General features: G+C 30.8%; 5 protein-coding genes across 16 annotated transcripts; 3 read left to right on the forward strand and 2 right to left on the reverse strand.

Moving 5' to 3' along the window:
• Window positions 1-2,074: 2,074 nt before the first annotated feature.
• On the reverse strand, window positions 2,075-16,692 carry LOC108335928 (glycerol-3-phosphate acyltransferase 9). Of its 10 annotated transcripts, XM_052869422.1 has the most exons (16): window positions 16,534-16,692; window positions 14,785-14,886; window positions 11,618-11,851; window positions 9,071-9,205; window positions 8,460-8,651; window positions 8,245-8,302; window positions 7,898-8,016; window positions 7,312-7,411; window positions 6,363-6,458; window positions 6,169-6,265; window positions 5,668-5,755; window positions 5,494-5,590; window positions 5,240-5,325; window positions 5,039-5,158; window positions 4,849-4,947; window positions 2,075-2,331 (listed from the first exon to the last, which is right to left on the reverse strand). In XM_052869422.1, exons 5-16 carry the CDS (start codon window positions 8,579-8,581, stop codon window positions 2,283-2,285), a joined length of 1,131 nt encoding a protein of 376 aa, XP_052725382.1. In that variant the 5' UTR covers window positions 8,582-8,651; window positions 9,071-9,205; window positions 11,618-11,851; window positions 14,785-14,886; window positions 16,534-16,692; the 3' UTR covers window positions 2,075-2,282. The 10 variants fall into 10 exon arrangements, with proteins under 10 accessions (XP_052725382.1, XP_017427638.1, XP_017427639.1 ...); XM_017572149.2 differs by lacking the exon at window positions 11,618-11,851; XM_017572150.2 differs by lacking the exon at window positions 11,618-11,851 and having other exon boundaries at window positions 9,071-9,244.
• A 4,426-nt stretch (window positions 16,693-21,118) lies between these two features.
• Window positions 21,119-27,965, forward strand: LOC108334955 (cellulose synthase-like protein D1). The gene is made up of 7 exons (XM_017570874.2): window positions 21,119-21,194; window positions 21,435-21,957; window positions 22,874-23,303; window positions 24,753-25,136; window positions 25,719-26,094; window positions 26,373-26,769; window positions 26,912-27,965. The coding sequence occupies exons 1-7, from the start codon at window positions 21,119-21,121 to the stop codon at window positions 27,846-27,848; spliced, it is 3,123 nt and encodes a 1,040-aa protein (XP_017426363.2). The 3' UTR covers window positions 27,849-27,965.
• A 1,626-nt stretch (window positions 27,966-29,591) lies between these two features.
• On the forward strand, window positions 29,592-39,338 carry LOC108334740 (cationic amino acid transporter 1). 2 transcript variants are annotated; one of them, XM_017570673.2, is made up of 5 exons: window positions 29,592-29,680; window positions 36,994-37,386; window positions 37,458-37,855; window positions 37,993-38,352; window positions 38,441-39,338. In XM_017570673.2, exons 2-5 carry the CDS (start codon window positions 37,005-37,007, stop codon window positions 39,092-39,094), a joined length of 1,794 nt encoding a protein of 597 aa, XP_017426162.1. In that variant the 5' UTR covers window positions 29,592-29,680; window positions 36,994-37,004; the 3' UTR covers window positions 39,095-39,338. The 2 variants fall into 2 exon arrangements, with proteins under 2 accessions (XP_017426162.1, XP_052725903.1); XM_052869943.1 differs by lacking the exon at window positions 29,592-29,680 and having other exon boundaries at window positions 36,933-37,386.
• Window positions 39,339-47,583: 8,245 nt separating this feature from the next.
• On the forward strand, window positions 47,584-51,381 carry LOC108335524 (uncharacterized protein At1g66480). The gene is made up of 2 exons (XM_017571555.2): window positions 47,584-48,219; window positions 51,126-51,381. The coding sequence occupies exons 1-2, from the start codon at window positions 47,710-47,712 to the stop codon at window positions 51,186-51,188; spliced, it is 573 nt and encodes a 190-aa protein (XP_017427044.1). The 5' UTR covers window positions 47,584-47,709; the 3' UTR covers window positions 51,189-51,381.
• Window positions 51,382-55,243: 3,862 nt separating this feature from the next.
• Window positions 55,244-63,015, reverse strand: LOC108334557 (quinolinate phosphoribosyltransferase [decarboxylating] 1a). Of its 2 annotated transcripts, XM_017570399.2 has the most exons (11): window positions 62,686-63,015; window positions 62,509-62,550; window positions 61,608-61,744; window positions 59,797-59,930; window positions 59,654-59,717; window positions 59,459-59,541; window positions 57,898-57,981; window positions 57,653-57,805; window positions 56,622-56,798; window positions 56,073-56,140; window positions 55,244-55,556 (listed from the first exon to the last, which is right to left on the reverse strand). In XM_017570399.2, exons 1-11 carry the CDS (start codon window positions 62,760-62,762, stop codon window positions 55,460-55,462), a joined length of 1,116 nt encoding a protein of 371 aa, XP_017425888.1. In that variant the 5' UTR covers window positions 62,763-63,015; the 3' UTR covers window positions 55,244-55,459. The 2 variants fall into 2 exon arrangements, with proteins under 2 accessions (XP_017425888.1, XP_017425889.1); XM_017570400.2 differs by lacking the exon at window positions 62,509-62,550 and having other exon boundaries at window positions 55,245-55,556; window positions 62,686-63,013.
• Window positions 63,016-72,089: the final 9,074 nt, after the last annotated feature.

Raw genomic sequence — 72,089 nt, forward strand, 5'->3', positions numbered from 1 at the left:
GTCCCGAATCTTGCAAATGAGGTACCACACCTTGTGATGGCAAGCTTTTAGTCAAGGGATCAACTAGAAAAATTATGACTAAGCGGGTTGAAGAAGAGTTGGAATCATTTATAAAAGGTGAAGCCAAACTCTTATTCTCCTAGGCCATTTGGAAGACATCTATAATGACTCACTAAGCTTCTTCAAACTCCAACTTCTCGATATTACAAAATTTTCCTATAATTAGGAGGTACAACAAAGATGACACATCATCCAATGTCACCAACATCTTATCCATCGAGAAATAAAAAATGTTGGTCTCAGAGTGTCATCGCTCAATGAATGCCAACAATAAACCTTTATCAGTATAGTCATATGAAATATCCACTAGAGGCATCAAACCGGAATTCAACACAAATTATTGAATTCTCTCGTCACATGGTCCAAATTTATTTAACTTTTTTCATGAGACATCAACTTGATCTTCCCTCAATCCTATACAATAACATTTAATATAAAATTTATTGAAAGTAAATAATAACCATTAAAATTCAAGTTTTGCACTAATTTGGCTATAAGGCATAAGCGACATGCTCAATATAATGAATCAGTAAGGAAATATCATGTGAACTTCTTGGAAATCCACCAACTTCCTCTTCTACTTGAGGAACATCCTCCTACTCCTCCTCATCAACATCATATTGCTTAACTGGATGCTTCTCAACATGAACTTCAGTATCAATTTCTTTACGTCTTTTACGAATTGAAGGTGTAGGTCATGTCCTCCTTTCACTTTGTGAAGAACTCTCTCCTCGATAAGTAGTGTACTTCAAGTTTTTGTCATATCAATCAAAAATTTATTCATGAAATAGAACACAATTAAAATATTAAACAACGTCATAAATTAAGTAAATTATACAAATAAAAATTAATTAAAAATAAAATTTCATAAATTAAATATATTATAAAAACTAAATTTAATTAAAAAAAATTCGTTAAAGACCTTAAGAGATTTCCATCGAGAACAAATTTCAAAATTTATTTTAAGATTTTTAATGGATTTCGAAATCTATGCCTAAACATTTTCGAACCTATGCCTCTTCATACATTCAAACCAATTTCAAAGCATTTTCAACCAATGTTCAATGATTTTACTCCAGATTTCAAATATTTCAAACAAGATTCTCATATCACATCATACAAAAATCGAATGTTTAAAGAGAAGAAGAACTTAACTTAAGGTCACCACGGATGGGGATATTGGAAAAGGAGTCTGGACTACGCGAGAAAGCAAAAGAGAAGAAGTGAGAAAAAAAAAAGAGGTGCACGAAGGGTGGTGCGGTGCAAGAAGAAGATAGTTTTTCATATTCATACACATTTTTTGTGCGTATAAACTGGTTTTGTTGTTGCATCCAAGTAAAGCTAATTATTTGAACACTATTTTTCAGTATATTTTTCCTCAAAAATTACTTATAATCACAATCAATTGTAGCTATTTAATTATATAATTGTTATTAAAATAAGGTTTGGATTATTTTGGGAATCATAAATTTGTAAATTTTGCATTATATTTAATAAACTTTTGTCACGTCTTGATCCTTGATAAATTTTATATCTTGGTTTTGTTCTCTATCATCTTTTGTATTAGCTAAGTGGTATGTCCGTGACATAGTAGAACTGACATGTGTATTTTATTTTTAGTTTTAGTCTTCAATAAATTTTACCATATTGCCTTTTGTTCTCAATGATTTTTTTTTCCTATTTTGGTCTTCCATACAAAATTTATCTATGTTGGTATAATGTAAATAGTGTCATTTTTCTTCATTTAGAAATTACGTTCTCTAATACTTTTGCAAGATGAAAACAAAAGATAATAAAATTTCATTGGTATAATATAATAAAAGTTGATATTTTTCAAGGTAGACTGATTTATTTCTCGCACTATTATCTCAAACACAATTTACTTTGCAAACAACTTATTGTAATTCGATTTTCTATAAAATTTAATACGTAACATATAATTACACTTCAACCGTTAAATAGATTAAATTTTGTATAAAGTTATTATGATGTATTGACATAGACTACATGGAACGACAGTAAAAAATTTCATCCTTAAAAGATCTGGCTCTCACCAGTTTGTACAGACAGCAACAATCCATGGGAAAATTTATTGTTAATGGGAAATATATGCATATCTGAATAAATGTAAACATAACAGTAGCATGGGAAAAGGAACATGAAAAGGGTTGAAGAATAATATCACCAAGAACAAGTACGAATAATCTACACAAAGATACACATCACTTTTCCTCCAATCGCCGCAGCACTAACTCAGCAAAGCTCTGTTGCCTACAGATGCATAATAACCAACAAGCTTAAGTAACATCAAAATCAAATGAACAAAAATATACATTATATAACACAAAAATCCTTGTATATGTGAATTTCTAACAAACGGAATTTGTTCCAACTTGCAAAATATCATGTTTCTAGTATTTAACCAATCCTATAAACATTATAGGAGAAAAAATTTAAGAGGCTCAAGTAATAAATTTGACACATCAAACTTGTTCCAGAAAATATTGGTGATCAGCAATATGCACCACAGCTAAGAAACAAAAACAACAATTTCTTCCAATTAGAATTCAATATGTATTAAGTCTCTGCTAATATTATTGTTCTAATTAGTCTTAAATGTGTTCTAAAATTTTGTTAATGTTATTTTGTCTGGTCCTGTTGAAAAGTTATGCAAATTGTCTATAATCAATGTTGTTAGAAACAAAAATGACACTGCAGTTCAGCCAATTATCTGGTTTTGTTGAGAATTTATGATTGATGTATGATATGTGAGAAACAAAATACATACAAAATAATAACAGAATTAATAACAGTTCAGCCAATTGTCAAGTTTTGCTGAGAAATAATGCAGATTTCCTATAAATAAAGATATAATATAATCCAACTTGTGAGAAACAAAATAAATATGAAATAACAAAAATGGATAATAGAATTCAATTATGCCTCCCTGTCCGAACTGCTGCAGACATATGAAATAGCCACTAACATATCAACATATCAACATATCAGCATAACTATGAACAACATATTAACCCTCTGTGTGTGTCCTCCTAAGATGGAGGAAACATATCAACATATCAAAATATATATTTATAATTTATTTTTAACAGATAATATGTAACGAACAGTATTTTTTATATTAATTTTGTTAATTAACCATTAACGACTTTTAACTAAATATTATTTAAAAAGATAATTACATATATATCGTATTTATAATTTTAAAAAATTAGTAATACAATATATTATGACAACTACTTTTGAATTCTGCAAGTATAGAAAAAAGAGTAATTGCAATTATTATATTATATGCATTCTTCAAGATATTATCCTTCCTTTGTCCCCTCATAATAGTCTTTTAAAGCTTTTGACTCAAACCAAGAAAATATTTGTTTTTCTATTTCTAATACAATTTTAAGTCATCAATTATTACCCCTTTCAGTTTTCTTTATCATAACTAATATTTCAATGTACACTTACGTGTAAGTAAGTCACCTATTAAACACTACAGTTATATGTCATTATATTTTCTCTCTGTTATCATAACTAATTTTACCCTTTCAATTTTTCTTATGCCAATTTTATTTGTTAAAAACTCGATGAGAGTACTAAGTAATTTTCAAAATATAAAACATATTTTAACTTTATTAGTTTTGTCTTTGAAGATAAAGTCATTGTAAGTGATATATTAAGAAAAAAAAATTATATTCATTCAAAATTAAAATTATAATATCAAAAGTAACATATTGAAAGTAAATTGTAAGTGTCTAAGTAAATTATATTATATTATATATACATATATAAGTACAATATTAAAAGTAAATTATTATAGTAAAAGTTACTGAATGAAAAGTAAGAATAATATTAAAGACTTAATTAGTACTTTAGTCCTATAATTTGTTGATTTGATTTATTTTAGTCTCTTTATTATTTTTGGCTTTAATTTAATTCTCTAATTTTTTAAAAAAATTCTTTGGTCATTTCCGTGAAATTGATGTTAACTCGTAATCTTATCACAAGTCAATTAATTAAATTTTCAATTTTTTAAAATTTTCTTAACAAAATTTTAATTTAAAAAAGAAAACATAAAATACCAAGTGTCAAGTCATGATGCAGTAACACTGACACCTAACCTTATCACCATTCCTTGACACGCAATAATTTCTGTTTTTTTTTTAAATTAAAAATATAAAAATTAAATAAATTTTTTAAAAAATTAACATAGTGACAAGTACGGATACGGTATTAACGTCAATAAAAATAATCAAAATGAACTTTTTTAAAAAAATTCGAAAACTAAATTGAATCCAAAAATAATCAGGGACCAAAGTGAACCGAACTAAAAAAATTATAGAACTAAATCACTAATTAAACCTATAAAAACAATAAAATAGACTGTTGATAATATATTAAAAACTAAAATTAAGTTATAAAAGTAAACTATATGTAATTACCTTATTCATGCAAAATAGTAAATACGTCATTTAATTGAAGCTAAAATAATCTAATTATTTTAATTAAAAATATTGTCACCTTAATTATCTTAATTGGTAAATTTTCTGCTTTTATTCTAAAGTAGTTATAGTTAGAGGTAAAGATTAAAAAAACAAGGGCTACAAAGTGTCAAGATCTAAAAATAACATTTTTTGCAAAGATTAAACCAAAAAAATATATTATTTTTAGGAACCTTAAAACAGATTTAAACCTTCAAACTACAACACCCTAGTGACAGACCATATGACAGCAAATAGCACACTAGGGAAAAAGAATTCAAGAAATTTAACTTACTTCCTTTCTCTGTGCTTTGGGCTAGGACGAGAATATTTTAGATATCCATCCCAAGGAACCTTTTTAAGGCCAGCACGCAATGAGATTATGTCCCTCACCCTACATAGTTAATTAAACAGTGACTATCTCAAGACCAAGATAAAGCCAAACATATATCTCCCAGCATACAATCAGGATCAACATTATTTACCTTTCTGCAAACTCAATTGGTGTCTCTCCCGGCTTGAGATTTTGTGGCTCCAAGTACCAAACATCACAAACAACTGCCCAAGATGTCATTAGCTGCAACAGATGCATGGTGAATGATTGCCTGAAAATGCAGGAAATGCAAAGTCAAAGGCAGAAGTAAACAGCATTGCAGAAACATTTGATGTGAGAAGCATCTTCTTACTTTCTACTATTCCAAAAAGCATCAACAAAAATTTTATTGTACTTGATTGCAACTGGGCAAACTGTGCAGCCGAGTTCAAATGCACCCTAGACACCATTAAAAATTAGAGAAAGCTTCAATACAAATTTATTGAGTACAGAAACGGGAATAGAAGTCAGCAGGTACAAAATAGAAGAATAAAAAATCTATTCCTAAAATAAGATAGGAGAACATAGGCATTTTAAATGGACAGCAAATGCAAATAATTAACACACCTTCTTGAACATGACTGTATAGTGATTATTTACACAAGTTCCTTCAGGAAATATTAGAAGGGGGTTGTTATCAGCTCCCTGGACATGATCCCTCAATCTGAGACATGAAATATTGTGTAAGTAAAAAGGAACTAGATTTGAAATACATTTTATAACAACTTTATTTATACTCACTTCTTTGCAACAATTTCTCTATCCTTTGCCTCTGCACGGTTGAACCAGATGCACCCTAGACTCTCCAGAATGGTACTCTGCAACAATCCTGTACAATAACTAATTTTTTAAGAAAATTCACAAATAGTTTGTTTAAGATAAATTATGATACTGATTCAATTTTTTTTCTCTCAAAAGATGGAAGTTTATTAAATCATCCCTAATTGTTCTGCACTTTCACATACCCTATTCTTCCAGACAACCATTTAGACTGCCCAACAGCAAGTTTTTTTTTTTCATTTAGACTGCCCAACAATTTAGAAGGGATATAGTGCTTAATTTTTCTTTTTTACGCATATTTTGGTGAACTATTTACCTTCTGTTTGTGGCTAGACTGTGTAATCACATATAAACATCAACGTACCAATGATTAGGAGTTAGTATATACAACTTGTTATGGATGAGGAAGGCAAAAGTTTGTGTATCATACTTCTATAATAGATGTCAGCTCTAAATGCTTACCAACCCATCCAGGATGCTTCTGCATAATAACAGCAAAAGCGGTCATCTGTTCTAAGACAATGAAATCAATCATGGATGTATGGTTGGCTACAAAAACCTGCTCAATAAATGAAGGGGAAGCTCAAATTAGTATAGATAACATTTACTCTTTCTTGAGTACATAAATAATGATAATACAACAACATTAATCAAACCTGTTTTGGTCGCCTACTAGGCCTTGGTCCATGATACTTAACAACCCCAGTCCAAGATGCAACAAAGAAACTGCACATCATCTCTACCAAAGACCTCTGAAGGAAATGAACAATTTACAACGTGCCAGTGTTAATACTCAGCACAGGGAGAAAAGAGAGTGTATGTCAGAGAGACCATTCCCAATTCATGCCATGACAACAAAAATAGAAAAATAACATGAACAATGTACTCCACTGCATACAGCATCTGTCAATCAAGTAAACCAATACATAGAGGAAAAATTCAAATAATGCTTACAAATAGAATGGCTAAAAACTATGGAACTTCAACGATAAAAGAAGACACCTTTACAGTAGTAGTTTTCAATTTCAACATTTAGCATCTATTTGTTGTCCCATTTAGTCTAATTAATCTAAATCATTTGAATTTTAAATTGTGGTCATTCAATATATTTTTCTTTTCCAACAAACCTGACTATTAATTGGAATGCTGATATTCTTCTTCCAAGAGGAAGAAAATCTTTCATTATTTACAGTGAAAAGGCAAGACCAAGTTTTCCCAAAAGATGAGGCAACATGTTGAAGCTAGATAATAGATACTTGAAACCAAATGCATAAGGCATCTGTCAATCAAGTAAGCAAATACATAGAGGAAACATTTAAATAATGCCTACAAATAGAATGGCTAAAAACTATGGAATTTCAACGATAAAATAACACACCTTTACAATAGTAGTTTTAGTTTTCATCATTTAGCATCTATTAGTTGTCCCATTTAGTCTAATTAATCTAAATCATTTGAATTAGTTGTCCCAACGTCACAAGCTTATTTTCAGTTCATGCAACTAAGCTGCCTGAATGGTCATCAATTGTAATCTTAGTAATAAGATGGAGACCATTATTAAGCAAAATGTCAAATGGAAAAAGATAGAATAAGTTGAATGTGCACCTCAATACTTCTCCTTAACTTGTCATGTCCTTTCAATAGGAAGTGCACTGGAATGAAAGATGAAAGAAATATTATCCATCCTAGTGTTAACCCTATAACCCTGCAGTGTCAATGAGGTTGGCATCACTTAGACAAAAGAAAATGACTGCAAAGTAACTCATTAACTGTATCTCCTATTTAGAGAAAATATCTTCCACTCTGGTCTGTATATTTTCCCAGTTTCTTAATATTAGATACTGTAAACCATCTACTTATAGTTAGTCATGCTAAGGACTTCCTCAACCAGTTCAGAACAGAAAATCTTTTCATTATATCAACATGGAAAGTAGTATAGATCGTCAGACAGATATATAGACCAAATAGAAAGGGTATAACTCGATGTGGTCAAAGACAAAGTTCAAATTCCTAATAATAATATTTCTGAGACAGCTAATCTCAATACCTAATTCTACAAATGAAAAAAGAAAATAATGTATATATATATATATATATATATATATAAAAGCATTAAAAATTTGCTAGGAAGATTCCGGATTTCATAGTTATTATATGAGTATGATACATGGCACTTAGGAATAAGGCAAACCTGATAGGGAACAGAATCAAGTATCGAATCACAACTCCAAAACACCACAAAGGAAACAGATATAAATTCCAATTCCATGGTTCCGGAGGATTAGACTTGAAGCACCTTGTAAATGAGTCCTGCCCAACATTAAAAGTTCCAACCAATAAGCAAATCACCCAAGCCAAGACAAGGAGCAACACACGGTAGCAGGACAATGTTCAGCATTTAAAAGACGTAGAATTGATTATATAAGTTCTTGCTATAATAATACTATCAACATTAGTTCCTGATTTGGGTCTCTGAAAGAAAATACTGACACCTCAAAACAAGGAAAGAACAAATAAAAGATCACAGCAAATACTTACATCTACAATAGCACCTGCTGCCTCAGATAAAGTAGGGGATATATTGAGTAAATCATGCCTGAAAAAGTATCAGAAAGAAAACTGGGAATATTAAATGATGCCTGAAAATTTCTTCTCTAACAGATCTATTGAAGAAAATACTGTTCTTTCATTTCAAGCTTATATTCAGTATCAAGTAACAGTACAAGCAACACAAGGAAATAGTGATAGCATACAGAGAAAGCTTTCCATGAGGTTCTTGTTGAATGGTCGATCCAGAAGGGAGGTAATCCTCAATGTTTGGTCGATCAAGGTCTAGTTCAGAACTAGAAGACTTGAGTCTCCCTGTGTTATTCATCCGAGCTGTGATATTACTTCTTCCAGCGACTTCTTGAAGGGACAAACGAGGTCAATATACACTTTTGATCCTGAACAATGATCCACTTTCCACTTTAGTTACTAAAAAATTAATTAATTCAACTTGCAAAAAATTCAGAAATTTCAGGTCCAATTCCAAAACAAAATAGTCAATTGGTAATTTATTTCTTACATTCAGAAACCAATTACGCATAAAGTTGTGATTACATAGCAAAATAATTTCTGACAAACTTATTTTTCAATGATGATGACTGATTGGTCATGTGTTTAAATCCAGAAACATCCTCTTTGCATATGCAAGGCTAAGCTGCATAATACAACCCTCTTTCATACCCTTACATAGCAAGGACCCTTCTGGCACTTGCATACACTATAGAATATATTATATTACAGTAGAAGGAGAAAATTTTTAAACCCCGAAACAGCTGCCACCACAGTCGTTTGCTGTGAGAAACTGAAGAAAACTCACCTGATGTAGGATTTCACTTTTGCATCAACTTTTGTGTTCGTTCTTGGCTTAATCACGTGTTCCCTTGCTGTACTGATGTTCACTGGCCGCTCGTCACACCACCCGCTTCTCACCACTCTATCACGTCTCACCGTGCTGCAACATTTAGGAGAGGAAGGAAAGTGTCACGTCACACTGTTTAAGAGAAAGAGAATTTTATTGTGGTGTTAAGCTGCAATTTTTAGGAGAGAAATATAATATAATATATATTATATTATCTATAAATGATTTTTTTAATTGAATTTTATAGTTAGGAATTAGGGGTTTCAGTTTAAGATTTTAATTAGGAATCATTTTAATTAATTAATAATTATATAATATGTTTCTAGTTGAAAATTGAAACTAGGGATCAATTTAAAGTATCCTTGGAAATGGATACAATTCAATTGAAAGCAATTGTACATTCTTATATATTAAAAGTAGAAGTAAAATTGTTATAGAAAATAGGTTACATATTAGATGGAAACACTCGAAAGAAGAAAAGTGGAATGTGATTATTGGTCAAAGATTCTGAGTAGAAGAATATTTAAATTCAAAATTCATCTTGCTAGAACTAGGAAGAATGTTTTGGTATTCAGATTATGCTTAATCATTCTATTGTAATATTTGAATTTATAATTTCTTTTTCTTACGAGTTTACAAGACTTCCACAAATTTACATAAACTCTCAAATTTGACAATCTTGGCGGGGATAAGATATCCTATAAAAACAGGAAAGTTGAGGAAAGTTCATGTCTTATTCTGGAGAAGGAAAACTACTAATTGAAGAAGGAAGAAGATAGGGACCAAGAGTCTTACCAGTCATCACTCAACATGATGATAACTCACTCATTTTCTTACTAAACTTTTACGGTTATTTGTTGTTTTCTTTTTGAGTTTCATAGAAAGAAACTTATTCTACTGTCCATGCCACCTGTTCCCTAATGAGCTGTGAGCCTCTTGAACATGGCATGTGGGTATTAGTTGACTCTCTCTTACTTATGGAACAGTAACGTACACTTCATTTTATACAACCAAAGGTTAAAATGTAATCGGTAAGGCATTATTAGTAACAGAAGGGAGTCTCAGTTATTGCAGCAAAAAGCTAGAGAAATTAACCTCCTATATCCAGCATAACAAGCTCCTACTTCCCAAAATGACAGAAAAATACTCAATGGTCTCTCTCTACCCTCAGCATCTGTATCTATAACAAAATGCTGTGCAAGCAATACCTACCAGACAGCCAGCACAATCCTAATGAAGATGATTATTGCATTAGAATATTATACATAAAATAACTTTTGAAAGGCTTTTTGGCCCCACAAAAAGTCAACAAAACCTAGTCCCCACTAATAAAGTAAGGGCTGACCAGGGTATCAATCCACAGACTCAACAAAATTAAGTTTAGAAAATGTAAAGCTAATATTGCTTTTATTTACTACCTAACTAACTACTAATGCAAGGTGGGGACAGTAAAAAAATGAAATTAAAAAGAAAAGAATTAAAATTAAAATCTGTTTAAAGAAAGACAAAAAATAAAGTGAAGTAAAAGAATAGGAAATAGAAATCTAAACTACTACAAAATGAACCTGTAATGTACAATGAAATGTGATATGAAACAAAATTGAAACAACACTTACAATTAGACAATAACATAACCTAGTCAATACCTCTACAAAATAAGATTCATTACTCAAAAAATCAAATTCAATTGAAAAGAAAATATGAAATCATTACCTAAGCTAAACTAATCTACAGTGTATTCATCAAGTATAAAAGCTAAGAAACTAACTAAAGATAGAATCAGAACCTGAAATCAGAGGCAAATGCACATTAGTTTGGATGAAAGAGTCACAAATGCACTTACAGGGAAGACACCTGTTAAAATTAAAATCCACTTTGGGTATTTTTGATTCATATTCCAGAACCTAAGTTGGCACTTTTCAACCATTCATCCAACCAATATACATCACACCTAATTCCAAATTTTGATTGAAGAAATAGTAAAATCAGCAAAATACTAGTAACAGTATGATCTAAAATACAACTATCCAGAAAAGACAAATTCCTAATTCCAATTCAAATTACACCTAAACTAAATCAACCAAAGCATCATAAACCAAAATCAGATTCAATTATTACTATCAAATGCAATTAAACAAAATAAAAGTGGAACTAAACTAGAAACATAAAAGACATTGCATAAAATTCCTAAACGGAATCAGAATTGAAAGTAAAATAGAACAAATGCACGAAACTGAAAAGCACGATCGAGAGGTCCACGGGCTGTCACCACCGTTAGCCTCGATCAACAACCAAAGAATCCAGCAGCTACACTAAGAAAAGCGCATAAACCCTAAGTACTTGCAATCACGATCTCAAAGTCTCTCGAGTGGAGTCTGTCACCCTCCACAGTTACAACACTCTCGCGGAGCCTCTCACCCTCTGCGTTACAACTGTCTACTATTGTAGATGTCCTTTTATAGGGTCCAAAAATAGAGGGAAAAGGGAAAGGGGGAAAAACCTAACCCTTCGACCCTTCGAGCTTCAATCCAACGCTCCTTTTTTTTCTTGCTCGCAATCCACGCATCTCGGCCCTCCGATCATCTTCGACCTCCTCTCCACTGATTCAATCTCCTCCGCACGTGCCTTTGGTCTCCTCTGGTCCACAATCACGAGCACAAGCCAAGCCTCTTCCTTTCTCGTTCTCTTCTTTCTTTCTCACTTTTCTCTCTGAAAAACCCTAGCATTGGGTTCTGTTTTCTGCCAAATGGGAAATGAAATGAGTCTTCGAACACTAGTCTCTCCAATGGCAGCAATTGCTATCGAAACTAGGCGTTTCATAAATCCCAAACGGCGTCGTTTTCTGTAATCTGCAGGCCCAATCCCAGCGGCCCAGAATCTGCACTCAATGAGAGAAGCTCCGTCCGCCACCCTATATTCTCTATACACCTCTCTAATTTTTTTTAAATTCCAAATTTATTCTTTTTGCTTTTACCGATTTTACTTTTTATATTTTAAAATCATAATCTCAATCTCCTCTCACTCTCACTTTCCCTTTCATTCTTAGTCTTAAGCCCCCACCCATTGGTGGTGCGTCGTTGGTGGTGGTTCATAGTGATTCGTGACATTTTGTGGCAGTGGTGGTTCGTGGTAGTTCGTTCCTGGGTCTCCAACATAATAGTGTTTGTTTCGTTATGCATGATAGATCATATATTCTTTGGTGTGTTATGTGTTGCCTTTGCTGTGATGTTATTGGTGCTGTTATTGTGTACATTGTATATGCCAAAGTTTGAGTTTCTGGCATGAACAGAGGCCGCAAAAGCCATAACGGAAATCGGATTTCGTTTGGCCTTCAACGGATAACGACATCCGTCGACGGATGTGGACTTTCGTTTTAAGGCCAAACCGATATCCAATATCCGTTGTGTCTTTGGGTTGTTTACTTAATTTTTTATTTTTCTTTACTAGGTTATGTGTTTAATTTTTAATTTTTAGTTTTAGATTGAAGAAGAAGCCAACTTCTTTTAGGGAATAAACAATTTGGATAATAAATTATATATATTTTTACGTCCAGATCTGCCTGCTGCAGTATCCATAACTTGTAGCTTTGTTATTCTGCTGGATACTTTACAAAAGCATTGCAGAGTATTAAAAGCATGTTGCTTTTGTTTCTCTTTATAAAAACATGCAGCAATAATATGGGTTTTGTTTATTTTCCATCAACCTGAGAGATTTTGGTCACATTGAATATGAAAATAATAATATTGAAGTTGGCATGCATATTCTTTTCTGTCATTTTCTCACACTACACCATCACACTTTCATCAAACAAAAATTAGAGGGAGAAGAAGATCGAGAGAAATTTCATTCAAGCGAAAGCAGTGGCCTGTTGTGGAGGTACATTGATATATTGGTGGGAACCATTAATGAAAGTGGTTAATTGTTGGATAAAAATATAAAAGCAAAAATTAAATATTACTAAAAGGCAAAAAAAAGGAATGAGAAGGTGCAGTGGGCAGTGTGTGGTGGTAGAGGGAGTAACACTCCCACTCAATTGCCAAAAACACAAGCAAACAAAAATTAGAGGAAGAAGAAGATTTAGAAGAATTCCATTCAAGCGGCAGTAAACTGTTGTGGAGGTGCATTGATATAGTGGTGGGAACCATTAATGAAAGTGGTTCGTTGTTAGATAAAAAAATAAAAACAAAAATTAAATATTCCTAAAGAGAAAAAAAAGGAACGAAGAGATACAGGGAGCAGTGATGGAGTGAGTAACAATTGCACTCAATTGCCAAAAATACAACCCACTCATATATGGTTCAAAATAGAACAGCCCAATGCCTCTTCTGCTGACCAATGGTCCAGTTGACCAGGTTTCAAGCACATTTGACCAAAGAATATGTCATCCTACATCTTCAAAGATTTCATCCGACACCTCTAAATTTTTTAAAATACGTATTATGCTTCCAATTAAAATGTTATTCATTTTTAAATAACTGAAAAGAATTTTGACCAGATTCTTAACGGTTTTCTCTTCCTTTCACCCTCTTTTCTCGCATTTCTTTTTCTCTTTAGATTTCAACAATTACCAATATTTTTAAGATGGTCCAAATACTTATATTTGAGAAAAAAAAGTTAAGGTTTGATATTTTTATTTATTTAAATATAACAAAATGTACAACTATATTTATAATTTAGTTACTGTTGAAATAATTAGAATGATTAAAGTTAAATAATCGAGGTACATTCTTATTTGAAGTGATATTTTTATTGTTCAAAATTTAAGAAAATGAAAATTAAAAACTGAAACAAATTTCACATAAAAAAATAAAATAAAAATAAATTAATAAATATATACTTTAAAGTCATTTTGTTTGAAGTAGTTAATAATTTGAAAGACTTAATAAAACATTAAAATTTAATAAATATTCAATTAAAAATTTCGAAAACCATATTTAAGTCTTTATAATTAAACATGTAAACTTTATTTTCTCTTTTGATGCATTTAAAAAATCTACTTTTTCATTAAAATTGATTTCATTAATATTATCAATGTATGTATGCTTTTCAGTATATAAAACTAAATCATTGAAATTATTGTAAATTATAAAAATAACATTGAAGTATCGGATGAAAAAATCCGAATTTGACAAAACAAGCATTGGATGTAGAAAGTCGAATGCCACTCCATCAAATCTTGATATCTGATATGTAATTTTTCACTCTCGGAAGTTGAAATTCGTTTTTCTCTCTATCGGATGTCAAAATTCGATTTTCCTTTCATTGGCACGTGATGAAGGATAAATCGAATTTTGATATTCGATCCAAATTTGATATCTGATTGAGTTTTCATCGAATTTCGACGTCCGATTAAATCCTATAAGTTTTGCAATTAATTTATGTACTTGTTTGACACGAGAAGCTTAGAAAAAATCATTTATCAACTCTAATGGCAACTACCAAGACAGCAACACTTCCACCACGTGCCTAAAACACTTCTAAAAGAACAATTTCTCTCAAATCCCTTTTAAGGACCATGAGAATGGAGAAAATAAAAAAGGGTGCAAGGAGATACATAAATGAGAAATGAAAGGGTGCAAGACAACAAAAGTTTATAAACTTTGATGTGGAGGGTTATTAAATGAATTTGTTCAACCACTTAATTCGTTAAAAATCATTTACTTTTGACCAACCTCATTAATCACAGGGCAATTATGAAAATTGGAGGTGCAGAGTGAAACTTTTGGAAGTGCAGGACGAAACACCCTTGACCAAATTCAATCAGCCCAATCTTTCTGCAATTAAATAAAAATGAATTAGGACCCATCAACAATTATAAAAGGACATTTCAACAATTAAAAATATTAAAAACAAAATAAAGAAAAAAACTTTTATAAAAAAAATTCAGAGAAAGATTAAATTTTCTACTTATTTACAAAAAAATACTAAAAATACATCTAAAAACCTATTTTTGACTAAAATTCTTCAAATCTAAAGATTTAATAGAAAAACCTAAAAATAACTTAATTCTAGAAACTAAATTGGACTAACATGGACTTTTAAGCACAGAAAAAAAAATGATAAATTGGGGAGTTATCAATAATCCTCACGAAATCACCGTAATTAATATCAGAGCATGAAAAAAATTAAAGTGTTTTGGGAAGCTTTTCTACCAGAAATAAAGAACATTTTTCAGTAGAGAAACCCTCAAAAGCACTTCTAACTTTGAAATTAAACATAGATACCCTAGCTCATATTCTGATACCCTAGTCAATGTTGTATTTACCATTTAACATCACTTAGGCTATATGTTGACTTCAATAAACCAGGCAAAAAGCAAATGTCAACCAAACTGAAGATAAAAATCCTATTTAAACACAACAAAATATTCAATTGATAACATAACAGTTGTGTTCTAGAACACCTAACAAAACAAACCGGTTTTAGTTGTCCAAATTGAAGAGTGGAATGACAATCACTATCCAACAATGCAAAGACACTATTTTTCTCTATTGACTCTGCAAAAGCAACTCAACAACCTTCAGTAATGTAAATTCCCATGTCTCAAAGGTTGTACGAGATCATCTACTACAGGGAGATAAAAGTGAATGAAAGATTGCCCCAAAAAAAGCAGGAAAGAAACACTTTGTCAAACCATTACTACAAGAAACTGTTGTTATAAACTCAGCTTGACAAGGTACCAGTCTAAAGCCATTTTCTTCCAGCAACTCACAAATATAACATAACAACGATATTTTCAGTTACATCTTCCAAATGAATTAACAAAAAGCAATGTAGCACACACCAAATGCTAAGCACGGAAACAAGTTTTATAAGGAGTCTCCATGATATAATCCAGCAAAATTCTATTTAGATAAATTTCTCCAAGCAGAAAAATAGAAAACAAAATCAAACTTTTTTTTAACTACCATAAGTTTGGGTAAAGTTAAATCAGAGACCTCTACAAAAATTGAAATAAAAAAGATAATTTTAACATATACCACAGTTTAATTCATTCAAGCTTTTCGTTTTCTTCTCCACAAAGCATCTATCAGACGAATAATGTCCAACAAATTCAAAGTCGGAGACACTTACTTACATGTAATAATACAACAGATTCTGTTTCAACTCAACAGATTATCCATTTTACATATTATTATTCTCATATACAGTTAACCCTTGTGCTAACTGGGTGTAACCTAAATCTCAAACCCTCTTGATTTTTACTTAGATTTGTCATATTATTTTGCCTGCGAGAGTTCTTTTCATTTGCTTTCATGGTTTAGTGCAACCTCGAGCTAGATTCGTGTACGATTCAACCAATATTAATTTAGTGGCAGATATGAAAACGAAATTTGAAGAGAAAGATCAAATTCATATCAATGAAGGCTTATAAAACACTCAAAATCATAGCCAGTAAAGAAGATTAGAAGAAAATTTACCTTTCACGGGTTGCGATTTGGGAGCTTCTTACAGAGGTTGGAGATTCGAGATTGAGTTGGAGTATCAATGAACCAAATCCCTCTCTTTCACCTTTTTTTTATTTGATTAGTCAAGTTAATCTTCTTCCAGTACATTTGTTTTCTACTGTTTGATTAAGAAAGTGACAAATAAAAAAAATATTTTTTATATAAATTTTACAGACAGAATAGATTTAATAAAAAAAATCTTATAAAAAACACGACAATTGTACTCTAAAAATAATAAATATTAGAGAAGTAGACTTCTTAAATTGATTCAGAATATAGGAAAAATGTTAAACTCACTAATGATAGTAAATAGAATAAAAAAAATTATTAATCTTTAAAATTATACCTATCAATGATTGCATTAGTTATAAAACATTATTTGTAAATTAATTCCTTGTATTTTTTTAGGCAAAAACTACCCTTAGCTAATATTTGATAAAGACTAATTTTATAAAACACATAATGTTTTAATCCAATCTAAATATATTATTTTAGTGTTTACTTTTTAAAGACTAAGTTTAACAAATTCATAAAAAAGTTTAATAGAATTGATCGTTGAACAAAGTTGTATATACTTATATATTTTATATATAAATAAAGTCTTCAACATATATTTATGTATATTTTATATAAGTTTATTTTTTAATTAACTTGTCGTTTAAAAAAGAATTTCTCCCCATGTAATATTTAAAATTATCAATATATCCTTATCACAAAATCTCAATTAATTCAAAATTATATTCTACCAAGTTTAAAATACTCATGAATTATACACTTTAAAGATATTTAGAATATATTATGAATTATATAATGCAGAATAATTATACTAGTAGAAAATATATTTCAAATTATATAATTTATAATTACAAAAATTATATATATATATATATATATATATATATATATATATATATATATATATTTGAGTTATGTAATTTAAAATATATTTTGGATATACTATCACAAGAACATATTTATTATAGGTTTAATCACATTACAAGTTCTTATTTTGTGATAACTTTTTCCAAACGACTTCTTCAGTTATTTTTTTTTTGTCTTAATTAGATCTTTAATTGTGAAAAATTGATGCAACTGAGTCTCCATCATTAAATTACGTTAAACTGACAGTGGATTTAGTTATGCATCTAGAACAATGCTTCTAAACATTTATTCTCATGTGACCAGTAAATTTTGTTTTGGGTGTTGCTCCCTCCACCACCCCAAGTGTTTCTGCACCTCTCCATTGTTTTCTTTTATTCCAAAAATACTCTATACATCCCCACTATTTTCTTTATTCCAAAAATACCCTACATCTCCCCACTGTCCTCAACAATATTTCTGTTTTTCTCTCCACATTAATGGAGCATTCATATGGCTTAGATTTAAACTTGTGATATATTGCAAAATTTTATTTATAGTTTCCCTTAAATAAGTTTGATTCAATCTTAATTTCACCATTCAATATATTTTTTTTTTCAAATTACTTAATAAATGGTAAAATTTTGTTCTAAATTTCTAGAAAAATGTTTATATATGTGTGTATTTTTTCTTACATTTAATATCTATAATTTTTAACATTATATTATGTTTTAACTTACCGACATGTTTGACTCAAATAACTTAAATAAAGTATTTAATTTATTAGATAAATAATATAAAAATATTATTAAATACTTAAAATATAAAACAAAAGTTATTTATTAAAGATTTGGAATTTATTTAGTTCTTTCGTCATTATAAAGTTAGTATATAATAATAATAATATATTATTTACTATTAATATTATTATGTTTATTATTTTGTATTTGCATCTAACTTTTAAGTTTATAAAATGGAAGTGGTAGAAGCACTGATATTGAAGTTTCCTCTAAATTTTATATTTTGCAATATATCACAAGTTTAAATCTAAGCCATATGAATACTCATTAATGCAGAGAGAGAAAGATAAAGATTGTTGAGGATAATAAGGAGGTGTAGGATATTTTTAGAATAAAAGAAAATATTGGAGAGGTGTAGAGTATTTTTGGAATAAAAGAAAATAATAGGGAGGTGCAGAAGCACTCACTTGGGGTGGTGGAGGGAGCAACACCCTTTTGTTTGAGTAAAGGTTTTATAAACCTGTAATGAGCCATAAGACCTTCTCCATGATAAGAAGTTTCTTGATGGATCCTTGAGATATACAAAGTTTTTCTTTATTAAAAAAATAGAATCCATCAAAAGGTTTCTTAAGACATAATGTTTATGTGGACACAAATGTTTCATCATGCTCATACAACTCTTTTATGTCATCAAACCATATTATTAGAGATCCTAAGAAAACTAATAATGTGTGTCTCTTAAACAATGGATCAGCTACAACATTATTACTTCCTTTTTGTGTTTGATAATATAAGTGAAGTGTTCCAAATACTCTACCCACTTTCCGTGTCTTTTATTCAAGTTTTTACCCTTTTAAATGCTTAAGTGACTCATGATCAGTATGAATAATAAATTCACTAGTCACTAAGTAATGCTCTCATATGTTAAGGGATACAATTTTTTTTAACACAGGTAGGATAGTTCAAGTACATCCTCTAAGTTTTTTTAATAAAATATGCAACAAAATTGAAGTATCTGAAAAAAAATACTAGAAGGGGTTGAATATTATTATAGAAAAACTTTTCTCAAAAGAAATAATATAATAATTTTGTCAAGGATTAAAAAGTTTACGTAAGTTATTGAACGTCCAACCTTAAACATCACTTTAAACAATGAGTTCTTTTTAGCAAAGGTTTTTTAATTGTTTGAAGATGTTTGTTCTAGTATTTTAATAAAACTAGCTTTAATAAATAATTGTATGGTAAAAGAATTTTTTTTAAAAGATATACTAAATTTTAAGTCATTTCTGGATGACTATTTGGGAAAATTTGGTATTTAACTTATTTTTCTACTATAAAAAATAGTGGTTAAACTAAAGTGCTTTCTAAAAATCTCAAGAGTATTGAAGATTTCATTAGTCATAGTGAATTTTGTCCATGGGTCATAAACACCATAAAAGCTTTTTTATGGATTTAATCCTTTAATCTTTAATGATTTGTTACTTTTTCCTACTAATGAGGCGATAATATGTAGTGATGTGGCTAAGAAAGCAAAATCAATGAATGATGTACCATCCAAGTTTGAAAAAATAAAAAAAGAAGGCAACCTACAAATGCAAAGTCAACTAACAAAAAAAGAAAATCATCTTTCAACTAAATAATTAAGTCACATTTTAGGAATGATAAACTTTCTAATAAAAGAAAGTCAAAGATGGTAATTTCCAAGTTCTAGAAAGGTTAAATGATAATACATACAAATTAAATTTTCCTAATTATATCGTGAGTAATAGTTTGAATGTAAATGACTTATGTACTTGTGATATAGATTTTGCAATTTTGTTGATGAGTTCTCTCCTAAAAGGAAGGATAATGAACATGATAGAAGGATAAGCAAGTTAAGGAGAAAGATAAGGCTTTGGAGGGAAAGAAGTTTCTCATATAGTCTCTAAAGAAACATGACCAAAGAAAGGAAAGATGATAAACTAATAAATAAATTCAAAGAAAAACTTACAAGGGGAAAACTAAAAGGTTTAGAAGAAGAAATCAGAAAGTACAGTAAATTGTATATTTTGGAATGTCCTGTAATGTTGGCATGTGTATATGAAAGAAGTAGAAAAGAACATACAAAGGATTAACTAACTCGTGATGAAAGCACGTTGCAAAAACATAACTACCTCTTCATACAAAGGTTGTAACATGTCACTTTCATGACATATAAAAGTTTTAACTTTTTTTATTTATCAACATCAAAGGTAGGTTAATGATAAGTGTCTAGAATAAATTTATTTTCATATGAATTTAACACTTATCATGCATGGTAACTAGATTTACATTATTTTCTCAGTTTAATTTCTAAAATATATATCTAGCAATGCTTACATTTTAGACTAGTGCTAATAATCCTTTTTTATTCAATAAAAATAAATAAATAACATGTCAAACTATTTAAATAAATAACATTAATTTAATCGCTTATTTCAAAGCAATAGTGCATATCAAACTTTTGTTACGTACGTTAATAACATTTTTTTTGTTTCTTCAATTAAATGTAGATTATGCATTCAATTTATTTTGAATATAAAAACAAATTAATAAAAAATACTAAACAAACCTTTAAATATGTTTATTCATATTTATTTACTATATTTTTGTTTGAATTTATACATTCTATCATTCCACCATTATTAGTTAAATAAAGAACAGAGAGCAATATATATTTTTTTAAATATCTCATGATAAAAAAATTGGATAAGTTAAATTTTGTTTGTTTGCATGTATCTTTTAAAAACCATTGCACGCAAATGTAAAAGAATTCGTAATTTAAACGATGAAAATGTTGTAGGTTGGTAGAAGCAAGTATATAGTTTTGTGTATATGACACATGTTTTCCTTTTCAAAGAGACTGTTAAAATTTTTGTGATGCAAAATTTGAGAAAATTTTTGTTTGTGCTAAACAACCTAACGAGTAGAGGAAAGAGAAAATGGAGATAGTGATAGAGGTTGAGCAGAAATTAAGGGGCTATGACATGCATCCCCCAAAAGCTAGAATTTCAGACGGCATGCAAAAATCTCTCAGAAGCCATTTTGGAGCCATGAGATTTCTCTCCTCCAAAAACAATGTTCCTTCATGCTTTTGCATTTCTCAGCCAATCTAATTAACCTCTTTCACGGTTGCATGCAGGCATACATGGAAACTGGTGTTCCCATAATTCTCCACGTACAATAATAACAAAAGAAAAGAAGACAAGTGCATTGGCGGAGATCAAACACTTAAATGTGAGAGAAAAACATTGGCAGAGATGAAAGGTTCATCAAATTCTTCAAACAAATCATCCTCTGCGGGTGCAAAGCAACAGCAAGGAGTGAAATTTACAAAACGTACTTCAAGTGGGAGGACTATGAGCCTTTCAAGAGATGATGACATTGACATGTCTGGTGATAATTCAGGCTCAAATGACTACATCAATTACACTGTGATGATGCCTCCCACCCCAGATAACCAACCTGGAGCCTCTGATTCCAAGGTTGATGGTGGTGCAACTGGGACCTCAAGGTTTGCTGCAGAATCTCAGCAGGAAGGAAGGCATGGGTTGAATTCAGTGAATAACAAGTCCATGCTTTTGAGGAGCCAAACTCAAGATTTTGATCACAACCGATGGTTGTTTGAGACCAAAGGTACTTATGGCATAGGGAATGCATTTTGGCAGGAAGATCAGAACACTTTTGAAGAAGGAGTGAGCATGGCAGATTTCATGGACAAACCTTGGAAACCACTAACTAGGAAGATTAGAATCCCTGGGGCTATACTTAGCCCTTACAGGTATACATCGATCATATATATATATATATATGTTACCATTTTTCATCATACCAGCAGATTGTGTCTTCACATGTTTCTCATTCTTTAGGTTACCACTGGACCATGTTGTGCTGTTACGAGATTTGAGACATGCGTAATGTTTCTTTTGTTCAAACAACTTTGCTTTCTTAGACCTTAATTTGTAAGAAACGTTGGAACCTTTTAGAGTCCTTACATTCATTTGCATAACAGAGGAGCTATATATAAGGTTAGTCTGGTTGTAAAAGTTGGAAGAGAGGATGGAAATGATTGTGAGTTCAATTTTCTCACTAACATTTGACAGATATAACATTTGAGAGATATAAGGTTGGTTTGAAAAGTTTGGAAGAGATTGTGGATTCAATTTTCCTATTAACAAAAATTAAGAACTAACATTAACTGAAAAAGAAAAAGCATTTTCATGAGGGCATAAAACTTTTGTAACAGTTTAACATTGTCAAAAATTGTTACTTGGTGTTATCAACAAGGATCAAAACTGAACTGCTATGCAGGTCTGGACATTAAGACCTATAATTTTCTTGTGCATGGAATAAAACATTAAAATAGAGGGAATTGAAAGAATTATATACTAATAATTTAACCTTTTTCATAATTATAATCTTATAGGAACTTGTGGGATGGAGACTTTTGATAATTTCCATTTTCTGACATCCTATTCCAATTTAAATCAGCTTTTTCGAACTGTATGTGATATTAATTAAGTCTACTACTTCAAACTAGTTTTGTAAATGACACGGTATCAGCAATTGCTGCACTTTAGTTTCTGCAATTGCTGATGCTACTCAATTTTAGGATCTTAATTAGTTGCAGGAATGATTAGCATTGGAGTTCTTATAAAACTTTCTGCAACATGAATTCCTTTTTGTTCTGTGAACAGGTTGTTGGTGGTTATCCGTATAGTAATCCTAGTTATGTTCTTAACTTGGCGAGTTTCGAACCCTAACCATGAAGCTATGTGGTTGTGGGGAATATCAATTGTGTGTGAGCTTTGGTTTGCTTTCTCTTGGCTTCTTGATATCTTACCCAAAATGAACCCAATAAACAGAAGTGTAGACCTTGGTGCATTGCATGACAAGTTTGATCAACCAACTGCTTCCAACCCAACTGGTCGCTCAGACTTGCCAGGGGTTGATGTTTTTGTGTCCACTGCTGATGCTGAAAAGGAACCACCTCTTGTCACAGCCAACACCATTCTTTCCATTCTTGGTGTAAACTATCCAATTGAAAAAATAACATGCTATATTTCAGATGATGGTGGAGCCATACTCACATTTGAAGCCATGGCTGAAGCTGTCAAATTTGCTGAGGTCAGTTTACAATTTGTTTTTTGCACTGTTTATTTACTCTCTTTTTTTTCAAAACAATTTTTCTTTTCCAACCATTTTTAGTAAAATGTATTTTCATTTTTAAAACTTTAACATCCAATTCCTCTCATTCAGGAAATGTCTAAAGTACGAAAAGATGCTGACTTGAAATAAACTTCCATCATTTAATTAATTAAGGATGGATGTAAACTTTTCTACTTTATAATATAGTATTTTTGCAGCTAGATTTTGCAAGGTCTAAGTTGGTATTTCAAAGATTTAAAATTTTGAAGCAGAAGATTTAGGGTAAAAAATAAAGATAATTTAGGTGCTGAATTGATCTATTTGATATTAAGTTTCATGTGTGGTGTACCTTGCCGACCAAGAATAAGATGACTGATATGTAAGAAAAATGATAAAAAAAGTTAATTTTATTAAGAAGTAGATTTTAAGCCTAACTCAATCCTAGAAAATCGTTTATGTGAGGGGAGACTTCCAATACACTCTTGATATCGAGGTATATACATCTCAAGTATGAGACTAGACATTAATGAAATGGTTCGATAATGGGTGAAACAATATGTCCATAAATAAGAAATCTCGCTAGGATGATCAACCTTAGTTGATCCTCCTGCAAGTTGGTTTGTTGGTGGGTGCATAGGGCCTCAAGCTCAAATATCATGTTGACTGCATTGTTCATAATTCTTCTGTATGAGCATATGCACTTGTTGTTAAGGGTGGCGACCTAGTTGACTTCCATCTCATTGCACTTGCTGTTGAAGGGTGACAACTTAGTTGACATTCATTTCGTGGGAGAGTTGTGCGGATCTTCGAGTGGTGACCATAGGAAGGTGAGGCCGGGAAATGTTTTATCAGGGTCTATGGTGGACGCCAAATGATCTTACCAAGATCTTGAGCATGGACTTGCAAACAGGTAGCAAGATCCTAACCGTGGTTTTTAGAGCTCTCGTCATCTCAAAAATGCCTCTTTGCTATTGAGATGAGGGAGAGAGATCTACTTGCAAAACACTCTCTAATGCTCAAGTCACTAAAAGAGTTAGTATCATTGTAAATTTTAAGTGTATCAATGTTTATCAAGTTGGTATTCCTTGAAGAATAGTACTTACATGAGAAGATGAGTATTGTATAATAACAGTGTAGTAAATAATAACATATTGATAAATAATAACCATCACACTAAACCATCTAGATTTAGTTAGGATATGTGAATATGATCTAAATAGGTGTAGGTTTGGGATTTTCCACAATAAAGAAGTTTAAAAGACCTTATTAAAGTGTGCTTTTTAATATGTTTATTGGAATGGATAAGAGCAATATGTCATAAAATTTTGAATTAAGGATGTTACATCAAACATGACCAAACAAGTTTTTATTCAATTTAGGTTAATTATGAGATAACATGAACTATGTTCTTGATATGCATATACACAGGTTTGGGTACCCTTTTGTAGAAAACACAACATTGAACCTAGGAATCCCGATGCTTACTTCAATTTGAAGAAAGACCCCACCAAGAACAAGAAACGACACGATTTTGTGAAAGACCGTAGATGGATCAAGAGAGAGTATGATGAATTTAAGGTCAGAATCAATGGACTTCCTGAGGTAATACGTCAAAGAAGTAAAACACACAACTCTAAAGAGGAAAAAAAAGCAAAGCAGATAGCTAAGGAGAAAAATGGAGGAACTCTACCCTCAGATTACACCAGTGATGTCCCTCAAGCTACATGGATGGCCGATGGCACTCAATGGCCAGGTACTTGGTATAGCCCTACACCTGATCACTCTAAGGGTGACCATGCTGGAATCTTGCAGGTATGTAGTCCTTACTTTTTTCTGCTTCAGTGTTTGAATTCAATTGAAATTGGGTGAAATTTGGTTTTAATCATATTAAGTTTTCACTTGTTAGTTTTGATTCTCATAAATTTTAACAAGTATGAAATTAGCTATATGATGGCATGATATCATTGGCTTGTTATTTACCTTACTCATGCCAAAATAGTTAACAGTATTTTTCAAAAGAATTGAAAGAAAAATTGTCAAATAGATGGACCGAATAAATCATAGTTCAAATATTTTTTTTAACTTCAGGATTGATTTATACACTTTAGGAAGTTTGATTTCAAGTTTCTGTAGTTTCTTTCATGGTCCAGATTCAGTAACCAAAGCCAAAGCACATGTAAACATGATAGTAGGGTCAATTCTCTAGTAGAAAGAAACTACATAGATTCAGTACTACATTTGTAATCATAGAAACAAAAACAAAATTTGAGAAAGACTATAAGTAAAAGGTAGTTAAACCTTCTTTCTTCTGTGTACTTTGTATTCATATTAACTTGATTACATGGAGTTGGTCATAGATAATTAATTCTGAATGTGCATGTTTATTATATACAGATAATGAGTAAGGTCCCAGATCATGATCCTGTAATGGGCATTGCAGATGAGACAAAGTTAGATTTCACAGGTGTAGACATCAGGATTCCAATGTTTGCATATGTCTCAAGAGAGAAGAGACCAGGATATGATCATAACAAGAAAGCAGGAGCCATGAATGCTATGGTTCGAGCCTCAGCCATATTGTCTAATGGACCATTCATTCTCAACTTGGATTGTGACCACTACTTCTACAATTCCCTTGCTGTGAAGGAGGGAATGTGCTTTATGATGGACCGTGGTGGTGATCGCGTATGTTACATACAATTTCCGCAAAGGTTTGAAGGGATTGATCCTTCTGATCGATATGCAAATCACAACACAGTCTTCTTTGATGGTAAAAACAACCCTGTCACATATATCTTGCTAGCCATTATTCATTTGAAGCAAACCATTAAGTTTAGATAGACTTTTCCATAACGAAATTCTCTAATATAGTTCTTTTAAAATTTGATTTTTAACTTCTGCATAAGTTAACTTATGCAGAAACTTGTTTCATTCTTTCTCTTTTTGAAGAAGTTATAGTTCTGACACGATCATAGTGATTTGTCACTTGCCATGATTTCTTTTCCTTTACTAGGATGGACTTGTATTTAACAATGTGTAATTCATCAGGAAATATGAGAGCACTGGATGGTCTCCAAGGTCCAATGTATGTAGGAACAGGTTGCATGTTTAGGAGGTATGCACTGTATGGATTTGAACCACCGAGATTCATTGAGCACACTGGTGTGTTTGGAAGAGTGAAAACCAAGGTGAACTTTAAAGCACCACATGCAAAAGCTGACGATGACACGCAACCCCTAACATCTGATTCAGAAATGGGTTATCCAGAAAAATTTGGAAGCTCAACAATGTTCACAGATTCCATAACTGTGGCTGAATACAACGGAAGGCCACTTGCTGATCACAAATCTGTGAAGAATGGAAGACCACCTGGGGCACTTCTCACACCACGTCCACCTTTGGATGCCCCCACCGTTGCTGAGGCTATTGCTGTCATCTCATGCTGGTAATTTCCTTCACTGTTACCTTTCTACTTACAAGTCTCATACAGCAATTTTCTCATAAAACAATCCATCCCAAACATGTTTGTGTATAAGTCAAAATTAACTTATTCTCTTTTTCCTTTCATGATATCATGCACAATGCAGGTATGAGGACAAGACCGAATGGGGGGACAGGGTAGGTTGGATTTACGGGTCAGTAACTGAGGATGTGGTGACTGGTTACAGGATGCACAACCGTGGTTGGAGATCAATTTATTGCATTACAAAGAGAGATGCTTTTCGTGGCACTGCACCGATAAACTTAACTGATCGTCTGCATCAAGTGCTGAGATGGGCCACAGGTTCTGTGGAGATTTTCTTCTCAAGAAACAATGCCTTTTTCGCTAGCAGACGCCTCAAGTTCTTGCAGAGAATTTCGTACCTCAATGTTGGCATCTACCCATTCACCTCATTGTTTCTGGTGGTGTATTGCTTCATTCCTGCACTCTCCCTTTTCTCTGGACAGTTCATAGTGGAAGGCTTGAATGTGGCTTTCTTAACCTATCTGTTGCTAATCACCATTTGCCTCACTCTCATATCTCTCCTTGAAGTGAAGTGGTCAGGTATTGCCCTTGAGGAATGGTGGCGCAACGAGCAGTTTTGGGTCATTGGTGGCACCAGTGCTCACCTTGTTGCTGTCATACAAGGTTTGCTAAAGGTTGTGGCTGGCATAGAGATTTCCTTTACCTTAACGTCTAAGTCAGCAGGTGATGAAGAAGACGATGAATATGCCGATCTTTACATTGTCAAATGGACAAGCCTCTTCATCATGCCACTAACAATTATCATCATTAACATCATTGCTTTGGTGATGGGGTTCTTAAGGACTGTGTTCAGTGTGATTCCACAGTGGAATAAGCTCTTGGGAAGCATGTTCTTCAGCTTCTGGGTGCTGTCTCATATGTACCCTTTTGCTAAAGGGTTGATGGGAAAGAGAGGAAGGGTGCCCACAATTATTTATGTCTGGGCAGGAATTCTCTCCATTACCATTGCACTCCTTTGGATCACAGTTGACCCTCCAAGTGACCCTATCCAGACATAGAGATGATACCTATGAAGATGCATTTGGAAACCAGCATAAAGGTCTATCACAAACACTTTTGAAGGAACATCATGACAGAAATAAAGGATTGTGGAGCCTTTATCTTCAATTCTTGCTGATAAAAATGCAAAGGGAACATTGCTGACTCCTCCTATGACAGTGATGAGAAATGTACAATATCCAAGTTCTTCTGAAATTGCTCATGGTCTGTACAGATAATTTTATGTTTATTTATAAATCTGTAAATTTTCATTATGAGAAAGTATATACAGAAATAAAGAATAGATGGCACCTTTCACTTCTACTTGTATAGGTAGAAGTGCACAAGGAGACATTACTATGTAGGTGGAAAATGTATAATAGAAAATGAAGTTCTTTTGCAGTTGCTTATGTCCTGTTCAAATATTTTAAATCTTATTTATATACACCAGTACTTTTTCAAGACTACACAGCAATATGTACCCATATGGAAGCAAAGTGTAAGACTCATCAATCTTAAAATAAGCAAGCAAAGTGGGCTAATTGATATTTGAACCAAAAGATCTATATAACTTAGTTTTACTTTCAACTCTGAAACTTACTGAATGTATAAAGATACTAATAAATCAGAGTATTGGAAAAGTAAAAACTATAATTGGTGTTGATTTTTTTACTCTGAAACATTAAAATAGAAAACTCACTTAAATAATCATAAATTTTGAGTTTTCTTTATATAAAAGAAAATCAGCATTGGGCAAACAGATAAATAATATATAGAAACACAGTTGTGCAGAGAAATGATCCTTTCAAATAATATGTCCAAATATAAGGGAAGCAAACCCTCTCAAACCTCAACTCAACAAGAAAATGACCTGTTAGTTACAAACAAAGAAATACACGTGTCTTAATTTCATGTCCCTTTCCTATCACCTATTTTAAATTATTTATACTCTCTATAATGTTACATTAGGGTTACAACTGGATCAAGATTATCAAAAGAGGTACTCTAATTTTTTTCTTCATGTTAGTTAGCTGTGCAGAAAAGATTCCATCAATTCTGAATTATTAAGAAGAAGAAAGCTATTTAATGAGTAGTGGTACTAAGATACATTCTTACCTTCATTTATTTGACAAATATAAGGATAAAATAATCATAAAAGTATAATTTTTTATATTTTTTTCAAAAGAAAGAATAAAAAATAAGTAAAATAATATAAAAAATTTATGTAGTTCAATTTTTTTTTAAAGTGTTCTCACAATCACTTTTAGAAGAGAAAAGAAAAAGAAAAAAACAAGTAAATGTCTTTATTGTTAAATTTAATCTATACACAGAAAATTAGAAATAGTATATGAAATTTTTATTAATTAATTAATTTAATTTATGAAGAAAATATTTCAATTTTTCTCCTTAAAAATACTTTGGAGAATTTTGCTTTATTTATACTAAAACATGCCATATTTTTCTTCTTAATAAACATAACCGAGTTTTCTTCTAATTAAATATAGCCGATTTATATATATATATATATATATATATATATATATATTAAGGTCATCATAATAAGTATTTTACTTTTTGATATTTTAAATATGCAAAATTGTATCCATAAGCATTTGTCAGGGGTTGTCCTGGCGCCGGCAGGACCTCATAAGTCAGGGGTGTTGTTTTATTAATTTATAAATTCGATCTTTCCAATATATTCAATACAAATTAATTTATAATAAATTTGAGATAAAGGAAGGTTTTGATTTTTGGTTTTCTTCTTTCTTTCTCATTACTTGAGAACACAAGTTGCATAGAAGAAGCCTCTGCAATTTTCATCTTTGGGTCCAAAAAGTCACAAAAACAAAAGGTATGCCTTCTATATTTATATTTATGTCTATACATATTCTCTCTCTCTCTATATATATATATATATATATTAAGAGAGTTTACATGAATTACATTAATTTGAATCATGGGACGTTTGTTTCATCTCTTAATTTACTTTTTAATTTAAAAGAATCATTTTTCTTAGGACTGGACAACCTGAGGCAAACAAATAACAAATTTTAAATGTGTTTTTAATAATATTGCCATAATCCTAATTATTATAAATAAAAATAAGAATTTCCATTGTTGGGAATGGGTGAGAAATAGAGGAAGAAAGAGTTTATTTTGAAACAGTTGAATTTATTCTAATTTAATTTCTATATGCTAATAATATAGGGCAGAAAAAAGTTAGCATGTAAAATGCATGAAGAATATATACAATTGATAAAGTTAAGAGCATATTTGGTGAGAGGAAATTTTGAAGCTCTGTTTTGAGGTGGAAGAACGCATTGAATGAGTTTTAAATACATGGTTTGTTTTGGAAGAGAGATAATTAGAGTTGGGTAACAATAGAGATTGTTGAAATATCTTACTTGAATAACTTGTAAATTGGATTTAGAGTAAAAAAGAAAAGTGTTTTTATTGACTTAAATAGAAATAGGTCATTTCTAATTTGGAATCTAAATAGATTTACACTTTCTCTATTAGATTTTTATTGTTATTTTTAATCATAATTTCAAAATATATGTGTATATTGATTTTAATGTTTTAAAATATATTAAAAAGTTTTTTAACATAGTAAAATTAATATATTTTGAAGATATTAATTTATCCTAAAATTTATTAACAAATGTGTTTTTAAAAGTGATAAGGGTAATTTTAAAATGTTAAAAATAATATTATTTAACACATAAAATTTATGTATGAAATTATTGTAACTAAAATTTAAAACTAATTTCATTAATATGACTTAAATTTAAATAAATAAAGTATTTTTCAACTTTTCAGATTTAGAATTTATTTTTTATTTTTTAAAATCAGATCAAAGTATATATTCATTTAGTCTAATATAAGACTTGGTTAAATTATTTAGTCTATTTAAAACATTAACTTCATCAAAATAACTTGTTTTTCCATACAGAGATAATGTAATCATAATACAGATTTAACCTCTTTTTCTTTCTTTTTTTTGTAAAATAGAAGACATTAAATAAATAAATAACACTTGGTCAAAACATTAGACTAGGTACTGATGTTGAATAGATTAAAATTAACTTAATAATAAAGTTAATAAATTCTCTAAACTTATAAAAAATATAAGAGAAATACAAAATAAAACAATTACGAGAAGAGAATAGCAATATGGCTAATAATAGATATCTTTTTTAAAGAAGACCAAAGTCTTCATAAGAATTTAAATGCTTTAGTAATGAGAATGAATTATGTCTCTCCAGTAATGAAAAAGCTACACACATTTGTAGTTGAGGTTTATATGTCACAACTCTCCTTGCAAAATTAGTGAAAAATTCTCACTAAAATCAACATCCTATCTTTGACTAAAATCTTTTGTCACTAATTTAGCATTGTACACAACAAACACAAAATTTCTCTCATACTAAATCCCAATAAATCCACCAATCATCAAAGGCCCTCTTAACCTCAAACAACTTCACCAAATAAAATGTATCATATCATGTAAGGATCATATATCATATTTCTCATCTTTAATTATTCTAGTTTTTTTTTTCAATGATTACACTCCACAATTTTGTACATAGACTTGAAATTACTTGTGTTTTTATCTTTACCACCCCTTAGTTATCTCTTATGATTGTTCCCCTCATTTTTAATAATGACCATTTTTGGTTGAAGTGAAGTATTATAAGCCTTCCTTTTCATCTCCTTCTTCAAAACACTAGTCATTGCTATTCAAAATAAGTGTAACCATTTAGGAAAACATTAATCATTATTAGAAAAGACTATATGAGAGAAAAAAAATCATAAAATTGAAATTGTATTTTCTATATTGATGATAAGAAAAGAGTATATAGAGTGTACATTAGGCCTTAAAGACAACGATGTTGTATCTAAAAAAAAGAAAGAGAAGAAGACAGAAAAAATAGAAAACTAACATCCAGTTTAAGGGAGAGTGTACCAATGTGGAAGAGAGTCACCTTTGAGTGGGGATTTGTTGGAAATCTAAGTGTGAGTCTAAGTCCTATATTGAATAGAAATGATGAGAAAGTGGAGCATCATATAAAGGTGAAGACTCGTTAATCTATTGCCTTAATGTTTTGGGTAGAAAGTAGTGTCAATCCCTTATGTTGTTAGGTTGAAATCTCATTGATGTTGTGTCTTTTTAGTGAACTCCCTTTCTTGATAAACCTAATAATTTTGTTTCCTTAATTCTCAATTCGTGCTCCTCCAAGTCATTCAATGAAACATCAAACCTTTACAAAAATGAAATACTTTAAGTCCTCACCCATGATGTTCCTTGAAGATCATTCCATATAACAAATAAGGATGGTCTCCTCACAAATCCATCAAAAGATCTCATATCAAAGTGTTTCATGGCCCTAGGATGTTATATTAGGCTATACTTTTAAAGAACTCTTTAACAACCTAAATTGAACATTTTATTAAACCAATAGGAGGAAATTTGATGTCATTGCTTAAAGACCATCATGATCAATTACCACTTCCACTTTAGTATTTTCACATATTCTATAAGCTATATTTTTCAAAGCCCAAGCTGCCTTAAACTAAACGTTAAACACAATTAAGGGAACATACCACACATAAAAACTAAACAAACTGTATAACTACACTAGCTTGAATAACCTCCTCAATGGGTGAGCTATACGTTATAATATGACACTACAAAAAAAAGGGCATTACCGAAGGCCATAATCCCTCGGAAACAGCCAAAAGCCGTCGGAAAAAGACATTTACAGACGGCCTACCGACGGGCATCGAGCCGTCGGTAAATCCCTTGTCGCTAACTATTACCGACGGCTTTTGCCCTTCGGTAATTACCGAGGGCCAAAAGCCTTCGGTAATGACATGAGATGGGTATTTACCGAGGGGCAAAAGCCTTCGGTAAGTGGCACGAAAAAATAACAGTTTACTCTGCACGTGAGCTGCCAACTACAAAGAATAAAGGAGCAATTTTATTTGTCTTGTAAGAAGTGGCACATCACTATTGGAAGCAAGAATTGATGTGACACACACGGTCTTGGAGAAAGTAAATGAACATGATTTGAATTGAAATGGAAGAAGGGGACCACATGTGCAAGTGTCCACGGTTTTCTCAAATAATATGTGATTTTTCTATTGTGCAAAGGAGCTGCCACAATTCCTCACGAATGGGCCCATGAATAATTCATTTTACAAGCAAAGTTTTGGATGGAAACAAAAATGGGAGTGGCACCTAGGATTGAAGAATGTTTATTTGGCTTATGACAAATGAAGGAGACCGTGAAATGATGGAGGGGCCACACGGTTTTGTTTTATATAGCATGCATATGTATTGGAATCAAATGGGAGATTGGAGAATTCTTTTTAGACTATGTAAGCCGTGCTTGATGGAAGAGGGGGCTACCAATTTGAAAGTTCACGCCCATGGAGCTCCAGTATGTGATGAATTTTATTATTAAAGGGAGTGGTGTCACGGCCCCACACAAGAAATCTCACTTTGGGTTGAAGAGATGTCTGCATATTGTTTTACGGTGCTATTCCACTTCACACATTGGTTTTGATTCTTCAATTGAAAAACAAAAAGCACATCATGGCCCACAAATTGAAAGAATGTTCGGTTCTTTATTGCTTTCAAGAAGGAAGTCTAGAAAACGATTTTGAGAGGCAGCAGCAAGTTTGGTCACGGCTTGGTCTTGGAGAAAGAGCACCCACCATCTTTGAAGAAAGCAAACAACCCTCATGAGAAGCACATTACACGTCCAACAACCACACACCTCTCACTGCAAATTAAAGAAGTTTTGGAGTGCACAAGAGAGCCAACACACGGCTCGTTGGAAGCAAGAAGAGGTGCAACAGCTGTCACGGTTGGAGAAGCAGCTCATGGAAAATTCACGTCCAATTGAGATGGAAGAGAAGCTCACGGGCCTATAGAGGAGACAACATCATGGATTTATTTTTGGTGTTGTCTAGCCATATGGAGGCAATTATTTTCTTGGCTTACAAAATGTAGCAGCAACCACATCCAACATCTTCACGCCCACAGCCTTCACAGCAGATCCAGTAACGTGTAGAAGAGAACCAGCAGCACCAGCAAAGTGCAGCAAGCAGCAGCTGCCACACCCAAGCTCAGACTGTCACGATTGGAAGGAGAAGTTGATCATCACCTTCACGCAAGGTGCATCCAGCAGCAACCACCTTAGACAACACACGTTCGAGGCAGAGGAAGAACAGAGAAAAGAAATTAATCAATTGTTTATTTGGTAATGATGAGCAAATGTTTGTCTTCTTTTGGAAATGGTGCACGTAGAAAGTGGAGGGCAGAAAAGAAGAGACAGCAACCATAGGGGAGAGCACATAGAAGGGAGCATTTTACTTGGAAGAAAATAAAAGAGCCATGTGTATAAGTGAAGTGGAGCAAGGCAGCAAGCACAATGTCATGGTCAGTTCCACACACACTCACGGCAGCAGCAAGCATGAGAGCAAGGAAGTGGTTGTTGGTATATAAAAAAAGGGAGAGAGCCGTGTAGCAGAGGGTTCTAGAGACCAGAGAGTTACGGCCTGGGAGAGGTCCCTCATTCCAATTACAAACCAATCTTTCTCAATCAAACAAGCACATACACTGATGCCACAACAAAATCATACAGATTGAACAAACCAATTTTTAAACGAACAACTTACCTTAACCGAGATAGCCTTGACAGCGACGCCCCACGGCCACTCCAACGCAGCCCTCAACCAAGTTCCTTCAACCGTATACTAAGAAGTTAATGAAAAGTAGATGAAGGCAGTGTCTAGGCTTTACCAAAATGAACATGACAGTGTGAATGAAGTTCTGCGAAACTTACCTCCACACCACCAGCCCTCAACGAAAGAACCAACCTAGGACGAACCCTAGCCCCGGACTCCCCAAAACCACCACGCACCGTGAACCAACACCGGTGGACGCACCGCTGACCACCGTGACCAACCACCACGGGTGACTCACCGATAAACTGACAGAGCGTGAACCAACGGAGGCAAGTGTGTGAAGAGAGGGAGGATACGCACAAAACGACGAGGCTGATGAAAATGAATTTGGGGCACGAGGAACCTAATTTCTGACTTAAGTTAGTGAGGTCCTTACCGACGGCTTATAAGCCTTCGGTAATTACCTCTATACCGACGGCTTCAAGGCCTTCGGTAAAATGCCGTCTGTAAATCCAAATTTTCCAGTAGTGTGACAAAAACAAAATTTGTCAAAAACCATTCACATTCAGAATTGAAAACAAAAACAAATGACTTAGACCAATCTCTAATCAATTGAAAGCATATTTTGAAGTTGAGTTTTGGCCTCAAACTGCATGTTATTGTCATTAGTCCAAACACATGTAACCATGATTGGTAGGTGTTCCAACTACAACAAGATAGAAAATAAACATTTCAGTAAGCTAACTTGTTTTCGTTTCATACAAATCCAACATATGTACTACTAAAATAGTTATTGTTGCATAGAGATTGACCTAGAAACAAAAGAAAAGTGTCAAACAAATAATGAAAAATACCTTTTGATACTCATTACATCTTTGACCATCTTTGTTAAGGTTATATTATTAATCGTTACATGTTGTATTGTCAAAGAAGATAATCAAAGTGCAAACAAACCATCAAGAATAAATGATGAAAAATAGATGATATCCACGAATGTATATATAGAGAAAGTAATATAAAAGAGATTAACAAAGGTGCCAAACATACACTGCTACTTTGAATTTGAATTCCTACAAGATTTGTTTGTTTTGGTCAATAATTTATCGAAAGAAAATGACAAAATACAATGAAGAATTGATAAGAGTATTTTCTTTAAAACAAAAAAAAAATGCAAAGAGCAAAAAAAAATGAAAATGTAAGAAAGAGTAGAGATCGAGTTAGAATCTAGGAGAAATAGTGAAATAATTGATTTTTGAGAGGAAGAAATGAAAATCTTGCTTTAATCAGCCCAAAAGCAATGTGTTTTGAAGAAGAAAACAAAAAGGAAAACTTCAGTGGATATATATTGTGATTGAAAGCAAAAGCAAGGCTTTTTTTGAGGGAGAGAAAGAGTCAAATTGTAGTGGCTCTATTTGCACACGCCTTACAGAAGCAAACAACCTACGTCTATTTTGTCTTCCGTGTTGTGGAACATATTGTCCAAAATGTAACGTCACGTATTAGAAGAATACAATGCCGTGTTCAATTCTAGAATGTGTTAAATTTGGATAACAATGTTATGCATAAGAACAATACAATGTTAAATGTTACAATTTAAAGTGTGCTTCTACTTTTGGTTAAATTTATATGTTTTGTTTTCGTGTTTGATTGATGTTTAAATTTTTGCTATTTGTGATGATTTACGTGTTCAATTATAGAGTGTGTTAAGTTTTGATAATAATATTAGGTGTAAAAAGAATACAATCTTAAAATTTATAATTAAAAGTGTGTTTCTACCTTTGATTAAAATTTGTTTGTTATTTATTTTTTTATTAAGTATAATATTTTATTATAAAACCAATTGTGTATGTAGATTAAAAGGGAGTGTCAAACGATACTTTTTCTTGTACAATATATTTATCCAAGCAAGGGTTATAAAAAGGACAATGTTTTTTTAAGAATTTTTTTTTAATAATAATATATAAGTGTGATGATTTGTGATTCACTGGTTTTAAATATTATTTTTAGAAATAAATTCAAACATATCAATTATACCAATAAAATGTAAAGAAAAATATACTATAACACATTTTTAAATCATTTGACACAGGATATAAACATAAAATGATAACAAAAAGTGTAAAATTTTGTATTTTTTTAGAAAGAAAAGTAAAAAAGAATAATATCAAGTAAAATATTTAGATATATCAAATAAAATATTTAGATATATCAAAGTATATTTTTCATACCTAAATTTGTTAACTTGTATTTGAAACAGAACAGTAAAAAAGTTGTTTGTTAATGTGAATTTTTCCTTCCGAAAACTGCAACTTGTCTATGTACATGGAGAGGGTCACTAACATCACTTTCTAAGCGAAAAATATCTCAAGAAAATGCAACGAGGTTGCTAAAAGAGTTGTACACAATAAATTTTATTAAATTTTGGTTGGTTATGGTGCATCAAGTTATCTGTTTTTGTGGAGCATGCAGAAGAACCAATAATGGAGGGAATCGACGAGAACAGAAGGTACTCTGAGGCTGTCACGTTGGAGTCGTTCGAGAGCTTATCAAAGTACAAGAGAGCGTTGTTGGCGACGCCGTGGAGGCTAGTGGATCGAATGACGGGTCGGTCGATGGAGGACGTGGAGTTGGTGGAAGTCAAGCGGCGCAGCCACCATGAGATGAAGAAGACTCTTACGTGGTGGGATCTCATATGGTTCGGAATGGGCAGCGTCATAGGTTCCGGCATCTTTGTCCTCACCGGCTTTGAGGTCAGGAACCACGTCGGACCCGCCGTTGTTTTGTCCTACGTTATCTCCGGCGTCTCTGCCATGCTTTCTGTCTTCTGCTACACCGAATTCGCCGTCGAAATTCCCGTCGCTGGTATCTTTCTTTCTTCTTCTTTGCACGTGTTTTTCAAACCTCACCCAGGTATATAAATGGATAATTATTAGGCGGTTCGTTTGCGTACCTGAGAGTGGAGCTCGGCGATTTCGTGGCGTACATTGCATCCGGCAACATCCTTCTGGAGTACGTGGTGGGCGGCGCCGCCGTGGCACGCTCCTGGACCTCCTATTTCGCCACTCTCTGCAACCAAGACCCCGACAAGTTCCTCATCCATGCCCACCACCTCTCTGCCGACTACAGCAACCTCGACCCCATCGCCGTCGCCGTCCTCTTCATCATTGGCCTCTTCGCCGTCTCCAGCACCAAGGGCTCCTCCCGCTTCAACTACCTCGCCTCCATCCTCCACCTCCTCGTCCTCCTCTTCATCATCGTCGCCGGCCTCACCAAAGCCAACGCCGCTAACTACTCCTCCTTTCTTCCCTTCGGATCCCGCGGCATCTTCCAGGTAAAGAAAACTTTGATCTTTTGCATGATTCAAAACCAGTTTGAGTAGTTGAGATTGATTAGTTGATTCATTATCCAATTCTTTGGAGCTAGTTTTACTGTAGTTTGGTTGATGAATCTAATCCATCCTACTTGCAGGCGGCGGCGGTGTTGTTCTTCGCGTACGTGGGATTCGACGCGGTTTCCACGATGGCGGAGGAGACGAAGAACCCTGGCAGGGACATTCCGTTGGGGCTGATAGGGTCGATGATGTGCACCACGCTTGTGTACTGCATGCTGTCGGTGACCCTGTGTTTGATGCAGAGGTTTTCAGAGGTTGACGAGAAAGCTGCTTTCTCTGTGGCGTTTGAAGCGGTAGGGATGAGTTGGGCGAAGTACATAGTTGCATTTGGGGCGTTGAAAGGAATGACAAGCGTTCTCCTTGTTGGTGCTGTGGGACAAGCCAGGTATCTCACTCACATTGCTAGAACGCAGTTGCTACCTCCATGGCTTGCTAAGGTACGTAACAACAAACAAATGTTGCCAAAATAACACAAACACAACAACACAATATAGACTTCTCACAAACAACCCTTTTTACTGCAAGGTAAACGAGAGAACTGGGACACCCATCAATGCCACGGTTGTCATGCTTGGTGCCACTGCCATTGTTGCATTCTTCACAAAACTTGATGTTCTTGCTAACCTTCTTTCGATCTCCACTCTCTTCTTGTTCTCCCTTGTGGCGCTGGCCCTGTTGGTTCGCCGCTACTGTGCAAGAGGGGTGGCTACACAAGCCAACATTGTGAAGTTCGTTCTCTGCGTTGCTCTCATATTGGGTTCTTCTGTTGCATCAGCTGTTTACTGGGCCAACACCACGAAATGGGTTGGTTACACCATCATGGTGCCGCTTTGGCTTGTGGGAACAGTGGGTATTTGGCTTTTGGTTCCGATGACGAAGAAGCCAAAGGTTTGGGGTGTGCCACTGGTGCCGTTCCTGCCATCAGCTTCCATTGGCATCAATGTTTTCCTTCTTGGTTCGTTGGATAAAGCTTCGTTCAGAAGATTTGGATTCTGGACTGCGATTCTGCTGGTGTATTACCTGTTTGTGGGATTGCATTCCTCTTATGACATGGCACAGATACTGAAGAAGGAGAAAGTGGAGAGCTTGACTGAGTCAAAGTTGGATGAAGAAAATGTTGTTCCATCTCTGACAGAGTCTGGTACAAAAAATGAAGATCATCATAACTTAAACAATTGATTTGGCTGCTGTTCATATTCCACTCTGTTGTGTTGTTTTTACAGAAGATATAAAATCAAGTTCTTTTAAATTCCCTGTAATAAAATGAAGAAGTCACAGGACCAAGTAAGTCACTTAGTTTTGTATTCGGGAAAATCACAGGACCAACTTTTTTTTTAATAACTTTAAAAAAAAATAGAATATGTGTCACTATTTTATTATTTGGTATATTTATTAAAAAACATTTTCCAATCCATTAATATCATCTCCAAGGTGCACTATAGAATTTTATAAGTTTTAGCAATATTGTTTTTGATTATATTTATTAAAAATGTTATTGTATATATCCTACTACTATAAATAATATTAATTAATTTTTTAAAAATATTATCGTAGATAAATTAATTTACTCTATAATAGTATTTTACTAAAATGTAACTAACACTGTAAAAAATTAATTAAATATAGACTAATTGAAAATTGATTATAATATTAGTTATTGTAGTAACAAAAAATTATTTTATAAATTAAAAATTATTAGTATCTAAAATTATTATTATTATTACCAAAATTGTATAATATAAATTAGATATTATAACTTTTGCAAAAGAAGATGAAAAAGATGGAGATTTTAATAATGCAGAAAGCTCGGACATTGTGCTCCTAGAAAGGAGACCTAGGATTGGATAAGTTGGGTTGTTTGAAGCTAAGCATAAGAAAGAAGATCGGGTTGTTTAAGATTGAGCAAATACATATCAAGGTGTCTAGAGCTAAGCAATAGAAGATTAAGTTGTCTAAGGTAGAGGAGATGTTTTATCAAAAGCTATCTGTGAAAGTAGCGTTTAGCTATCATATGTGCATATTTAATAAGACACTAAGACAATCTTTTAAGCTTCAGTGTTTATCATTTCTTGTTCATAAAACGCTAACTTTATTTACTTATATCATCTATTAGATGATTCATTTTGAAAAATGTTTTATTTCTTTGTACGTTGTTCATAAACTTTGTTCATTAGACAATTTAATCTAGAAAACATTATCATAAACTTTATTATTTGTGTAAAAGATGTTACAAAATATTTTTCTTTTAGACATTATTTCTTTAACATGACTTTTTGTACAAAACAATACTTCGTTCAATGTTTTTTTTTAAACTTCAAAACTTGAGGTGCTTAGGCAGTATAATCTCTAGACGATCTTGTTTGAATACAATTTGGAAACACTTTAAGCCTATAAATAGATATATCTTCTCCATGTAAATTAACTTTGAGGTTAGTATTGTTATGCTGGTAATTTATTGTGTCATCTTACTTGCCTCTAAAGTCATGGCTAGAGCATCCAATGTGGTCTCTCCTCTAGCCACATTCCTTGAGAGTTGACCCAACTTCTCTTAAGAGCACCAAACATCACCATTTTCCACCCTTCTAACATCTAAATCGAGAGCATCCCCACTATACAACCCTATTTCTTTCACACACTCACCTTCATAGCTTAAGGAGGAGGCTATCAACTCTTTATGGTAAGAAGTGCAGAACACCTTTGTGTTACTATTAGATGGAGAGTCCTTATTGGTAGGACCCGAGTTGATACAACAGACCACATAGAAAGTAAGGTAGATACAGGGTAGCATGAAGGCATCACAAAGACAGAAGTCTTATGCTGATTAAAGAAGAAGACATTGGGTTTGTAGTTGGGGAATATGTTTTTTCTGAGGGTGACTCCTTTCACTAGCGTGGGAAGAGCTAACCATTCTATGATATTATCTTCAAAGTTCATTAGACCATATCAAACTTTTGGGAGTTTTGGTCCACTAGCTTATGAAATTGCTTTGTCTCCTCGAGTAGAAAATCTCTAGAGTGTGTTCCAAATCTCTCAATTTAGAAAGTATGTGTTTGACCCTAGTCATGTGTTAGAGTTAGATGAAGTGCAAATAAATGAGAATTTTTCTATGGAAGCTTGGCCAATAGAAATTGTGGACCATCAAAGTAAAGGTCTTATGAGATGCTAGATCAAGTGATTCTACATGCGAGATAGTAAAGGATATGAAGAGACCATATCCCCCACTTATTGTCTGGTGAATAAATTTTCAAGTATTAAAATTTTTTGAGTTAAATATATTTTTAGTCCCTTAACTTTTCAATAAAATTTATAATTAATCAATTATTTAAACTTTGTTCTAATTTTAGAATTAGTCCATTTTCTATAGAGTTTATTTAAAAAATCTTATTATCTCTCTAGAAAAACCTTTCTCTTAAATCTCTTTGTTTTTTCTATAAAATATAAATCATTAATGTGTTATTCAATCAAAGACCATCTATCTCCCAAACTCATTATTTCATTAATAATATATTTATTGTATAGTTTAAGAACCTTATACGTAAAGTAGCTTCTCCGACATGTATCTTCCTAAAAGTTTAACTTCAACCTATAACAAGACTTTCCATTTTATATTTTATGTTTTGGTCAAATCATCTTCCTTCAGTTTTCCACCTACCTCACTTAAATCTTTTCACTACCCAGACATATATTGCTTTTTATTATTTTCAAGTCTCTCTAATTCCTATATTTTGATTCTAAAATATCTTTTTATATTGGATAAGATTTTAAAATTATATTATATATGCATCAATTAAGGAATAGGATTATTAGAGTTGGCATGAATTGAATATATACTTCTCATACTTTGTTTTTCTGATCTACTTTTACCCTTTCAATTATCATTTGAATATTTTTTCTTGTTATTATGTATTACAAAAAATCCACAAAAAGATGTACAATTTAACAATTATAAGGTGCCCAACTAAAACCCAACAACCTATTGGAATAATTTGATCAGTTAATTTTTGAATACAAATTCTGGAAGTTTCAGTTACACGAATATAAATAAAAACGATTGTCAAAATAAACTATAAACTATATTGTTTTTAATACCTACTTATTAACTTTTCTACTTTTATGCTAACTTTTAAAATTTCTCCAATGCTTGTTTAATAATAAGCTGTGACAGCAAATGTTTCTAGTCAAAATTTCATAATGTAACCCTTATAGGACTAATTTATATGGGTTGTTTAAAATGCATAGCAAAACTGCTCTTCGTCATTGATTCCCATTATGGGAGATCCAAACAAGTAATATAATTTAATATTCAATTTTTAAATATTTAATAATTATCCATTTATTGGATATGTTTAATAAATACTGGTTAATGAAACACCATTTTTAAGCATTAAATTAGTGCATGATATCTTGATGGTATTAAAAACTAGCAACCCAACAAAATGAGCAGGTGAGGTTTGAAAATCGGTTGTTGTTGGTGTGAGTATCTAGAAGAAATATAATAATATATACTTTTGTTTTCGTGTGAATTATATTATTATTATTATTATTATTATTATTTTAATTTCTTACGTAGTAATTTTAGTCTCCCTTATTCTAATTATTATTCCTCGATTAATTGAAATCTATTGATGTCATGTACACTCACTTGATAAAAACTAAAATTGCACCTTTGAATATTCGGGAATCAAAGCAATATAGCTAAAGTCTGAAGAATAATGCTTGAAAACAAACTTAATTTTGGTATACCCACTACCTAAAAAATAAATATAAAACATATTTAAAACGCTAGAAAAAAAATTCAATCAGTATAGTTGAGTATAAAATATAAAAATTGTTTACTTTTTTATTAAAGGATGACTTATTATTATTATCCTGGTCTAACATATTTTTATTTGGCAACCTTTCAATATTTAAGTTTTCGATTTACTTATTTATTTTGGTTTATCCTTATTGAACACAATTTTGTTTTTATTTCCTTTTCAATATCACTTTCTTTTTCAATTTCTCAATATTATATTTAGATTTTCATTTTTTTTTTTGTTTACTTTCATTCAACAAGACCACATTAATTTTGTATCAAGAACAAAATTACATCATTTAATATTAACACAAAATAACATATAAAAAAATTAAGATAATATATAAGTAGTTATGTAACTCAGTTAATAGAAAAATAAATAAAAAATCAACTGAAAAGTTATAATTTTTTAATACTTAATAAACAAACTAAATTTATGAAAAACATAAAATTTAATTAAACATAAAAAAATCACATAATTACAATGTTCTTTTTAAACCCATTAAAGTGTAGGAGGAAATAAAACTATAGCAGAAATTGAAGTTGAGTTGGCTATGCTAAATTACCTTTTGGAGCGTGTTTGGCTTTGGACTAAGCATGCTTCGCTTTTGAATAAAGTAGTAACAAATTGTGCATTTTATTCCAAACACGTGCTTGTTCTTTGCCCTCACTTCTTCCTACATGGAGAAAAAGGGAGGGAGGTTTGTGTCATTTTAGAAGCTTCCAATTATAGATAGATATAAAGATATATAGATATGATTGTTTCATGCACAGTGAGTCAGCCAAAGAAGAAAGCAAAAGTGTAACTTTTCAACATGAAGTGAAAAAATTCACACTTTGCCTAATATAATGTTTGCCTAATATAATGTTTGACTAATGCACCACTTCTAATTTCATCAGCCACCCATCAATTTGGACTTCACCTTTGGACTTTAGTTTCTAATCAAACTTTAAATCATTTATTTATTTCAAGGGTAGTAATCCTTTTAGTACAATAAATACTAATATATTTCACTTTAATTTTATATAAATTTTGTTAATAGTTAATAAAAATGAAGAAGCTTTTTGTCAGTAGTTATTATGTGTTTACTAAAGAGAAAAAAATAAAATTATTGTCATTAAAATTGAATGAATTTTAAATTTAGAAAGTAAAAAATAGAGGATGAAAGTTTCTTTAAGATGAATTGTATTTTAATTTTATTTTTTTTAAGATATGTAACAATTACTGTCAATCGCTCACAAATACCATATATTCGTCTTTAATATAGTCATTAAACGTATTAATTGACCATTAATGATATTTATATTTTCTGATTAATTTGTTTGACAGCAGTCGCGAGGTATAGTACAATTACTAAAATTAATGAGATATTTAATCATTTGAATAATTGATAAAAGTAAAATTTTATACTAAAATTGTAATATTTTGTAATATATTTGTTCTTTCTGATTCACAACTTTTTCTTTCACTTTGAAAAAATGTCACACATTGCTCTTGAATTTCATGCTTACTTTATTTGAATTTTGGAAGCACATTTCTGAATATTGTGAAGAAAGATTGATTTGAACCTAAATCACTTTTGAACTACTCTAAAAGCCCTTTGGTGGTGAAATTTAGAGTGTTCCAAAGATACCTGCAAGAAAAAGGTCAACCAATTCACTGCACATGTATATCAATTAAAGTGGAATAATTGTGTTTTCTGTGTGGATGTTTGGTTTGAGTTTTAAAAAAATCAACACGTTTTCAGAACCGACAAATTCTAGCTTCTACTTTGATTGCATAACATACATTGTGAAAACTACGGGTGGGCAAATAGAACTGAACTGCACTGTACTATTAAAATCTGTACTGAACTAAAAACTAATTTGTCTAAACTGAACTGAACTGTTTTTTGTTTTATCAAACTGAACTGAACTATACTAAATTGTACTAAACTACAATATAAACTAAACTAAACTACAATATAAACTAAACTGAACTACTAACTATACTAATTTTAAACTGAACTACTAACTATACTAATTTTAAACTGAATTGTACTAGTTTTTAAATTGAATAGTATAACAATACACGTTCTTTTTAATTGAAATTTATTTTAATATTTATTTTATTTTATTCATAAGTGTCTTACAAATTAATTTTTTAATTATTTGATATTATTATTTTCTATTTTATTTATATTTCTTTTATTATTATATGTGTATGGAAATTATTTTATTATTTATTTATTTATTTTATTTTTTATTTTTTTATTTATATTTATTTTGTCATGAATATTATTTTACTTTTATATTTATTTTTTTAATTTTTTATTTATATTTTTTTGTTTTATATGTGTATATAATTTATTTTATCTTTTTATCTACTTATTTTATTTTAAATTAATTTTTTATTTATATTTATTTTGTTTTCTCGTAAAATTGTTTTATTAATCAAATATTTATTATTTATATTTTATTATGTAAAAATTAAACTAATATTTATTAATTATTATAATATAATATTTATATAATATTAATTATTTTTGCTACATTACAATTTTTTTATGATATTTCATTATATATTCATTTAATTAAATTTAACGTTAAAAAAATATATTTTAGTTTTAGTATGTAAAATACTATCATTTAAAAATAATAATATTGATATTTATTTTAAAGTAAATTGATTTTTAAAATAAATAGTTATTTTAGTGTGCGCTTACACACATTTTAATATCATTAAAAGTTTTTTTAACATATTTTTACATATTTAATAATATGTTAAAGAATATAATATATTTAAAGTATTATTTTTTAATATAGTCTTTTATTTATGATTTATATTACTGAATCATTTAATAAAATTAAATTTAAAAAAATATATTTTACTTTTATTACTTAAAATAATATTATTTAAAAAGTAATATATGTTTATTCATAAAAAAATATAAAAATTTGTGATAAAAAAATTTTGTCTTAAAAAATTCATTATTAATTTTTTATTTGAACGTTTTCTTTTATTAATATTAACGTTTTCTTAGCAAGACGGAGCAATTAAACTGGAATTAGAGTAGAGAAAAGAGTAGATACAGTTCTCACAGTTAACTGAACCGAAACTGTTATTATAAGTTCAGTTTTTAAAAATTAAACCATAAAATAGTATACTGAAATTTTAGTAAAAGTGGATCAGTTTTTTTAAGTATAATATAGTATAGTTAACTATAGTACAGTACAGATCAGTTATTTTTGCCCAGCCCTAGTGAAAACAAAACAAAATGAAATCTTTACTCAATGAAGATATGCTATGTAAAGAAACAAATTTATTATATCCTTAGAAAAATCACAAATAACAAACAAATCAAATTTGATAGACTTTCCTGTAAAATAAAATAACATATTATATATATATATTTATATATGTGATGAAATGTTTTTTCCTAAATTAAAATTAATTTATGCTTGAGTTCATTTACAAAAGTTTATATTGTTTCTTCAAATTTTATTTTGTTTTGATTGACATTAAGAAGGTATCCATGGGAAATTTGGTTCTTGGATTTTTTAAATTTTCTTCTTCTCTTTTTTTGTATAAGGGTTGTGACAACCCAATTATCTCTCTTTAATTATATTTGTTATTGCGGTAAAAAAAATTAAAGAGTTAAACACAACATCAACACCATATTATATTTCATTTGAATAAAATTTCATCTTCTTGTGTTGATCTAAGCATGGTGTTATTAGAAAATTTGTTTTGTTCTTCCGTGATTGGCGTTTGTGGCATCGTTGAAGAGATAAGAAGATGAAAGCAGAGTTGTTACAAAACAACCAAACCCCAACCCAGAGAGTCTCACTGTAGCAATTCTTCTATTTTTCTCTTCATAATTTAGTGTTTTCCATTTCACAAACATTAATCAATCATACAATAAATTATACAATTAATTTTAATTTAGGTCCATTTATAAAAGTTGTTTGAGAGCTAATATATTGGGTCTGATAATTTCCTATGTATGCTTCAATACTTATTTTCATAAATAAGTAAAAAAGATAAAATTATATTTACTGTAAGATGAAATTAGTGCATACATAAATTAAAAAGATTTACATTAAGAAATTATATAAATTAGTTTATGTTTTTGGGGAAATTTATTTCAATTTCTCTTCTTTTTTATGAAAATAGTTAAATATATGTATAATATTTAAAACATCTTCTATATTCATAATATTTTAATTTTACTAGCAATGTTTTATTTAAAACATATTTTGTATATCTTTACATTATTTTTGCAAGTTATATTAAAATAAAAATTTAGTGAACAGAAAATCACGTTTTTAGTTGATAAAGTTATGAATAATTGTTTTAAGTGTTTGATAAAGCAAAATGAGTTAAACAAGAGAAATTCAAGCTTCACTTTTTTAGGTTTAAAGAAGTTGAAACTTTTAATCAAGTTGGACTATATAAATAATAAAAAATTTACGTTGACTCTTTAAGTTGTTTTATAGGAAAAATCCAAAACTTTTAACAACTTTATTAGTTTACACTTTAGATAACTGAATAATACTATCAGAGTTTTACGTTCATATGACATAAGATAAAATGATTATGTAAATTTTTATATTTAAAAAAAAAAGTAAATATAATATTAAATAAATGTAAAAAATTTAGGTGTGTAAAAAAATTATTTTTGTATATACCTGTATTCATATCGAGTTTTCTTTTAAATTTTTCTCCTTTTGATCAAATTGTATATATGCGTGTGTGAATCCTTAATCTGAAACCGAGTTTGACCTAGATAATTGAGTGTAAAATTACAGTGTAACAACCATGTTATCGATTATAATAAGATTTTCAAAGACAGCCTCATTTTATTGACCAAACATTACATAAATCTACAACCACCCACAAACACATACACATACACACTCACACCCTCCAAGTCCAACTTTCAACACAACCACCACCTCCCACATGTGAGTCTTCCATTGTAATCAAATAATCAAGCTTTCACTTCATAAAATTCCAATGGGGAATGCCTTGGCAGGAAAGAAAACGACCAAGGTCATGAAGATCGACGGCGAAACCTTCAAGTTGAAGACTCCGGTCAGAGTCTGCGACGTCCTCAAGGACCACCCGGGGCTCGTGCTGCTGGAATCCGAGGCGGTCAAGCACTACGGCGTCAGGGCCAGGCCGCTCGAGGCCAACCGGGAGTTGGCGCCCAAGAGGCTTTACTTTCTCGTGGAGCTGCCGCGCGAGCCGGCGGTGCTGCCACGGAGGGTGCGGTCCGGGATCAACATGAGCGCCAAGGACAGGCTGGAGAGCCTGGTGCTGGCGCGGAGGTCTGCGTCGGACCTCACCATCATGAAAGGGCAGGGGATGGAAGCGGCGGAGAACGGCGCAGTACGGCTGAGGATGCGGGTGGCGAAGGCGGAGGTGGAGAGGGCGATGCGTGGGTGCGAAACGGACGCGGAGGCGGCGGAGAAGATCGTTGGACTCTGCATGGCCAAAAGCGGCGAGGGTTCAAAAGCTCGTCAGGTACGTTATTCTTCATGCAAGTAAAATGTAAAATTATTATAAACATCTGTATTTTTTTTTATCTGATGTGAAATTCTTTAAATTAGTTTAATTAGTACCATTAATTAATTTTGATGGACTGACTCTAACCTAATAATAGCAGTTTGTGTTTTTTAACTGAATATATCATTTTAAGACATGATGATGTAATTTTAAGTATGAAATAAGTTATTGATTATTTTTATGGATAATTAAAAAATAATTTAGTCAGAGTATAACAAATACGAGAGTTAACTTAAAGACAGATAAATTTTAAAAAAAAAACTACGTTAGTAACAAAAGTAATGCTTCTTCATGTCCTTTTTCTTGTGCAAGAAACACGAGTTGATTTTTTTTTTGCCATGCAAGAATATATTTTTAAATGTATTAATTCTTAATATGTAGCATTATTGAATATTATCACTGTTTAATCATTCGATTTTATCTGTATTCTCGAACAGATTAAATTCTAATGGACTTGAATATAGGTTTTTCTAGTATAAATCATCGAATTTTGTATTTGAATTTTTCATTTTGTTTTGCTGATGAAAGCATTAACAAATATTCCCTTATTTTACTGTTTAAAATCTTGTCTGAAAAAATTTAAGGAGAAAAGTGAAGTAAAAATAAAATTTGGTAATTTGTCAGCGACAAAAGCATATCTAAGTATTATTTAAATTATTGAAATTTATATCAGAACATAAGTATTTATATAAGTATTTATAAACTGCTTTCAATAATTTCTTTATGAAATTACTTATAATTTAAATGAAAATAATCTGTCTCTACTGTTTTGAACAAACCAACCTCACTTATGTTTTTACAATAATTTTACTTTTAGTGATGTTGTAATATTCTTTTGAATCATTCATGAACCAAATTTCAGATTAAGCAACGTCTTCTTACCTTAGAAAGTTTTAGAGAAATAACTTTTTATTTATTTATCTATTTAACAAAATGGAGTTGCATAACATAAACTAAGTATATTTTCGTACATTATTCGACCCGTGACGTTCGGGTCAATGCATGTAGTAGAATTGTTCTGTGAATAAGTTGACGTAGGGGGTTCAATCACCTTTTATATTATTAAATGGAATTTATTTATTTTTCTTTTATATATCATTATTGCTGGTCACATGGTCAACGATTTATAGAAAAATCCTAAAACGGACAAAAATATAAAGACGTTTTTGTCAATCATTATCTATATTTCGCAACAAAACAACTTTATTAGTATTTATTGATTTATTTATCATTAAGAACATTTCTTACTTTAAACACTTATTTAACTTTTAGTACATAAAATTATAATTTCTATTAAAATACTTGCAATTTTTATATACGAAATATTAATTGATCATGAATGACTAGATGTAATAAGTGACAAGTTGTATTGGTTTCACTATAATACTTACTCTCACGTAATTTAGACCTTTTCTTTATAAACTTTTTACACCAGCAATCATTTTAGGACTTTCCTTTTCTTATGAAAGTTTTTGAGATATTTTATGAATATATAAAGCTAACTTTGAACATTTTAGCTATTAAAAATAATATTTTCGTCAATATTTTTTTTTATTTAGAATATTACAATTATAAATTATTTCATCAAGCTAGATTCATGTACACATCAACTAAAATTAAAATTAATTTATAATATATAAATAGAAACAATTCTAGTTTTATATAAACTAGTTTTGTGATAAAGATGAGTTAAACTTAAATTTATTTTCTAATATAATATATGAGTATATCATAGGTATATATCATGATATAACATGATTATTATGTTGGATATCTCACGTTAAACAAAAATAACATAATTTTATAATGATTAATTAAAGTTATTAAACTCATTTCCTAAAAACAATTTATAAATGAAAGATAACACTTATATTTTACTAAAAAGAATTATTGAATTTGTAAAATTGAGTTCAGATATACTTAAACTCTCGTATACTAGAATGGTTAGGTTTATCAAATCATTATAAGACCTGTAACTTTATTGTTCTTACCTTAAAGAAACCTAAATTCAAATTCAAACAATATATATATATATATATATATATATATATATATATATATATATATATATATATATGATAAGATTTCATATTCCCAGTTTTTATAAATTTGAATCTCCATCTGTGCTATGTAATGTATTGAACATACATCATAAATGAAAGAGCATGACATATATAGTTGTAAGAAAACACAAGAAGAGATTCCTCAGCATTCACATTCATATAGTTGACGACAAGCAAAACAGAATGGATAAGGAAAGCAGTTTAAACATCATTTCATGCGAACAAAAACTGATATCAAAAGGGTTAAGCGCCATGTCCTTTTCAAGTTGTTGGGTCTGCACAGAATAAAGATTTTTCCACAGATATTATATATAACATTTGCTTTAATAAACACAAACTTGCATGCTGACTATCATTCTTTATCAAAGAGTGGTTGTCAAAATTAAACTATTCCATGCAAGTTTGTCTACATTTTAAATTTAATTTAATCGTACAAAACTTACTAATAAAATAAAGTTTACACTAATTTATATATTTAAGTAAAATATCTAATATCTAATACATTTTCTTAGATCAAGTTATATGTATTTTAAATTGAAACTAATTATTATCAATGGTCCCGTCTTATTTATTTTAAGTGTGAAATTTATTATTAATAATGATTCAATAATAAGTGATGAAATAAGTCTAACTAATAATAAATATGGCTATGATTCTGATATTATTTTAAAAAATAAAGTTTAAATTTAATTTAATTTTAAAAAATAAACTTGTAAATATTTTTATAATATAAGAATTTATCTTATTTTTTTACTGAAGGTTGGATTATGAATTGAATGTTTGGATGATGAATTGTTGCAGAAAAGAGTGAGTTTTATGGCAATCAGTGAAGGAGGGAGTCCTATAATAGGAGTGGCTTCATGAACAGTTATTTTACATAAATTAGCCTTCATGAGAAAATGAGCTTCACGGTGCTTTTATTATTTAATTATAAGAGTGATATTGTTTACATTTTCTTGCTATATATATATTTTTTTGTGTATGAGTCACAAACTGTTGCAATAATTATATATGGGTGTTTCTTATAAACAGTACCTTTGTAGTTGTGAATAACAGTGAATGTACTGTCGTTTCAAATAACACCTCGTCGTTTTTCTTTCTGCATCTTAACATTTTCAGAATTTATTTTCCAAAAAACAAAAACAGTTCTTGAAATTTTTAATTCTTTGGTAATTAATTTGTCTTTGGCTGATGACCAGGGGACAAAAACCCTCACTTGAGAGGTTCTCCATAACCATAACTTTATATATATATATATATATATATATATATATATATATATAATTTTAAATTGATAGGTGCGTATAATATTACATGATTCAGTATATAATAGTAAAACTTCACTATTTGTAAAGGTAATTGTTTATGCTAAAATGGGACGATATACTTCCCCGTGCGATACTCTTACCTTGAATGAACATGTGTTTTTTTATCAAGTCAAAACTTTTTTTTGGAGGTTTAAAATAATTCGATTATGAAAAATATCTCCTTATCTCGAAATTAAATCTCTATTTATAGAGTTTACAAAAATATGATCAATTAATTTACTTTTTAATGGTCATCAATACCAGCTTTAATCAGTCATTAATAGTAGTTATCGTAATGATTGGACTTTAACTCTACCAAACTGGTGTTGTGACCGATCGACTATGAAATCCTTTTACGTAACTCGATTGTTCGGTCCATTCGACCTAGCATGCAGTCATGTCTAACCGGTCAGATCTAATCCTATAGTAACAATATTGTTTTTAAAAAGAGTTTGAATATAAGAAAAAAAAAAGAGATTAAACTTACCAAAGTTAGTATACCACATTTTTTAATATTTAAAAAAGTTTAAATTTTGCGATCCATATCCATTTCAAAAGTTTTCTATACTTCATTTTGCTAAATTTTTAAGTTTAATTAATTGGTCCCATTTTCATAGACCACATTTTTTTTTCACAAAAATATATTGTTATTTGACCATGTATAAATGAGTGACAAGATCTTCTTACAAATGTAATACAGTGTTAAACATATCAAATTTGAGGTAGATATATATTTCTGATAAAGTTAAAACAACTATATTCTAAAATTCAATTTGTGTTTGTGATGTGCAAAGACAGTTGATACTGTGAAGTCTTAGTCCGTTTTCAATGAAATGAATTTCATTTTAATAAAAGTAATATTTTAATATGATTCCATAAATATGGGATGTTTAAACTATAAGAAGATTGTCTATATATATACAAACAACTATCTTTATAAAATATTATTGAAAAGGAAACCATATAAATAATTATTATTAGAGATACCCTATAGATCTTAGTTTACTTGTACATTACATTTTAGTCCGTATAGTTTGCATATAAAAATTATTTTGATTATATATAATGTGTTTGATTGTTGATTGTATTATCCTTTAAATTTATTTTTATAATTGGCTAAAATTTAGTGAAAATTGTTGTAAAATTTTGGGAGCCTCCCTTTTTATTAAATAGTAATTTTTTTATTTTTACTCATTTCAATTGGTGATAAATAATATTATAGTTTGTTAACACTCCTAAGTCGCCTCAAGTCAATTTCATAAATTTTAATTTGCTTTCAATGTATATTTTTTCCTTATTTAAAAATTTATCTCACTTTTCGTTTTAATTTTTCATAACATTTTTTTCAAAATGATAAATGAAACTGTAAGCTTTAATCGTAAAACAGATAAACGATGCAAATTAATTTTACTGTAAGAATACATATTAGTCAAACAACATTAACATATTTTTTTCCCATGCTCACAAACTATATATTAACTGCAATTTTAATAAGAATAATTGATTAAAATTATTTAATGATAGAATTATGATATATATATATATAAGATTATGATGTTCAAACCTTATTATGTAGGAGTGTTGACTTAGTGTTTTCATGGCTGTTTTTGTTCTTTTAACAGTCTGACTGATAAAAAAAATTGTTAAAGGTATTTAAATATTTTTGATACGGACAAACCGTAAATAATTTTTTATATTACTTTAATATTTTCAATACATTAATATTTGTTTTTAAAATTCACAATACCAACACTATTTAATAGTGGAAAAATATTCATTTCACATGCAATCTGCTTAATTTGACTTGATAACAAAAATACAAAAAGATTCACCTAACCATTATCATATATGAATTAATATCAACTTGTCCCATTTAAAAACTTTTACATTATATATATATATATATATATATATATATATATATATATATATATATATATATATATTATCAATATAACCATTAAATGTAAACTCGTTAAGCAGAAGAAATTTACAAAATTCTTAATTTTCTCCACCACACTTTTTAAAAACATAGCTTACTATTTGACATGCTGTTGCTTGTAAATGTACGCTAAACCTAAAGCCTAATCTTGACAACACTCTAAATTTTTAATACATAGTTCATGTCATTCACAACCTTTATTTGTTCTTTTATTGTAACTACTATAATTGAAGTATTAGATTTAACATGAACTTATTATTGGGAAGTATTAGACTTGTATGTAAATTCAGAGTATTCATAACACTAATCTTTCTTCCTTTAAAATTTAATCACATACTTTTCTTTAAGAAGGTATATGCAAGACTTGCTTCACTTCTCTCAGAAACTCAACATAACTTACTAAGGTCATGCAATAGACCAGATTGTAGAACTTTTTTCTTTTTACTTATTTACTATTTTCCTGAATTTGTATAAAGAATTCAAAACAAAATTTAAAGTATTATATTAAATAAAAGTGGCCGAAATAAATAATATATAAAAAAAAACTTAAAATTTTAAGGTAAAAATGATGTCATGATTTCATATAAGATTAATTCATAATATTATTTTTTATATATCTTTTTTATACAGAAAACATTAATTAATGTCATTTGTAAATATATTTAAGAAGTAGATTTTAAATTTAATTCAACTTTACAAAATTAACATATAAAATTCATCTCTCACAGGCCTATAACCTCCTTATAATACCAACTTGTAAGATGAAAGATTTAATAGAGAAACACAACACTAATGAAACCTGAATCCAACACATAAAAAGTTAACACCATTTTCAACTCAATTTTAAATTAATGAATTTATAAGTCTTTATCTTTATATAATATTTAACTTTCTTGTTTTTAATCAATGTGAAACTTATACTCATACTTGTATGCTTAATAATATCCCACTAAGCATATTAATATGAGTTTATCACTGAAACTAACTATTAATCTCGTATTAAAAAATAAATTTTAAATCTAACTCAATCTTACGAAATTGATTTATGAAATAAGATTTTCACGTGAAATTGATTTATAAGATAAGATTTTCACGTGTATATCATAAGTTGACATTATCTATATAATTGATATGAGATCTCTAATAATATTATGTCACATGGATTTGGTCTGATTGTGATCAGGTTTATACTCTACATATACTAAGTATATGATCTTCTGTTAAGAACATGTTTGAGTACATAATATTTATTGATAATCCGAGTACAATGATGCTTCGTCATTTCTAATATTTGTAATAAAAGGTACAGGAATAACATGTTATAAAAAAAATATGGTTTTAATCTCTAAATTATTATAAATAATTGTGTTTTCTCCTAAAATTAAATTATAAAGTATTTCATCCCTGTGTTTTATAAAAATCATGTAAAACATTCTCTATAACAAATAGCACGTAAAAATTATATTATAGTCCAATATAAAACTCCATTTCTCACATTAGAAATACTCTACATATAGTTTGTTGAGAGGATATTTTATATGACTGTCACATAATACAAGAACTAAATACTTTATAATTTAGTTCAAGGACAAAACATAATTTTTTATAATAGTTTGGAAATAAAAAAAAACATATTTAATCTATATGAAAATTACTCTATTTCTGATATGTTTTTATGGTGTAATCTAAGCTATCTTCAATTAACACAAATGTTTTCAGGACAGGAACCACTGATACATTGTTTTATTTGAGAAGCAATTCGTTACTTGAAAATTCACAAAATAGAAAAGAAAAACTGATACAAAAAATACATGCAACAGAATGAGAACCAGCTCAAAGAAAGCATACATGTATTGATAGATGATAACATCGTAAGAAGAGACTAATCAAGCTCGTCCAGTGCGCTTTCCAACTTTGAGTGCTAATTCGGTGTCTATTTTGAGAGAGATGTCTAGTGCTTTCACTGAATGAGTCAATGAACCACTGCCACAAAACAAGTCACAAGCATGGTAAATTTTCACTTTTAGGAAATATTACAAAAAGTTTCTTAAACAATTGCAACCATGCTATACCAAAATAGAAAACAACCATAGTAATTATTTTGCTTGAAAAATGCAAGAAAGGGATTCCCACATACATGATGCAGGAGATTGTAATTTATAAGAACACGATATTTGTTCACTCATTGGCCAAGATTGTTGAAGAGTTGAACCCCATGTATTATTTATATTAAGCTTAGATATTGTGATCTTCAAATATGATTTTTTTTTAGATTGGATAAATGGGTCAATCTTGTTTTGGTCTACATATATATGGATAGGGTTAGGCTAACCTGCTTTCTAAAAAATAGTTCAGATGTGAAGTAAAAGGAACTCATTAACGGAATCAATCTGAACAGCACTACTTGAGACACAAGTTCCAAAAACAGAATAACTCTGAATGAGGTCATAATACCAGATACTATAAAATGATGTGGAACTACCAAACTTAAAAGTTTACCTAGAAATGTAGGTCACTCCACTTTGCCCGATTTTATGTACAGTATCTAGTGTGACATTGCCTGATGCCTGAGATCACAAAAATGAAACTAGAAATTAGCAACTAGAATTATCCTCATCCAAAATTTATGGTATCTAAAAAATACCTGAGATTCTGAAATTATTAAGTAGTCCAAATTAATAATGATCCCAATAATGCAAAAGAAGCTAACTAGTCCAAAGTAAATATGGAGTATGACTATGCCAGCTGACAACAACCTAAATATCTTTCACAGCATGAACCCATAAAAAAATTTACCTCAAAGTATAAGTGTAAACCCTTAATTTGTTTTTCATATCGCTTAGCATATTTCCATATACGTCTTTAGATGATTAGACAATTGAGAAAGCATGCTGGTTCATCAATAACTTAACAGAAACAAAGAAAAATGATAGAAATAAAAAAGGATATAAAATCCGTACCAAAATATTGTGCATTGTTTTTTCTAACAAATAATTCAAAATATACTGTAAAGATTAACTAATAAAATTTACTCGTGATCGTGAATACCTCAGTCTCATATCTCCCATTGATCAACTGCACAGCTTCTTTAAGCATGGATATGTCCACGTCCCCATTAGGTAGAGGTACAACCATATTGTCTAACATAATTCGAGTCAAAGAAGTCTTTGTTTGGGATGAATAATGTAACACTTCTTCCACTTCCTCAAGAGTCCTGGTCTCAACCTGGAAAAAAACACAAATGGGACACCCTTGAAGTTGCGTCAACTGTTATAAGACATCTACCCAAACCTTCACATTGATAAGACGGTGAATTTTGGATGAGAGCATGTTAGAATATAAGAAGGGGGGAATTAGTTACGGTAGTTAGAATATAAATGAGACAGTTAGTTAATCAGTTTGAGGGGTTAGTTAGATTTAAGTAAAGGGGAGAAGGATAATAGAGTTTCTGATTTGTTGTCATTGTAAACTGAGCATTGACTTTTTGTGAAGGGAATTAGAGCGTTTCTCTTCTATTCATTGTTATGTTCATCCCTTTGAATAGAAGAATATTTCTTTTCTTTCTTATTTCAAATTTTTGGTTCCTAACAGAGTATCATTACACAGTTACAAAGGCAGTAAGGACAAGAATTTCAATTGTAAAAACTACTCATGTGACAGGTAGGAAAGGAGACAACAGAGCTGTGAAATCTGGTAAGGGAAATGATAAAAGGGCTGGCTAGGGGAAGAAAGGAAACCGATCAATCATTCAATAAGGAGTTATGGCACTAGGGTGGCACTAGACCGTCAACAATCCCCAGGTATTTCTTTTTATCCATGTTTTTTTGTTTTTCAGTGTGATAAAGCAGGATTTTCCCTTTTGTAATGATTTATCTCCATTAATACTTATCAGTAAAATATGGCCCCATCATATTGTTTATGCATCAACAAATAATTTGTTACACAAATAGTTATTAAATTATCCTATAGCACATCACTAATAAGTCAGTTGGAACCTGGCAGGCAAAACAATTTCCCTGAACTTTCAAAGAAATGGAAAAAGGAAAAGAAATGAGTAAAACAATGAGAGAGAACACTACCTCAACCTCCATTTGAAGACTATTTTGCTCCAGATAAAGGTCAACAGCTTTAAGGGCACCTGTAACACCTCCAGCTGCTGATATGTGATTATCTTTTATCATCACCATATCAAACAAACCCATCCTATGGTTCCGACCTCCACCAATTAATACCTGTAAAAGTAAATGTTCGTCGTTTATTAAGTAAATTTTATGCTTTAAAGCATAAGATTAATGATTGAAAGGAAGTGATCCAAAGGCCAGACCGCCCACTTATCCACTAAACGTAAAGCTGGAGCAGTTTTTCTAGTCTCCAACATATATGCAGGGTATGCTGCATTTGCCATTGCCTGTGGAAAAACACAATCTGTAAAGCAATCAAGAATTCTAAGATAATAAAGGACAATTTCTCTAATTACCGGGCCAGTAAAAGGTAACACAGTGCTATATTTTATATTCAATCTGAATTCATAAGTCAACTTATTTTCCATATTTGTGACGGTTAGATATATTATATTATTAGGTATCTTAGACATCTTTATCTCATCTTTACATTTTATCTTTAGTTAGTTTGTTATTATTCCTTATTTGTATTTTGCATTTAGCCCATATTTCTTTTATAATAATTATAGTATCCTATGTGTATATTCAACACAAGGAAGATTAATCTCATATATAATTTTTCACTATATTCAACATGGCGTTAGAATCATTGTTAGAGTCTATCCTAACGAGATTTGTTGTTTTGTAAAAAATATTGTTTCACGGGTCACGCATTTGATAGGTTGAAGGGAAACGTTTATGTCAGAAGAAATAAAAGGGACAAACAGTTATAATTGTCACTGTGTGTAGCTTTTGTTGTGTCAGACTATTATCAAAGTCTGTTTAGGAGGTGGTTTTCGGGAGTTTTTTCATTCATTGCAATTTTTGTTAAGATAATAAGGTGAGGAGAGTTCGGTCCTCTCAAAAGACCAGAGTATTATCTGTGTTGGGTTCCTCTACATTGGTGGAATTATTTTGTGTTGTTCGAATAAAGATCCCAAGAATCTAAGGGATTCTCCGATATAGGTCTGAATACCTATCAGCATTTAAACTCGGGATGGGCAAGTTTAGATTTTTCACCATTGATATGGCAAGTTTAGGTGTTGTGTATTAAAAGAGGTTACTATGGGTAGATATTCTCCCTTCTCCGTTTCGCTCTTCCCCCTTCCCCGATTTCATCTTTCCTCATTTCCAATTTCATTTTTCCTCATCTCATTTTTCCTCATCTCAGATTTCCTCTTCCCCCTTCTCCAATTTCCTCTTCTAACACCATTTGAGAACATAACTATGCTCCCAAAACAGCTAATCAATTTTTTGATTAATCATTCTTATGTGTTTATGTTCCCAGACTTGGAAGGACTCATCTCCAAGAAGTGAAAGACTTGTTGTTTCATCTCGTAAAGTACTGGACATATTTTTAATTAAGCAACAATCAGCCCATTGCCACACTATACATGCATCATAGTGCAAGAACCTATGCCATTGAACACTATAGCAGTTATAATGGCATGATATTAGCAACTATGCTCTACACAAAAGCAATAAACCCAAGTAAATCATCTTCAGAAATCTATCCAATTCAGCCATTTTGCAAATACGATTCAATATTCTCTACACTTCCAATAATTGATATCAAATCTTTTGAAATAGCCTTACAGACCTTTAACAGAATATAGTGTTAGGTAACTGTGTTAAATACGATTTTTGTCTAATTCTGTTAGGTAGTTGCAAGCATAGAAAAGAATAGTTAACAAAAGAAAAAGGATAAAGTAAACAACAGATTACCTTAGTTAAAGTTGCAATACCACTCATCCTCTGCATAAAGTTTAGTACTACTCTTTCAGCTACAACAATGTTATGTGCCCGTCCTGTCCACAACTTATTGAGAATCAATAGAAGCCGTTCATGAATTAAATAGAAATGAATAATGTTTTCATTCCAATTGCTTTTGCAATTTTGATTTCCTAATAATTATCTCACCGTGAACTTTTCCAAACTGTAGGCCTTTATGGACAAAATCTCCATCATTTCTACACCACTCCACCTGATATTTGCAAGTAATAATACAGTAATTTAGCCAACCACATATATAATGATTGACATTCTGTGAATTGCTTCTATACCTTCAAAGAAGGATCAATCTCACGAAATATCATCTCTGCAAGCGCAATTCCAGCAATGATGCCATCCTCCTTTGCCAAAAAATAAGCTTCCACTGCCATGTCAGACGGAATGGTGGCCTTGCATGTTACATCACCTACAATTGAAATAATACAGATACCATGAATGCATTATATATGTTAAATATATTGTGTTTTATGTTAATTAGAAAAACATAGATGTTAGATATATTACATTTTATGTTAATTAGGGAAACGTAGACTTTTGATATTGTTTGATATTGGTAGATATTGTTGATATTATTTTTAACAATATCTTCTATTTACCATATATTACCCTATGTGTGTTTTAGACACAAGAGAGATTAACCTCATACATAGTTTTTCACTATATTTAACGAGGTATCAGAGCCCAAGTTCTTTTTAGGAAAATATTTTTGTCACCTCTGCCACCGCACCTGTCGTGGCTGTCGACGGCGGCACCATCTATCGCCTTCGCCACCGAAGTTCTAGTTTCAACCGGCAAGCACATGGTTTTAATCGTCTCAGCTAGGTGACCATTGTGCCTTCAGTAATACCTTCATTGGAGCTCCTACACGCTCTCAGCGCCTTTCGAAGTTGTAGATTTGATCCCTTTTCTGCTGTGCATGCTGGCGTCCCATCTCCTCTCAAACAGCAATTCAAGCGTCGATGTTGCTCTTTTTCCTTTTTCAGGTTCGTCGTGTGTGGTCGCACATCCCGTCTTGATAACTCCATCCAAGCGCAGAACTGGAGCTATGGAACAACTTAGACTATGCAAAAACGAAATGGAAGCAGCGGGAGAATGAACATAGCAAAGGAGTGGCTTGGATTGAAGTGTTTTTGTGGTGTAAGGTGTGTTTCGGTGCAAGCAAGCTAGCCTAGCAATGGGAGGAGGCTAGAGAAGGGTAAAACTCACTCAGGGCGGTGACTAAGTGCAAAGGGAAAGAGTTGGAGTCATCTCAACAACATTTCTCTATATCAACTCAAAGTGATTTACAAGAGGGAGAGGAGGTGAATTTATAGGTGCATTCAACCCTCCTCTGCCAGCCTAGGGTGCCCCTAATCATCAGGCACTATACATGAATCAGATGACATGTGGATAGTCACACAATTCATACATTAGTCACATGGAAAACAAGGCATAAAACATGGAGAGCCATGATGTCTGCTAGTGCTGGGCATGCGCGGGTTTGGGTTGAGCGCAATGTCTCTAGGTGAGTCTCCAAATATGTTGAGCAAGGCTTGCTTGGTCCAAGTGAATAAAGCCTTCACTTCTCCTCCCTTTGATGCCTCTTCAAGTCCTTCATTAACAATTTGGTGTCGCTCAGTCCAAAAGTAGATATTTTCACTAAGTTTTTATTGATTATATTAGTAACAAGCTTGGTACATACGATTTGTATGCACCAACTTGAAAAGGGAGTATTAGATATATTAAATTATTAGATATCTTATATAGATATCTTATCTTTAATCTTAGTTATATTGTTATTATTTCTTATTTATATTTTAGGCTTAGACCATATGTCTTCCATAATAAATTGAGTATTGTATATTCAACACAAGGAAAAATTACTCTCAGACATAGTTTTCACTATATTGAACAATATCTACCAAATAAAAGTGTGTGTACAGTATCATTTATCTGCACAAGCCCAACTGCATGGAAGAATTCACATTTTCTTATAATAACCAGTGAAGAATAACAATTCAAAGTGTAAATTATACATTTAAAGCTCATGAAGAAACACGGCAGCTAGTAAAAGAAATAAAACATGAAAAGTACAGAAATAAACCTCGATCCCCAGCATCTTCTGCAAGCGCTAACTTGATAATGCCCTTCAAATCATAAGTTGGGTGCTCAGGAGGCTTTATGGCCAGGGACTCGTATGATATCCTAGAGCCTGCAGTTGCAGACATTTGAACGACCGTCCTGCAGTTGTACATGATTTAAAACAATTTGATCAGAAAATACATAATGTGTATAAAGTGGCACATGAAAAAACTACCATCTACGATGAGTAACAAACACACTCTTTAGTGAGTTTCCATGCATTTAGGATCTGTTTAGAAAAACAGTTGCATTAATGTCTTAATGAACAAGTACTTTCTGTATAACCACTTAGGTATAAGTTGTTATCACAATCAAACGGGTAATAGGGTTAAAACTATTTTTATATTAGTGGTAAGATAAGAATTTCTTAAACCAGAAAAAAACGATACCAGAGCTCTTCAAAACACAAGAAACATATATCTATAATGGAAAACATAGACTTTCTAAAACCACCTAAGACAAGTCAAGTACAAGTAAACTAAAATATATAAGTTTTTAAGGATAAAATCTAAATAAAATTCAAAAGATTTTTAAAATTTAATTAAATAGACACATCAATATTTTGAAATATCAACAAACACACTACACTTCTCTCTGTACCCTATTCCAGAAATATAACTAATATTACAAGTTCCTTTTCACAAAGGACAGACAATATTCAATGGTAAAGAGGTTATGAGTGTTTGGAAACAAAGAAAAAATAATTAGCTTAATTTATAAAAGTTTTGACCTATATTCTCTATAAATTTTACTTTTAATTCATGCATAAGCTATTTTCAGTCAGAGATTTATTTTTATTTTTCTAGGAAAAGTACTTATGATCATCCAAACATATTTCCAACAAAATAAAAAAGCATTTTCACCTTAGTTTTGAAAGTGATTGCGGTGGAAGTTTAAGTGGGAGGCTGTAACAAATTCACCAAATTATGTAAAAAAAAACCGTGAGAATGTTTCAAAGAGAGACATGTTTCTTACAACAATTCAGAAGCAGTGAAATGAAACGCTGCGTTTTGCTATAGGACAAGGAAGAAGAAGAATACCTTAACGCAGGTGCAAACGCTGCGGTGCGAAAAGCAGATTGTAATGGAAACCCTTGAACGCTGCAACTTATAGCCATTTTTAAACGCGACTTGAGGCTATTTTTCTCTCTTCATGAGTTGCGAAAACTGAGTAGTGTTTCACGCAACATTAGAATTAAAAAGTCTGTGTATTTTAGCATCGACTTTTCCTTTGGATCTTCTTTTCCACAAAGGCTATGAAGGAAAGTTGAAATTTTTATTCTGATTCTGAAATGGAAAAGCTCATTCTTTGCGTGACAAAGCTACTCTTGTGAGAAGGGGTGTGACTGTGTACTGTGTATGTATGCGTACTCTGTTCTGGGATGCAGGGGAATTTTTTTTATTATTATTGTTTTAAAATTATAGAAGAAGAAAATATTATTCGGAAGCAAAATAAAATGAAATTTGTTATGAATTAGCACAATTGTTTAATACGCAAGATAATATAAGTTCTTTAACTACCTCTTCCTTTCAAAATTAAAAAAGAAAAAAATTAAATGATTAATAAAATTAAAAACTTAAATTATGTATTTGGTCTTTCATTTTCGAATTAAATTAGAAATATAAGACCTAAAAAAAGTATTAAATGCAATAGATTGTTTTAAATAATGATATTTAATTATTTTATTTCAAAAATATCAACAATATAAATAGAACTTTTTAATAAAGAGTTTTATTTTCTAAAAAGTTTTATCTTTCTAAAACTTTCTTTTTTAAAATTTTCTCTATCTTTTTTCTAAAAAATTTAACTCCTCACTCATCTATTGAAAGATCAGAGACCATATGAGGATTTATTAAGGTGAGATCTTCACTTCTAGTCGATTGATTTCAGCTATAGGGAGCAAATAAAGATCTTGGAGTCGTGAGAGGAATTTTAGGGTTCTTAGAATTTTTGGATCATCAACTAGGCAAGAGAAGCTAGTTTATTTGGTTTGGATTTTGTATGCATGTAATATTTCATGTTTGTATGATGATTGATGATTGATTTGTGAACTTTGATTAAATCGTGAAATTTGGTATGTAGACCATTAAAATTAATTAATTAAAAGATCTATGACCTTGGTTGGATCCATAACCGAGGCAATAGACCATTTTTTGCCTTAATTTTTATCAAAACTGTTGTTTAAAGTATGTTTTTAAAGAAAAAAATAATCATTTTTGTAAACATTTCATATCACATAAACTCAAAAACACATAAACCGACCTGCACATAAAAACAAGTATCCACAGCCCAAAAATAGAATCCTGCATATAACTATTTAATGTGATTTTTGGTTTTGATAGGTATAGTTATTATTTTTGAACGAATTTTGTTTACCACTCTTTTAAACTCTTATTTCAAGAGAAAAACATCAGGAGCCCTTATGAAGTTTAAAAATCATTTGGATTGCAGATCTTAAAATGACCCTAACTTTCACTCTATTAATAGTTTTTGCATTATTATATATGGATCTGTGGTAGAAAAAAAATTTTGATACTGTGGTAGCTCACGTAGCCAATTCTAGACTTTCCAGAAAAATTTGTTTTCTATTTTTTGGAAATTTTTTTTTTCAAACTTTTCACAAATATTTAAAATAGTTAGACTTTGAATTTTGAGCTAAAACTTTTTGTGAGGGGGTTTTCATGATTTTTTGGTCATTCCAACAAATTTTCAAATAATTTAGAGTTCGTTTGAGCATACTCTCAGTTTTACCTATATGAAGAACAAACAACCAAACGAAAACATGAAAAACTTAAAACGAAACTAACTTTGAAGTGAGTTTGGTGCTGAAACGCAACGAAATGAACATCACAAAGCACATATCCAAAGAACACCTATGCACAAAATCAATCAGTTAAAACGAAATAAAATCATACATAAGCACTTAATCAACATAAAATGAAAGAAAAATGAAAGAAATGTTGAACATGACTGTCGTGAAAATGGAAGATGAGAGAGCGACGTAGCAGAGAAAATGACATTTGTCTTAAAAGTGCAAGAGACTCTGTTCACGAAATTTAACCCTAAAAACATATTATTATCTCAGTTATTTATTAACCGAGACAACTCTATGGCCTTGGTTGTATTAAGAACCGGTGCTTAAAGCATCTAAAAAAATATTTTCAATTATTTTATGTCTCGATTCGTGGTATAACTAAAACATAAATATTTTATTACCTTAGTTCTCTAAACAATCGAGATCATAAACTCCTTTAAGTTTCGATTCTTTGTAAATCAAAATATATATATTTGTGATAATTACAAAAATGTGAAATAAGCCCGTTAACATCCATATTATTATCACCAACACACAACTTCGTAATATATAATATAGCTTCAATTTAGAGTGGTAAGCTCTTTCACTAATGCTTTGATTATTTATTTATTTATTTTCTTTACTTACTTAATGCGGATTAAACCAATGGTTATATTAATAAAAAATTATTTTACATCCAAGTGACCTTGACTCATTATTTCATTAATGTTTTATTTATTTATTTTTTCTACATAAGTTAGACTGATGTTTGTATTGATAAAAATTTACTATGTTTAGAGTAGGTTTGGTCCAGTTTTTTATTAATATTTTTATTTTTATTTTAGCATTTGATAAACCGAAACATATACGAATGAAAAATATTTTGTAAAAACTGGATCACATTGTTAGTTTATTTATTTATTTATTAATTTGCGTCCACTTATTAACTCATTCTAATTTTTATATTTTACTTTGTGCCTGACAGAATTAGATTGATTAACTTTATTAACGTATTTTTTTTTCCACATTATTTGATGACATTTAATACAATCATTCTAATAGTCTATTGTCTTTTTATTTCATTTTATGAAATCATAGTATTATCGTGTAATCACACATGAAACATCCTTTTACTAAAAGTAGAATATTGACATACGATTGATTAGAAAGGTGAATCCTGGTGTTGAGTTGTGAAATTTGAGAAAAAAGAATCGTTACTTTAGTGAATAATTATGAAAGTTATAATTTATGAGTTCTAATTCAGGTAAAATTCTGTCATGTACATATTACCTAAAAAATGTTATAAAAGATAAAAATAGTTTATCTTAAAATGGAACTAATCAAATTATTCCTTTTCTTAATAACATTTATTGATATTTTAAATTTGGGGAATTTATCTCCCTATTTATAAGTATTTCGAAAAATATCTATGGATAAATTAATTGCTTTATAATAAATTATTATGAATAACAAGTGCAATATAATTAACAAAATATCTTAAACCAAACCTAATTATATTTTTGTTATCTGTCTTTATTTGTAAAAAAACTAAAAAATCTATATAAAAACATATCCACTAAAAAGAGATTATTATGACTTCACATTTCATTCTCACTCGTCATTCTTTAATATGTCATTGACTTAAGTATTAGATTTTTTTTTATAAATGATCATTTGTTATTTAAACAAGATCACTTGAAATTATTTTAAATAATAAATTCGCCTTTTCTCTTTTTTAAATTCTTGGTTAAAGACAACTCACATTATGAAAAAATTAGAATCAAAATATAATTGTTTAAATTGATAGGACGAGAACTATACATTTACATTTTAAGTCATTTCACTTTGATTACCTTCACTCCTTTTTTCAAAGATTTTATCAAGTCTTCCTCTTTAAGGTTTGAATTCGAACGAGTAGGTAATTATCAAAGCACTCCGACGCTCAAGTCAATTTTTAGTTATACTATCCGTTATCACAATTAAGTCTTAAATATCTAATAAATGCAATCACCTACCTATTTACCATACCTCTATATTTATAGGTTCTGAAATGAGTTTTTGTTTAGAATTAACCCAATTATGATCCAATGTTTTATAAATATATTTTACTTTACTAATTATTTTGAAGTATTCTTAATATACGAGATACGTCACTAATGTTGATAATAATCAATCGATCTACATTATTTTAAAGATTTAAAGGTTTTGGAAGATTAATCGACTATTCGCTTTAGGATTGTGTCCACCTATCAATGCATACGGTACAATAATTTTATCACATCATCATTATGGAATTGTGTCACAAAAATGTAGAATATGTTCAAATTGAATTCAAGAGCACACTATACCGTTCACGTTTGGTGAACATTAGTTTCAAAAGTTCCATTTTTATAAACTATCGCCATGTTTTCTAAATCGGCTGCTGCAATAAAGCCATTAAAATATTCCAATCACCACAACCTTTTCAAACTCTCATAGACAACACACTTTGAACAACTCTTTTTAAATCTCTAAAAAATAATAAAAAATTAAAGTAAAATTATTTGTAAATAAAAATAGCTATTATATAAATTATAATATGTAAATTCTCTTATAATTTATTTATTTTTAATTTTTAATTTATAAATAAATTCATTTTTAACGATATTTAAATATACCATAAAAGCTTCTTTTTGATGTTTTATGATGTGTGGTCGTTGAAAATCGTTTTCCTTGTTGGACAAAAATTCAATGCCCCATCTCCACCGTTTTCTAATCAATAGTGTATGCATATATATATATATATAAATTTATATATATTCTCCTTCACAAAGCATAGATAGAGTTGGCCATTGTCTTGTTCTTGAGAATTTGAAGAAAGCACAGGAATCTAACTAACTAGCTATGCCATGTTTGGGGAGATGGTGTTTGAGTGTCTTTCTTGTAGGAGTTTTGGTACTCTTGGGGGCTTTAAGTAGAGGTGAGTGCGTGAGAGAATTAAGGGACTTCAAAAGCACGTTTGAAAGCCAATTAGCAAAAGGGCCAGTGCCACCTTCTGGTCCCTCTCAATGTCACAATAAGCTTGGTCCTTACAAAGACAACAAATCTTCATTCCAAGACGAGGATTACTATGTTGTTTGTCCCTAGCACTTGTCAATCATGACAAATATATATGGTGTGGTTAGTTTTCATTTTCTTTACTTTTTGTTATATCATCATAGTAAGAGGACAAATTCAGCTTAAATATGTGTTCAATTGAGTTGTAATAAGGTTTTTTTTGTTTGTTTAGCTATTGTTATTAGCTAGGTATATCATCACTACATTATCAAACAAGGCATTTACTTTTTTTCATCTTTTTGCTAAAATATTTTGCCCTTTAGTCTATTAATATTTGAGTTTGAGCCTTTTTTTTCTCTTCTAGTTCTTGTTTTTGAATGTTTTCCTCCATTTTAGGATGATGAGAAAGAAAGTGAGAGGTAGTGCACAAGAGAGTATGGTAAGAAAATAGAGATATGCTTTTACATATTTTTCCAAATGTCTTTATAAACACATTCTTCTTTTAATTCATAAAAAAATTCAGAACAAAATCATTATTACATTCTGAAAGTGAAAAACAATTTGAATGTATTGATTGATTCTAACTATATTATCTTAAGTTTCTTGGTTTCCTGTGTTGGAAAAAATATCTATAATTGTGTGAGTTTGAGGAGACTATACGAATTGTGTGCAAAATATTAATTAATAATGAAGTGGTTTAGAATTAGGGTTTCACGGTTGCAGATTTTAAAAGTTGGGAGACTAATAAAGGATTTACAACATGAACTTTTCAACTTGCTAGTGTGATCAATGACCCAAAATTATTAGCATCTTAATTTTGATAAACAAGTTAGCATGCTTAACAATCAAAATTATTTTTTCAATAAATAATAACATGGTTTTTGCTTTTTATAATAATAAGAGCAGAACTTGACTTGAAGCACATGTTCAACCATAAAAAATCTTGCTCATAAGAATTTAAACATCCTCAGCTAAAACCCTACAACTCACCCACTTAAATAAACACCACAAAAGTCCTTAAATAATAGTCGACTATAGTGATAAAAAATAATTAATTATTATATAAGATCAATATAAATATTAATTTATAAACTAAAAATTATTAGTAACTAAAATAATTTAAAAAAATTATAATTAATCTAAATTGATAACTAAAATAATCTATATTATAAGTTAGTTTCTAAATTGGTTACTAATATTTGTCATTAAGAGACTATCAAATGGATTAGTCTTTAACTAAAATATTAGTTTTTAAATTGGTTTCTAGATATATTTTTATCATTAAAATTGGTTATTATTTATAAATTTTTTAAATAAAATATAATTCTAATTCTTCTACATCGTGTTCACTTTGGTGGATGGTACTATTGAGAAGGAAAAGCGAAGACAGAATTGAGAGATAACTAGTGTTCGCTTTGGACGGTTTGTGAAGACGGAATGGAGAGGATTTGCGAGATACGTCCTTCTTGTATCACTCGCAGATATGGGATGATTTGGAGTGAAATGAAAGCAAATGTCATCTTTGCCCTTCCTAGATATCATAATTCCACGTGAGAAAAAGAAAGTTATTCGATTTCAAAGATGGATAATCGATTCCAACCATGCTTAATAAATAATAATGCACATAGTTAAATTCTGAGAAATTACTTTCGTACAATGTGACCATCACGAGTATGTTACTGTGGCTGCCTGCCTTTGCTGGCTTATGCGTTCACGAGTGCAATTTTTTTACTTTTATAGCCTAACTTTTTTACTTTGGCAGCCTAGCAATGCAGAGATTCGATTCTTTGGTTCTCTGCTTTGACACAACTACACACAAGCATTCACAACCAACACATGAAAGATTCCTGGCAATACAATGTTTGGTTTGAATTTCAAACAGTCTTGAAGACCATAGACCATTTAATAAGAGACTTGGTTGGTGTTTGTTTAGTTTGTGTCTTAAGTGCAAGTTGGTTTGTGTATTATTTGAGGCAGAAGTATATCTCATCTCATTTCTCCTTTATCATTCGTGAGTTGTTGTTTGTGCTTAAGAAGTGTCGCTTGTTCTGTGTTGAGTGCATTCAAGACCAGAGGTTCATCAAATTCATCAGGTTAGTAAATGTAATTATCAAGGTATGTTAACTATTTGCAGGCTTGAGGCATGCATGTAGCATTTTCATGATGACCACAAATGGAGAATGATGTGTGGTGATGCTTGGAACGTGGCTGCTGCCATATTTTGAACGTGAAGATGCGTTGAAGATGGAGAATGAAGCAGGAAGATGCATTGAAGATGGAGAATGAAGCAGGAAACATGGTTGTGTATTTGGTTTCAGAAGTGTTGTATTCGGTTCCATTGCTTAGAAGAAATTGAGGTAAATGGTGTATTCGGTTATGGGGTGTGCGTATTTAGTTACGCTGCAGTGTGAGACAAAACCTATTGTTGTATTCGATTATGGGGTGTGCGTATTCGGTTACGCTGTTGTGTGAGACCAAACATTTTGCTGTATTCGATTCTGGTTTGTTGTTTTCGGTTCCAAGCATTCGGTTCACCATCGTGTAGGCTTGGATTCGATTCCGGGGTGCCTTATTCGGTTCTAGCAAGCTTCATCCTTCTTCCATGCTTCGTCCATGCTTTGTCCATGCAGTTTTGTGATGAGAAGGTTGGTGGTGCGCGTTGTGAGGCGTGAAGAATGTTCAGGACATGCAAAGCTCCATCCTACAGTCCATGCAGCAGCCCGACAATGCATCCAACAGTGGGAGTGGAAGGAGTTCGTTGTATGTGCATGACCCCTAACCTTTTGTTTGTGTTGCAGATTTTACGAAGGATAAGTAGGGGCTTCGTAAGCTGGTGAAGGTGTTGAAGACTGTAGTGGTAGCTAGTAGAGGTGTTGTGATTGAAGACTAGGGTGTGAAGGTGGTGGACGTTCATCATGTGACCATGAAGGTGTTTGTTGGTCTTCCAACCTTGTTAACAAGCTGCTATAATGTTGCAGGTTATCACATGCAGTGGAGTTGGAGATCGAGAGGAGTTTGATGCATTTGTGGTTTTGGTGGAGTTGGTGCTTTGTTTACATTCCTTATTTATTGTTATTGAAGTAGGTGATTGCTTCCATCTGGTTCATTGGTTGCATATTTTGGCTCCTATTTTGCGAATTGGAGGTTGTGTGCATTTGGTGTTTCATTTTGTGGTGGTGATTGGATTTTGAAACCGAGTTACTATTGGTCTTTCAAAAGTCTTGAAGACAAGTATGCGTTTTATGGGTGCTTGTAAATGAAGAAGTTTATGTTTAGTTCTTTGTGTTTTAAATGTGTATGTGTGTTAATTGGATGTTTACTAAATTAGTATGTGTCAATGGCATCTTTAACAGGTTTAATTTGTTGTCAATGTATTCAAAAATTGACATTTGAAGTTAGCATCTAATTGTTGTGTAGAAGCTGGTTGTCAGTGCATTGGACTTCTATTGGAAATTTTTTAATCAATCTTACTTCAAATCTTAACAAGTCTTACAAAGGTATGTCTTATAGTATGTTTTTTTAATCAATATATGAATGCGTGAATGTAGTATGTAGTACTATTATGAATCTGGTAATAGTGTTTATATTTCTTGATGTTGTTATGATATTTAAAATAGTGTTTATATTTGTTTAAGTAAATATAGATGGAAGAAGATTTACATTTGTCTTATCATAGATGATGATGTCGTTGGTGTACACTTTAATATAATCGCAATGTTACATCAACATTTACAAATAATCACCTCACTTGGCTTACTAATAATGTTATGCATTGTTGGACATGCATTAAATATATTGAATATGTGCTCGAGTGATCCAAGTAGTGTTAGCAATTTCCTACCGGACAAAGACCGTCATAGGGACCAATTAATGTCCTACCTTGTGCATACTAATCGATGTCGCGACATTATTTGGATGGGTCTAGATGCATTTATTAATCTTTCTGAGAGACTAAGAACAACTGGGTTAGTTAAGGAAGTCATTCGAGCTGTTGAGTGCAATGAATATTTCAGATGAAAGCTTGTTGGAGCAATGTTATGATTTTCTATGTGGATTCTCGAATCATTGATAAATTGGAAAATGGAATTACTCAAACAAGAAGACTATGTGCAATTCTTGAACGACAAGTACATGCCATTGAGCGTCGAAATGCGTTGTTACCGACCAGGACTTATTCATCTAATCCAACTTCAGAAGAAATTCATAATTTATTACGGCCTATGAACATTCGAGATGATAATTTACTCAGACAGTGCTTCGACTCTCTATCTTCACATCCATCCCATATAAGACGTCTACTAGGGGATGCTAATACAAAATCGTTTTAATAGATTGCTTACATATCTCACCAAAGCAACTAGATCATAAACTGTGACAAATATTTTTCTATGTTTTTATCTCATGTAATATTCTAACTTTGTTTAATTAATTCTTTCTTTAAAAATATTCAATTTCACTTTGATAACAAATAAAATCATACCACTGGGTAATAAATAATATTACAAAAATATTACAATTAAAAAAATTCATTTTACTAAAATAATTTTTTTTACAATATTAAAATGATTTTTAATAATTAATGTTATTTTTTACTTTTTATAAACATTTTTATAA

Source organism: Vigna angularis, chromosome 10 (assembly GCF_016808095.1).
Source record: "Vigna angularis cultivar LongXiaoDou No.4 chromosome 10, ASM1680809v1, whole genome shotgun sequence".
NCBI classification, from domain to species: Eukaryota; Viridiplantae; Streptophyta; class Magnoliopsida; order Fabales; family Fabaceae; genus Vigna; species Vigna angularis.

Bases quoted from the DNA above. Each gene is read 5' to 3' on its own strand.
- LOC108335928 (XM_017572149.2), bottom strand. From the start codon at position 8,581: ATGAATAACACAGGGAGACTCAAGTCTTCTAGTTCTGAACTAGACCTT. The intron at 5,756-6,168 runs GTAAGCATTTAG...GTTATTGTACAG, and splicing joins GAAGCATCCTGGATGGGTTG to GATTGTTGCAGAGTACCATT. The intron at 4,948-5,038 runs GTAAATAATGTT...TTAACTATGTAG, and splicing joins CCAATTGAGTTTGCAGAAAG to GGTGAGGGACATAATCTCAT.
- LOC108334955 (XM_017570874.2), top strand. From the start codon at position 21,119: ATGGAGATAGTGATAGAGGTTGAGCAGAAATTAAGGGGCTATGACATG. The intron at 21,958-22,873 runs GTATACATCGAT...TTCTGTGAACAG, and splicing joins GCTATACTTAGCCCTTACAG to GTTGTTGGTGGTTATCCGTA. The intron at 26,770-26,911 runs GTAATTTCCTTC...TGCACAATGCAG, and splicing joins ATTGCTGTCATCTCATGCTG to GTATGAGGACAAGACCGAAT.
- LOC108334740 (XM_017570673.2), top strand. From the start codon at position 37,005: ATGGAGGGAATCGACGAGAACAGAAGGTACTCTGAGGCTGTCACGTTG. The intron at 37,387-37,457 runs GTATCTTTCTTT...GATAATTATTAG, and splicing joins CGTCGAAATTCCCGTCGCTG to GCGGTTCGTTTGCGTACCTG. The intron at 37,856-37,992 runs GTAAAGAAAACT...TCCTACTTGCAG, and splicing joins GATCCCGCGGCATCTTCCAG to GCGGCGGCGGTGTTGTTCTT.
- LOC108335524 (XM_017571555.2), top strand. From the start codon at position 47,710: ATGGGGAATGCCTTGGCAGGAAAGAAAACGACCAAGGTCATGAAGATC. The intron at 48,220-51,125 runs GTACGTTATTCT...GAATTGTTGCAG, and splicing joins AGGGTTCAAAAGCTCGTCAG to AAAAGAGTGAGTTTTATGGC.
- LOC108334557 (XM_017570399.2), bottom strand. From the start codon at position 62,762: ATGGCTATAAGTTGCAGCGTTCAAGGGTTTCCATTACAATCTGCTTTT. The intron at 59,931-61,607 runs GTTTATTTCTGT...TTTCAATTGTAG, and splicing joins AGAAGATGCTGGGGATCGAG to GTGATGTAACATGCAAGGCC. The intron at 56,141-56,621 runs GTATTCACGATC...TTGTGATCTCAG, and splicing joins ATGGGAGATATGAGACTGAG to GCATCAGGCAATGTCACACT.